The 72,089-nt window shown below is 38.4% G+C and overlaps 1 long non-coding RNA gene across 1 annotated transcript; it reads right to left on the bottom strand.

Moving 5' to 3' along the window:
• Positions 1-14,504: 14,504 nt before the first annotated feature.
• On the bottom strand, positions 14,505-49,394 carry LOC125934671 (uncharacterized). The gene is made up of 3 exons (XR_007461486.1): positions 49,117-49,394; positions 47,538-47,605; positions 14,505-14,603 (listed from the first exon to the last, which is right to left on the bottom strand). It is a non-coding gene; the product is annotated as an uncharacterized LOC125934671 (long non-coding RNA).
• Between the last annotated feature and the right edge of the window lie 22,695 nt (positions 49,395-72,089).

Below are 72,089 nucleotides of genomic sequence, written 5' to 3'. Positions count from 1 at the left end.
GTACTTTTGCTTTCACATATCTAATAGTCCCTCAAAATTCCCTCTTTTTAAAGCCAGCAACCATTAAGTTACTCTTAAACCCACACTAAGTACTATTTAATACAGGGGACAGAAAGCCAGATAGGTCTGGTTTTTGGTATCAGTAGTGTCTTTGTTGTGGAGAGATGTCAGTTTCCAAATTCTCACTACACTGTACAGACCTGTGTACCTCAGGCAACTTTATAGCTCAAACCCCACTCCCTGGGGACTTATAGCAACTTGTAAATCCATGAGGAATTTTTCAGCAAAGTTCTATTTCTTAGTTTATTCATGGATTAGACTTATAAGGGTAGATTCATTCTAAGGCTCTAATGAGCAGGGTTTTTTTCACACTGAAAAGAACACTTGCTTCTCTTTTTCCAACATTCAGCTTATGATGGTTTTAGAATTTATGTTCTCAGTTATATCCCCCATTGACTTTGAAATCTTAGAAAATACTCACCGTGGTTCTTCCCAGAATCCAGCACTATTCAAAGCCTTTCTTTATGTAGCATTAGAAAATGGAGACCTACAAAACTATTTCACATGAGTTTGTTGCTCTGGTTTACTTCTAAGAACATTGGCTGTGCTCTTCCGACTAACCAGAACTCATGACAGTGGTCTAATAACTGAGCGATGTCTGTTATTAGGGGTGGAGAACACGAAGCGGATTTCCATATTAAGTTTCTCAGAGTTGGGCTGAGGGTAAGTTCTTTTTTCTTCCACTTGAAAAGATTTGAGCTAGATTTTTTTTTAAACAAAGAGATGTCTCCAGAATGAAGTCCATAAAACCAATCTGAGAACTACTAATGGTCCCATTGCCCATTTGGTTATATGTGTGAGCACCACATCTGTGACTGGTCTGGATTGTCTCATTTCATTGACTTCTATGGGGCTAACAGTATATGGGCTTTTAAAAACAGAGCTGAATTTCTTTTATTCTTCAATACTTGCTCATTTCTGTTTTACTATTTCTAAACTTCATTCTTTTCTGTTTCACCTAACTCCAAACGCATTTCAAGGGTATCTTTCTCTTTTTTGGATGATAAGACATAACATTTTTGAGATGAAAGGTCCTTTAGAGTTCACCCACTATAATGTCCTTATTTTACAGATGAGAAAAATGAGTCACAGAGAAGGGAAGGAAATTGCTTGCCATAATTTAATGGGATTTGTCTTAGATCCTAGTTCTTCTGAGTACTGATTCAGGCAGCTGCCTAAAGAGGCAATATAATCTGAATCAGGGATCAGAACTAAGGCACATATCTGAACAGTTTGTTCCCTCACTATATGACTCTGTATTAGTTTTCTACCCTATGTAACAAATTGCCACAAACATAGTGTTTTAAAACAATATACATCTATCTCTTTATTATACCATACTATATGCCCTCAGCTCTCAGAGGCCACCCTCACTCTCTTGACATGTGGGCCTTCTAACATGCTCATTTACTTCTATAAAGCCAGCAAGTCTCTAACAAGATTGAGTCTTATACAACTTAACATAATCAAGGAGAGACATTGAATCACCATTGCCATATTCTATTGGTTAGAAGCAACTCACAAGTACTGCCCAGACTCAAGGGGATGATATTATAGAAAGGCATGACCACCAGAGGATGAGGATCTCTGGGGGTCACTTTAGGGTTTGCACACTACAGCCCCCCAAAATTATTGACTTGGGCTAACATCAGAATGAATTCCAGGCAAGCAATATTTTCACTGTGGATCACCGCAAATTTGCAAATATATTTCTAAAGGTATATCTCCAAGATCTATCCTCTACCTTATTCAATAATTTTATCCTTTTTACCAATGACTCCATGAAGATACAAAAGATGAGTTTTTCACATTTATAGGCGAATGAGATCAGGCTAACAAATAATCTGGATGACACAATTAGGTTCTATTTTTATTTCCATGCTAATGTTATGGGGATATTTTTTTTGACTTAAAGAAAATGATCTTCATATTTGAATTTCCTTGTATGTGACCTCCTATTCAGCCAGAGACACCCATTTGCTTTGTGGAATATTAGGACTTTTGCAGCAGAAATGCAAGGAAAAAGACAATGCTAAACTTTAAACTCCAAAATGGAAGTTTGGAGTTCACAGACTGACAATATTTTGAAAGACAGGCTTTGGTGGTGGAGAATAGATTTTCTAAACTTCTTTAGCTCTTAGTAACAGTTTTGATCATGGAGTTTTAATATAGGTAAAGGGCAGAGGGGACTTAGGTATGATGTCACAGAAGTCATTAAGGAAGGAAGGAAAACTCATCCCTTGCAATCTCAGAGGGCTGTGAGAAGGAGAAAGAAAGCAGAATAGGATATGGAGCTCTGATGTTAGGGCCCTTTGGGTCCTTATTCAAGACCTCCAAATTTAAAGGTGCAGAAGTATTCAGATATGTATATGGAAACCCAGTCATATTGAGATGATTGGTCAGTTTCCCTAGGCATAGCCTGTGGTAACCTGCAAACTTCTGGAATTAGTCTCACAATGGGATGGGCATCCATAGCTTCTAATATGGTGTATTACTGACAGAGAGCCAGCTTGATCAAAGGACTCAAGGCACCACTTCAGCTTCCTGTAATCCATCTGTGTCATTCTCAGAGCCCAGAAATTTTCACATGCCGCAGAGAGGGCACATGAGATGCCTAGAGGGCTTGGATTGGACTGAAAACCAAGGTTCACAGTGACAATGTAGGACCTTACCTGAGCTCTGTGATCCTGGAAGACAAAAGACAGGAAGAAATCCCCCATCTTTTTGTGTTCCAGGAAAGAGCTCATTGCAAAGAACCACCCACCCTCACCCATATGACCTAGATAAGATTCTCCCACACTGCCTGGTTTATCTACAACAAGGCCAGACACACACCTGCTAAATTACCATTTTGCCTCATAAATCATTAGGTGAACTGCTTTTGTCTATTGACCAATCTGAAAAAAAAAAACTTTTTAATTGAACTTTAGCTAGTTAGGATTCTCTCCTAACTTCAGGTCTCTGAACTTTGGCCTACCCTCAGCCTCAGCCAGCATACAACCCCTCCTAAGAATAGGCTGGCCTCAGAGTAAAATATTCTCTGGTAACTATTCCATCATACCACCCTTTCATCCCACCTCCCCACATCCAGTTATTTTTACTCTTGTTTACTCCTCTCTATAAAAGAACAATTCTTTTTGCTGAACTCTTGAGAAGCATGCAGACTTCATGCTCAAGACATTCTCCCTATAACAATAGTCCCTAATCCTACTGTTTTTCCCTCTTTTGCAACAATCCTTTTGAATAAAGTCTCCCCTTAGTAAGTCTGGATTTGTTTTTATTTGATAACAGCATACAGCAAGTTTGTAACCAGAGTCAAATGACCAGAGCCACTGATCCAGCTGTGAATGACCCAAGGCTCAGGTGAGGTCATGGACACCTCTGGGATGAGACCAGTTGAGTTATTCCACTGTACAGACCAGCAGGACTAGAGGAAGTCACTTGGATATGAGGTCCATTTGCATCATCATGAAATCTCATGATTCTTTCCTTCAAGTAGTCAACATCTTGGAGAAGAGAGGCTGGAGTGTTCCAAAGGACTAAAAATTTACTGAAAAGAATCAAGTCAGTTTCTTCTGGCCTAAAAGTCTTTTTCTGAGACACTGTTACTGGAAAATTTTTTTTTTCTTGCCACTCAGCAGGGTCTTATGAGGGTGACTAGTTCTGTTACCAAAAGTTTACAGAAGCCACTTTTTCTTAGCACAACTGACAGTAGTGAATACAAATTTGTGACCAGCTACACTAGAATTATGAATCAAATAAAACAAGATGATGTTCCACAGCAGTAAATGTAAGATCCTGCCTTTGAGTTCAAAAACATGTAAGTACAGGATGCGAATATTTGGTTTAGGAACAGCATGGCAACACTCAGGAAGAAAAAATTAGAGGTTGTATTAGTCAGGAATATTTTGGTTGCAACTTACAGAAACCCAACTGAAATTAGGCAAAAGGGCAAAAAGGGAATTTATTGGCTCTCAGAATCCAAGAACAACCAGACTGAGGGAAGGAATGGAGCTGTTGGGTTTCAGGGATAAATGGGGCAAGGGACACAAAAGCCCTGGGGGCTCTCTATTCTAGTCTTGGCTTCTCTTTGGGTGGCATTCTCTCCTTTGGGTTTTCTTCTCTCTCACTACTGATGATCTTTCCACACTAGGCAGTGTTATGCTCCTTAAATGCTTGTGAGTCTTAACCTCTTCTGACTTTTGCTACTGAACTTAAAAGAGGCTCAGAAAATTCTGTGGAAGAATTCTGATAGGGCACCTGGTAAAAAGGGCTTTCCTGTAGCCAGGGAAACACAATCATGCAAAAAAGGGCGGTTTTCAAAATAGCAATTCAAATGTGCTTATGGGGAGGGGGAAAGAAGAGGGCCATTCCAAAATTTCATGAAGTAAAGAGGGCTTCTGGATAAATAGCCCTAAAGAGTTCAAGTATAAGTGTGTGCCTACATTAATACTAAGTCAGTGAGAGAATGTGTTTCTCAAAGCTTTATGGTAGGAGGCTGCATCTGTAGATGTGAAGTTTAGGGTGCAGCAGTTAACACACCTGAGGCTGAGGTTTTATCATGGTGGTCCTGCTTATAGGAGATTACAGACCACATGGAAGGGACTTCTGGGGAAGCAAGTAGCCTGGTGAAGCAACTCAAACCATTCCATGTTATTGCTGATGCAGCTATCTCGAGGACCCCATGAAAGCACTGAGAATGTTTAGGTTGGAGGAAAAAGCCTAGGAACATGCAGTTGTTGTCAGCTGCTCTTATTCTTTATAAACTGATGCATAGAGACTTCGGGACAACAGACTGATTCAGTATAAGGACTTCCTCATAATGAAAGCTGTCCTGGGGTTGGATGGGTGTGTATGATGAAGTGGTGAGGTAACAATAAATGGCATTATAGGGTTCATTTATTCACTCTTCCATCTCTTCATTCATTCAGCAAGTATTTATTCAGTAACAAATAGACAACAGGGACAAATAGACAACACATTCAATAAGAGCAGCTCATCACTGCACTACATACACCTGGCCCAGTGTACTAGCACTATATTAGTATTTGTTAAATGAATGAAAGATATGAACGAGCGAGGGGGCATGGTCACTGTGCAGGGTACTAGAGATGACCATAGGTTCCTCAAGGAACTGACAATCCAACACTTGATTAACAGGGACGATGCTCTGCATGCATTGTTGCTCTGATGGATGATGTGCAGGTTGCTTTGAAAGGACAAAGGAGTGGTATTGAAAGTGCTCCTGGAGCTCAGAGCAGGGCTGGCAGAGTTGGAAACACTCCTATTGGAAAAGGTGACGAAGGTGGAGGGTAATGGGAAGGACATTCCCAGAGGAAGAAAGAGTGTAGAGAAGGGAAAGAGGTAGGGCCAGATGGTGCTTCTTGCTCCTGGGTTGTTCCCTGGACTGATGGAAGCCCTGCTGCAGGCCCTATGGTGCTGTGGTTCTGTTCCTTCCATTTCTGCGTTGCATTTCCTATTCCTGCCCCATTATATGTGCTGGACTGGAGGGGGACAGCCAGGGAACTCTAGGTGTGCTTAGGAGGTTTTGGGGTGGGGAGAAAGAAGGAATTGGCTATCTTAGAAAGTGGGTAAAAAGCAGTTTAGGGCATGTGTTCACCTTGGAAATGTTCTATTTAACAACTGGGTCATGCACATCTGGTGTAGAAACTTTTTTCTACCATAAGTGACACCAATAAATGTTTTAAAAAAATGTTAAAAATGTTATTAAAAAAAAGCACCTAGGTTCTCTCCACCTTCATAAGGGAAGAGGGCAAATGTCTAGGATGACCAAGGTACCCTAACCTCCTCAGAAGAAGCCCTTCACTCAGTCCTTCCTCAGAACATTCTCATTTTCACTGTCACCCCCCCCACTCCCTTAACCAAGCTGAACTCTTTTCTCCATTGTGATGTGATGTGATGTGATGTGATGTGATGTCATGTAATACTTTCAGTCTCATAAAGGTGTACATGATAGACCAAGTTTAATCTCTTTTACCCATTCATGGTTCATTTACATTTTAATACCAGAGAACATTTTTAGCCAAAGCAATGCCATCCTCAGTGAGAAATTTGAGCATCTTCAATAGAAGTGGGAGGATTTAGAGGAGTTATGACAAAATTAACTTCTTCCCCCACCAACCCCCAGGATTTTTTTTCACACTGGGGGTCATGCATGGGGAAACCAATTTTGTGAGTTGCAGCTAGTCTTTTAAAAAGAATGAAAGAGAATTGAATAGGATGAAATAGAAGAGATAAAAATATCAGAGTTCATAGCATGTAGTAAGAATAAGTGATGCTTCACAAAATGTATTTCAGGTAAATATAAATATGTGTGTATGTGTAAATAATGTAAATTGTATTTTTTGCTGTGGGTTGTAGTAAAGACAAATGTTTGAAAATGCTGCCTTAAACTTATTGTCTAGAAAAGTACAATTTGATATTGCCTAAATGATTTGGCTTTTTCTTAGATAGAAATAATCTTGGCTAGTCCATCTTGTTTGGTGGTGGATTCTAAGCAAAATATTTTAATTTACTTTTTTAAGTCTCATATCAGAGGAGTGGAAGTCTCTCAGTTTTTCCAAGTCCCCTCAAGAAAAGATACAAAGTGAAATACCTAACAATTGTTTCCTGCCTACTTAAGCAAATGATTCTTTGCCTGAGATTATAATGCTCCTGGGGGAGCGATGGGAGAGATGAAAACTTAGTGTTTCTAAGAGCCTTTGAGGATTTGAGTCATTGATAATGTGTATCTGCTCTCCATAAGAGTAAATGTGGATTTCCTATTGGACTTTTCTATTTGTTGAAGGCAGAAGAGCCAACGTGGCTTGTTTAAATTAAATAAGGTCACTGTTTGAATAACTAATCTTGAGGAAGAAAAACTAGATCTACTCCTGGTATTGAAATGTTCCTCTGTTCCCAAAGGCCAGCTGTATCCTTGAGTCTACAGCCCCAGGTGATGGGGCAGAAGAAGACACAGAAGTGTTTTTAAAGATGATTCCATTTTATGGTAACAGTATATGAAAATGATAGTCTATACAAACATTTTTTCCCCCAGAAAAGTCTCCTGAGCTCTGCAGAGATACATGGAGGGTTCCATTTTATCAAGTCAAAAGGATGACTGAAAGTGCCAAGTCTATTAAGGTGAAATAGATCCCACTGGAAATTCAGGACATGTGTGAGAGCTTCTGCTCCAGGGAAACCACCCAGAATTGTAACCTAGCTGTTTATGTGATAAAGTTTGCCTAGAGTCTGTGCCACCCAGATACATTAAAAAAAATGAAAAGAAAAATAAACCTACAATTCTTTGGCTAGATTGATAATGAGTAATGATTAACAAAATGTTCTTTTCCTTGGCCAGACTCCCAGGAGAGAGATTCTGCTTCTCCCAGGTGGTTTAGAGAGGAGTCTGCCTTTGTGTGTTCATCAAGTTACAGAAGGGGAGGCAGAGCTAATGCCTCTCCTACAGGTGAAGTTCCTTGCCTTAGGTGGTCTTTATGGGTCAGGCTGCCTTCTCATTATTACATCGTGATCATTTTACAAGTGAAACTCCAGGAAGCAATGGGCCAGTGAGCAATCCCTCTGACTTCTCAGAACTCTCAGACACACAGGAGTAAGTGGTTACCTTAATGCTATATGCTTCACAAGTTTCAGAACATAGCCTGGATGCTCCCTCCCTGAAACCCCATATGACACTATCCCTGAGGAAAATACAATGTGCTGAGAGAAGTCACCTCCAAGCCTCATATATTATCTAATTTTAGCATGAAAAATTTTTTACTTAAAAGGAATAATAGCTTGGGGAAGGCTGGGAATATCAAATGCTATTAGTATTTCTCTCACATTTGTCCCCAAGCAATTTGAACAGACTTGTTTGTAGTTTAATAAAAAATGTCTATAGGGGCGCCTGGGTGGCGCAGTCGGTTAAGCGTCCAACTTCAGCCAGGTCACGATCTCGCGGTCCGTGAGTTCGAGCCCCACGTCAGGCTCTGGGCTGATGGCTCGGAGCCTGGAGCCTGTTTCCGATTCTGTGTCTCCCTCTCTCTCTGCCCCTCCCCCATTCATGCTCTGTCTCTCTCTGTCCCAAAAATAAATTAAAAAATGTTGAAAAAAAAAATGTCTATAAAGAAGTGGTGAAATTAAAAGTGGCATGCTGGGTCCTGGTAAGCACAATTTTAGGGAGATATGGATCACCATGATTATCAGAATGAGGGAGGATGGTGCTATTGACAATGCTGCCTGAGAAATGGCAAACGTGTGATCTTTTAAATAGAGAGCTTTGCTTAGAAATGAATGGTCTGTCTCACGTTCTTGCAAAGTTACAGGAATTATGCCAAATATGATCCAAATTTCACTAGAAATGGCTTATGGACCAAAGAACTATGTTTGGAGAGACAGTTGAAGAAAATTCAGTAAAAGCCATGAAATGTAAATGAAATTTAAGAGGTGGGAGCCTTCTATGAATGCCTGTAAGGAGCCTTTCCCAAGAAGAGTTCTTTTGGGATGAACTTCTCAATTCCTGTTTTCATCACTTGCAGCCTAATATATGCACTTCTCCTCTGAGCGAGCTGGGCATGTGTATACTTGACATCTCCCCTAATCCTCCATATTACTTAGCAGAATGCAAGAGTTTCACAGATAAAGGTTGAAAGGAAGGATGAAAGAAAAGAAAACAGAAAGCTTATAATGAGGAAAATGGAATGAGGGAAAAGAAAGAAAGAAGGAAGAAGAAGCAAATCCTACTAGAGCCTAGAAAACAGAATGCAGACAGAAATAGAGGCAGGCTTCACTTATCCTGTTTCTTTTTGTTTTAATGCATTTTTTTAATTTTTGAGAGACAGAGAGAGACAGCGTGAGCAGGGGAGGGGCAGAGAGAGAGGGAGACACAGAATCAGAAGCAGGCTCCAGGCTCCAAGCTGTCAGCACAGAGCCCGATGTGGGGCTTGAACCCATGAACCGTGAGATCATGACCTGAGCTGAAGTTGGACGCCCAGCTGAGCCACTCAGGTGCCCCATCACCTATTTCATAGTCATGCAGTCTCGCTGCAGCCAGGACTGATGTCTGCTTCCTTATTCTGGGAGAAGGGGGGAGTCTTGTCCATTTGGGCTTGGGATATGACCAGGAGTGGGATTCTAGAATAAGCAGCACCCACAAGGCCTCCTAGGAAAGCCAGTCAGATTGAATTGACTTTAGACAAGAGAAAGAGCAAAAGAGAAGAGAAGGAGGGGGCCCAGACGCAGTATATGGGAAAGAACTGGGCAAGTGAGTTTATTTCTGATATACAGCAGAAGCTTTGTATGTTGTGCAAACTAACAGTAGATACATGAGGTTAGTCTTGGCATGGAGTAGGTTCTCAATAAATAGTCACGGGGTGAGGTCTGATAATGGAATCTGGGGGTGGGCAGAGAAGTAGGTGCTAAAAGACTGAAGGGAACAAATGATTTTCAAGCATATTGGAAAGATTTATGTCTCAAATTGATGTGCCAATTATACATCATTTTATTTATTTATTTTTTGGTGAAGCAATTGCCCTAAGGATATCGTTGGCAACATGTGTTGTGTTGTGTTGTGTTGTGTGTGTGTTTGTTCGTGGTCGTCAAATGGACCACTTCTTAATTCAAGACTCTGAACTATTTTGTTGTGAACTGGAGGCCAAGCCAGAAGCTTATCTCTCTGCAGGCATCACTGTTCCTGTGAGGGGCCACCTTTTCCTCCTCCTGTTTCCTTACTCCTCGTTTCCACCATCATTGCCACTTGGCAAGGACTGGGACCCCCATGTGAACTGTGCACACCTGCTGCTGCTTGCTGATGTTCACTGAAGGCTTAGATTCTGTTGCTGCCAGCACCTCATGTCCCCCACAGAACCCGCTCTCCTTTTTCTGGGATTCCCATATCACTGCTGGGGGTTCTGCAGAGTCCCACAGCTGGACCAGAAGGGAGTGAAGGAGAGTGCTGGCACAGCTTCTGCAGTCCTGAGCTGGAATTTGGGATGTTTTCATTTCAAAAGCAGCTAGCTGCAAGTGGTGATGAGATTTCAAGGCACTATATACATAGTACTGTACTTCGGGAGAAAAATGAGTTAAGGAAGCACCTGGGGGTTGGCTCAGAATCTAACCACAATGTTTCTACAGCAAATTGGCTACTAATTTGCCAATTATCAACTTAGAAATGGCTATTAGAATCAAGACATTCACTGAGAACTAATAGAACTAATATGGTCTAACTATTTTAGATTTAGTACAAAACTCAGATGGACTTAACTTGTTTGAACTAGGGCCTTCAAATAGAGTAGATTGAATACATCCTACTCCAGCAGGCTTGCCTTCATTACAGGCTGATTTTGCCCATAGAGGAAAGTGGCAATAAACTCTGATATTCTGGTGGTACTAACACCTTCTGGATGTTTGTAGAGGGAACAACCTTAGGCCAAGTTAACATGAAAAGAGGAAGTTCCTGAACCACTTGCAAAGGGTTGAGGCTGAAGAACAGATGTCTCTGGGCTGCCCAGACATCTACCACATGACCCAGCAGTGCTACCACTGCCGAAACCCCAAGTCTACAACTCAGGGTGGTCTGGAAGTGAAGGATTGTTTTCTTGAAAGTGGTTTCAAGAATGTAGCTCCTCACCTAATAAAAGGAATGTGCAATGATTAACTGAATCTAATATTAGCATCTGCAAAATAAAGAGCAATTGGGCATGCTATGAAAGAGAACAAACCTTGCACGCACCCACTGCCAGGTAAAATCTGTTCTTTTTCAGTCATAAATCTTTTTTGGATGCCAGAGAAGAATTTCACTTCCGTCAGAAATACTGGATGAACCAAAGAGAAAGAACATGCTGTTTTGGAGATGAAAGCATCTTGAGTTTAAAGCCCTTGGTGTCTTTTCTGTCTATTTTGCTGGCTTCTTTCTAATGGTGTCCTTGACTTGACCATGCTTTGCATTATTTTTCATAGGACGAGGCAGCAGTGGGGAAAGGTAAGGATGGGTCATTTGCTTCAGGCATTAGCTTCAGTCAGAGAACTAGCATCTGACATTGACTCTCATTATTCTCCAGAGTAGACCCTTGGTTAAACTTCTTTGAACACCAAACCTTGATAATTCTAAAGAATACATTGATTTTATAGTTTTCCTAAACTCAAGAACACCACTAATTGAGATGCAGAAGTTGAATTAACTCGTTCATCAAATAAGGTTACCACTCTTGCTGAACCAGAGATTCAAATTAGAAGTAGCCACTTTACTTACATGATCTACTTTGTCTTCATGAAATCCTTTGATGTGGGGCAGTGGTTTTCAAAGTATGATCTTCAAAACATCAGCATAACTTGGGAACTTCCTAAAAACATACACTCTTGGGTCCCACCCCAGATTTACTGGGCCAGTAATCCATGTTTTAGTTATGTTTCCCAAGTGTTCTTTTTTTATTTTTATTTTTATTTTAGAGAGAGTGTGAGCAGGGGAGAGGGGCAGAGGGAGAGAGAGAGAATCCTAAGCAGGTTCCAAGCTCAGAACAGAGCTGATGTGGGACTTGATCCTACGATCCTGGGATCATGATCTCAGGTGAAATCAAGAGTCAGACACTCAACCGATTGAGCCAACCAGGCACTCCTCAAGTGCTTCTAATGCACAATAAAGTTTGGGATCCACCGATGTAGGAAACATTATCACTATGGAATTTATTATATGCCATCTTATCTTGGATCTTTGAAGCCCCTTATAGCTAAAATTTTCAATGTTAAATCCTAGTTTTCTAAAGATCTTTGGTATCAACATTGCAGTTGGTAGTTAATAAATATTTCCTATAGATGGAGCATCTCTGAGGTAGTAAGTCATTTTTACTTTATTCCTTTCCTCCCTCCCTCCCTCTCTTCCTCTGTCCTTCCTTCCTTCCTGCTTTCTTTCCTTCTCCTTCTTTTGTTTTTTGTATGTATGTATGTATGTATGTATGTATGTATTTTTTGGACTGGCCCTATACCACTTTAGGAAACATCCTCTTCCCTTTTACATATATTTTAGATGGGGCTGACAATCAAGCAGATCTTATATCACCTGCCACTTGGTGAGCCACTAAGTGGCCAAGCCACTTAACCTAGGCTTACCAGTCATAGTGCTCCACCCTTTGGACACAGTGATTGGTCCAGAGATCCTAGCAGGGCCACTGAGAATCTTTGGAGAGGGAGAGATCACTGTAAACTCTATGAAGGAGAGACTCTCTTTATTTCTGATGTTGTGAGGACCAAGAAACCAGGTAAACTTAAAGCTTTTGGGAGGCATATTTGCTTCCACATGGAGATAGTCTGCCCAGGATTGAAGCCAACTCAGAGGAAGACAAAGCCAAGTTTTGGAGGGAGAGAGGGCAGGGAGCTGATGTCATCTTTTGAAACTTCATGTCTTGAAGCTGGAGTCTGTTTTCTTCCCAAGGAGAGATTCATAATCAACTCAACATTCTTTGTGAATACCTTAAGTTAGGATTTTGGGGACATTCATATTAGTGATTTTTTTCCTTATCACAAAAGTAAGAAATACATATACAAATTTGAATTTAGCAAAACTGTGTCATGTAGAAAGTTAAAGTCCCTTGTGATTACCTCCACTTCATGAAAATCACTGTATATAGTTTTGGGTACATTCCTTTAGATGTTTCTATCAACATACTAACAAAATGGGATGTTAATTTGAGAATTTTCTTAATGTCTATTTTGCTAGAGGCCCATAAAATCAAGAGTAAAAAAATAGGTGTCAACACCTACATTCTAGAGTGAGGTTATCAGACTGTTTATGTAGGATTTGCAAAGTGATTGATCCAGGTCTGCCATTATTAGCTCATATAAGAGGTTATATTTTTCAGAAGGCTATGATTTAATGAGATTGACAAGGCAGATAGGAGCACATTTCTGGAGAATAATTTTGGTGTGGTGGGGATAGCCCCCATCCTGAGGTGGAGTCAGAGACTGACTTCCTTTCACCCTAAGTCAAGTTAAGGAGAAGACTTCAATAAAATAATTCAGAAGACCTTTTATGCATCCCTGAAATTTGGGGGACACGGTATTTGGTGGCTCATTCATCCCTCATTCCTACCTGCAGGGCAGCAGAGGGAAGAGATGAGACTGAACTCATAATGTGATTTGATTTGATTGCTTGCCAACTGTTTCTAATTTGGAACCATTGCAAAACATGAAATCATCCAGGCAGAATGCAACTATTTGTTTTGGTTGACAGTTGAGAAACTTCCCTCCATTACAGCCAATCACAGATTTCTCTTCCAAAGCTATAACCCTTTTTTTTTTTTTAACGCTTTCCTGAGTCACTGCTTCTATCTTGGGTTGTCTCCATTCAGTAGACTCAGGCACAGCACAAATGAGGTTGTTCTTGTGTGAAGAGATTTTGTAGGGCCAGTTATATGTATAATGACTTTAGTTACGAAGGTACAGACAATAGAAGTCTTTACAATAATTTCCAGGTCTATGTCCAAATTAACATCAGAACTTTCTGGAACTATAATTCATTTTCTTGAGGCTGTATCTACCTTTCCAACCCCAGTTTCTTCCTCCTATACCCAAATGAACGCCACTGTATGAAGTTCTTGAATTCTGCCTATGATATCTCCCCTCATTGAATCCCCTCTTTCCTGAGCATCTAGCCTTTAGGTTCTACTGCTTATAAATACTGTAAGAATGTTGTTTATAACAACCACTTATTAACTTTAAATAAGCGTAATTTTTTTGCCACATTACCTCATTTTCACATTATAATATCCCTGTGACATATTATTGTCTTTGTTTTAAAAAGAAAACAGAGGCTCAGAGGGATTGAGTGATTTGCCCAATGTTATAGCAAGTTAGTAGTGGAAGGAGGACAGGAATTCATGTTTTCCTCTTGCAAGGTCTATATTCTTTTCCTTTCAACCCCATCTCCTCAGCTGCCTGCTGTCTGAAGCCACAAAGATTATGCTCAGTTTCACCAGCTTCAGCTTGCTTTCTCTGCTGTGTATCTCCATCATTTCTCTTCAAACTCCCTAAAGCTTCTTCAAACTATTTTACAAGTTTCTAGTAGTAGAGTTATAGTTCACATATTCTGACCCTGGTCAGATTGATGCTGCTAGTTTACAAAGGAATTTGGGGGAACAAACTGCTCCAGTTAATCAATCCAACGTGAATATTTGAGATTTCTATTCAATTAAGTTTTCTTCAGTGGTGTTTTCTTTCTTTCTTTCTTTCTTTCTTTCTTTCTTTCTTTCTTTCTTTCTTTTTATTTTTTTTTTAAGTAAAATGTTTCCCTCCGAACAGAAAAGAATGAAATCCTCATTTGGAAAGACTTCTGAAAAAAAAAAAAAAAAACCCAAGACTTTTCTAAAAAGACAAGGATTTGAGCAAATATCTGAAAAATGTTGGTAAGTTAAAAATTCACTAAAAAATCATTTGTTTCATTATTATCCTGTAGGTATATAACATTTATTTTTACTCTTCCCATATTACTCTTGGCTATCAGCAATTTTTATTAAATCTTTGTTCCGTGTAACAGTGTCTTGGTAACTTTTTGGCTAAAAAGAGAAAAAAGGATAATCTTTAATAATATAATTTGCTTTTGGTATCACATCATTTAAAAATAGTTGACACTGAATAATAATGGAAATAAAGAATTAAACAGATTATTTTTACTTGTATATGGCTGCTTGAACAGACACTAAGTGACTTTTATAACTGATTTCAAAATTTACATCTTCCTTTTTTTAAAAAAAATACTTTCAAGCGTGTTAGGTTTTATCTTAATCTGTTTAAATATTAGGCTTCCTGGTTTATATGTACACTGAAAGTGGCTTGGATTAACAGCATTTATTCTTGGTTCTTGGAAAAAAATGACATAACTTCTTAATTTTATATGTCCCCAAACACAAGTCCCCAAGCAGCATTTACAGTAAATGTTTACATACATAACCTCACTTGATCTTCAAAACAAGCCAGTGAAATGTTATCATTATTTACAAGGTGAGAAGTATAAAGGTCAGAGGCCCCTATTCTATAAATATTAAGGTTTACAGGGCCTATAGGAGGAGAGGTTCACTGGGGCTGTTTGGCCCAATCTGTGATCTTAAGAGGGATTTTTGTTTTGGCTGCTAAGAAGTAGAGATTTTATCTATGGAAACAGGGTTTGCCCTTGTCTCTGATGCCAACTTCAACCTAGATTTATTCTTCTTTTTCAAAAAGCCACATTGCTGTCATTTAAGAAACTGTGATGGTCACTTAGGGGTATTAGGAAATGGCAAGCCAGTAGGGTTGCAAGATAAAATACAGGACACTTAGTTAAATTTGAATTACGGGTAAATAATGAATCAATTATTTTTTTATTAAAAATTTTTAAATATTTATTAATTTTTGAGAGAGAGAGAGAGAGAGACAGAGCATGAGCGGGGGAGGGGCAGAGAGAGAGGGAGACACAGAGAGAGGGAGAGGGAGAGGGAAAAGGAGAGGGAGAGGCTCCTAAACAGGCTCCAGGCTCTGAGCTGTCAGCACAGAGCCTGATGTGGAGCTCAAACTCATGAGCCGTGAGGTCATGACCTGAGCCAAAGTCCGAAGCTTAACTGACTGAGCCACCCAGTTACCCTGATGAATCATATTTTAACATAAGTATGTCCCATGCAATATTGGGACATTGTTATACTAAAAAAAATGTATTATTTATCTGAAGTTCAATTTTTAAAAAATTTATTTATTATTTTGAAAGAGAGAGAGAGAGTGTGTGCATGTGTGAGTCAGGGAGGGGCAGAAAGAGAGGGAGGGAGAGAATCCCAAGCAGGCTCTGCATTGTCAGCACAGAGCCCAGTAAAGGGCTTGAATTCATGAACCATGAGACCATGACCCGAGCCAAAATCAAGAGTCAGCTGCTTAACCAACTGAGCCACCCAGGCACCCCCCGAAGTTCAATTTTAACTGGGCATCCTGTATTTTTAATTTGCTAAATCTGGCAATCCTACGAACTGGCTTCCTAGGCAAGGAGAAGTTGCTGGCCTGGTCCAGGCTTTAAAGAGAGTGAATCCACTAATAACACCATGAGAGGCAGACAAACAGAATTTAAAGCTGGATTGTTTGTTGCTTGGGTTCATATTCTGATTCCACTGTTTACTACCTTACTTCGTCTTCCTGAGTCTTGGTGCCCTCCTCGGCAAGACAGCAGGTAACAGTCTCTATCTCCTTAGGATTGTTGTGAGAATGAAATAAAATAACTCAGAATACTTTTCACATACGAAATGCTTTATAAACTTTGTTTTTATGTTAGTATTCTATATAGCATCTTCTCTTCTCCAAGAACACAGTGATGAAAATACTTTGAATTATCCAGTATATATATCTTTCTGTCTGTCTATGTCTATATCTACATCTATATCTATATGTAGAGTTTCTTACTGGCCAGAATGCTTATATTTAGTATCTGCACTGCCTGGTGAATCTCCTTTAAAAATATATTTTTTTCCCATTTGTAGTGTGTTTTGTGTTAAGTTGCCTATATTTATTATTATTGGTTTCAACTTTGGCTAAGAAAAAGATTAGTATTCAGTTTTAACACGTTTGAAGATATGTTTGACTTCATCTTTTTATTAGCTTCATTTTAATATTTGTAAACTTTTAATGTATAATGTATTGTAAACTCTCTTTCTCTCTATATACACAGTTTTATTGCAATTTAAAAACTATTTTTCCATTACATCCTAAATTTCCTGAATTCAGATATTAATTAGGGAACAATTTAGGGGAAAGTGCAACTACTGTATGCTCTGAATAGTGCAGGCATTGCAGTTTTACCAAACGTCATTTTCCTGTATGCATGTGTCTACATAAATATGCCTACACATGTATGCATGTATGTACATATGTAAATAAAACAAATGTTTTTGGATTTAATTAGTTATCTTTTAATTTATGGTTACCATATGATTCTCCCTAAAACTGATAAATCTAGTAATAGTTACACATGATGGATGAGGGACCTGAGCATGTATAAGTTGAATGAATTTTTCTGACGTTTTTAGAAAGTGTGATGACTATGTACCTATCATTGTGCTAGTAAGCATTGTGGGATTACACAAAGCTGCACCAAACCCTAGGGGCTTATGCTTGTTTGAGGATGGAAGAATGGGGAATAAAACACACGTAAAAGTAACCAAGTAAAAGCAGCAAGTGATGAAGGACTTATGATGAATGCTGATAATGCCATGGAACCAGATGTGTGTTTGTCCTATTGCAAGGACAGGTGATGGATCCATCTGGTGCATTTTACGACAATGACTTTAGGTAAGACACTTCCCCACTGAGGTTTAACTTTCCCTTTCCTTTTCTTTTTCTCTTCTTTTCTGCTAGATAGAAACTTGCCCATTAACATGAAAGGTGACATTTTATAATACTGTCTGTTGCATCACTAAATAGCATGCTTTAATTTTTAAAACTTTTGATGGTTTTCAAAGTTTCAAAATATTTCAGACATAAAGTACATAAAATAATATTTTAATGAAAATGAAAATAAAAGTAGGTTAACTTTTTTATATTAAATGAACAAAACTATTTACCAACATACTGTGCCCCCCAGTGCCTAAACGGAGGTAGTCAACTTGCTCTGCTAGGGTTTGTGGTGGCACTGGAAGTGACCACAGCCTTCAGCAAAGTAATCCATCAATGTGCATCAAGTGCCCCGACAATGTCTATACTTTCTATACTTTTGTCTCAGTAAATCTGTATCTGAGCAACTAACTTAAGAAATACAGGGAAGAGTCGGTTACACACATATAAATGCACGTGTGTATGTATTCTGTTTATCTAAATCTATATATTTGAGGAAACTCTCACAGTTTTGACCTTCATATCCATATCTCCTGTTTTAGAAGAAAACTGGGCTGGCTTCCTGAGTGGGCAATCGGCACAACTGCACAGGGTCTTATGCTCAGAAAGGGTTTCATACTTGGGGTTTAATGCTCTGTAGTTGTCATCCTGAAATTCTAGATAATTTTATCTTTGAATTTGTGTTTTGTAAGTGAAGTCTGAAGGTTCAATGAAGCTTGCACAGGGGTTTGGAGCCTTGATTTACCTGTGCTCTTATCCACCACCATCTCTTTTGGATGGGTTCTCTGTCTCCCATTCCCTGAGAGTGTTCAGTTATTGTTGCTCTCTTCTACCCCTGGTGGGGCATGGGCATGGATGGGAAGAGGATTGGGGTCAAGCATATGCACCCTACACTGTGGGGTGAGGCCCCAGACACCTGTGAATTCACCTGGAAGCTCCCTGTTGCACTCAAGGGAATGCAACAGTAAATAGCAAATAACTCCCCACCTCCACACCACATTTGACAGACTGAAAGACCACAAAAGAAAGGAAAAACTTTATTTCTTGCTTTTGTGGACCAGGATATCACATTTGCGTTTTTCATAGGGTCCCATAAGTTATATAGCTGGCTCTGGAAGAAAAATGCTTGGAAGAAATTCTCTGGAAGAAATTTAGAAGGCTTGGGATTCTAATGCAACTCTAGCAAGAAGTTATTCTAGATAAAATGGGACAAAGACAAACTCTTCCCTTTAGTTTCAGACCCAGGCTGCAGGAATTGAAGCCAGGAAGGGAGAGAATGCAAACAGAGCCCATGTCATTCCTGTGGGCAGAGCTTATGGCTTTTCCCACACTAGTAAGAAAGTGTCTTCAACTCTTGGCCCTGAGAATTATTGCCCTTCTGGGGTGTGTGTGTGTGTGTGTGTGTGTGTGTGTGTGTGTGTAGGAGGGAGGTGTGGAAGTCATTGCTTCCTGAGTTACTTTCTGCAATATTTTTTGTGACTTTCTTCTTTGTTTCCTTTTTCCCTCCATTTAAAGAAATCATCCCATTATTTGAGATGAAATTTGCCCCAGAGCTTTAATTCTTGTGTGTGAAGATTTGTTTTCAAAGTGAAAAAAAGGAACTAAGGTAGATTCAGCACTGCAGGCAGACTCATCAATCTTGTCTGTAATTGGGTCTGCCATTGGTGAGTAGCCACTTGAGAGGAAATTGCTCACCCATGTGGAGTGAATGAACTCTTTCAGGGCGCTGGGCCTCTACAGAGGGCCGCACCATGGCCTCCTGCCAGACAGTATCCTCGTGTTGCCTGGCTCCGCTGCAGACTCAGTTCAGACCGGGGAGCAGTTTGTTCCTCTGGTCCTGCAGATAAGCATCTGTTTGCTCTAGCTCTTCCTGGTTCAGCAGGGCCGAGGTCCCTTTAGAGAGGCATTGACATTTAAATGCATGAGGGCTTTTGGTGATAGGAATAGGGAAATGGACTCACCAAGATCTTTGAGTCCCTTTGTTTGAAAGAGGGAAGAGCAAGCAATAGTAGTTTCCTGACGTCAAGGTGAAAGCTGATGAGGTCATTTCTGCTTCCAGTCCATTAATCTCTGGCTCATTTGAAGCCAACTGTTTATAAAGAAATGCCAGCTTCATTGGCAGTTTCTCCATAATTGTTCTAAAGAACTGGCATTACTTTTTCTTTCCTCCAACATATTCCAAATAATGCCTTGTTGCAAGAACTCAAGTAAGATAGTTACCCATCCAAATTAACAATGTGAGATCACCTCTTTTAGCCATCAGAGGTATTGGAGATAAATAAATTAAGGCAGTGGAATTCCCGTGTTTATGCTTTCAGATGATTTTACTGAAAGAACATTTAGCTGCCACTCCTTCCTGTTTTGAAAGAACCCTCTGCTTGGGAGGTCAGTGACTGAATTCATATCTTTAATATTTTGCATAGAATCCTTCAAAAAGAAGACCTCTCTTCCTCTTGAATGAATTTCAGGGCACAAAAGCCCATGTGATTCTTAGCTATTATTTGGAATGGCATGGTACCTTAGAGGAGAGGGTAAAAAAAATCTCCCAATGACCTTTATGTTATAGGGACTATACGAGAGCTATAACAGAATAAAGAATTAATGGCTTTGTGTAAAACAGACCTTCTAGGCTCATCCATTAGAAAAAGTAAAGAATAATGTTCTTCTAGAAAGAACCAAACTAAATGAGAGATATTTATAGTTGGGGTATAGTAAGAGTCTAAGAAGATATAATCACTGAGATGAGCCCATAATTTAGTTGAGGACAAGATTGTTGAAAAATATTCCAAAAGCACTTCGTTCTAAATCTCTTAGCAATAATCACCTTGGATTATGGTTTTGTGTTGACTTGTTGATCTCTCCCACTTGCCTAAGTTCTCTAGCTTAGTGTCTGGAACAAATACAATCCTTAAAGGCTTAGTGAATGAAACAATGGATGAAAAGACTCATTTCTATATGTTATGAGGTATAGAATAAGGAGGAGCAGTCAGGGTGTGGTGATACCCAGAGAAAAATACTTGATGTGTTGTTAAAGCCTTTGCCTCAAACAAGCCAAAATGAAAACTTACAAGGGGAAAAATGTTCCCTGAAGGGAAGACTGTATTGGCAACACCCATAGTGTCTTAAGCAACATTAAACACTTACAGGTCTTGATAGATGAGCTAGGAATTTGGAGCATATATGCCCATGGGAAATCAGCCAAAAACACTGCATGGCTATATATTTTAAATCTATAGTAACAGCTCAGACAAATTGTTCTCAACTCAGGTTGTTCTCAACTCTGACCCTCACAGGGCTCCTTCCTGGACAAAGCTGCTTTCCTTTCCCCTTGCTGTTCTCATTTTGCTCCCTAGAAGAGAGCAAAATGTTCTTCATGGGATTTTATCTTTAAATTTCTGTGGCCAATGAGGAGAACCCAAGGGCATGTCTCGGGAAAATGGAAGGACCCAGGAGTGCAGCCTCATCTTTTTCACAGTGTGATAAATTTAACACTTTAATAGTCTAAATCAAACAAAGTAAACTTGGAGCCTTTATGTAACTTGGGGAAAAATCATGTTTTGACAAATTTCATACAGTTTAACTGAAATCAAGCCTGCTAACCAGAATCAAAGGCTACATGCAACTGTCCATAGTATTTCTAAACTGTTGTCTAAATAGACTCGTAAGAAGACAAGGTTATCCAGAGTAACGTTCTTCCACAGGCCAACCTGACATGACAGGAACGTTTATCAAGGAATGAAATTCATGTCAGGCATGAACATGTTCAGCTGTCTCCTTCATTGCTATGATTGAATTTGTCATAGCACAGGACTGTGCTTGCATACCTGGTTTACCCAGATATCTTTTTTGTGTTTGACAGTTACTACTGTGGGATCCTAACGTCCTGCTTCCTCAGAGAAAGGTTAATTGTCTTACGCCAGTTTTACAACATATAGAGTAGAGTATAACTTGTTGGGCTCGGGAAGTGTGGTGGAAGGGCAAAAGCATGAGAATCAGGAATCCTTTCCTCTGGGCATCTTTGATCAGTCTGATTTGCAACCATTACACTGAACAGAATGGAATGGTGGCTTCTTTAGTTCCTCTGAGCTTCCACTAGTCTATATTTGTGCCTCATTCTGAATCCACCCCATAGGGCTGAAACTAGATCTGCCTCTGAAGATAGGATATTTAGTGAACAGCCTTCTGTTGAGCAGACACCTTCTCAATGAGGACATCCTTCAAAGCAGAGAAGAAGGAGCTAAGCAGGGGGGAAGGGTTGTATGTGAGCATTGCATAAACAAGGACCAGGCTGAGGAGAACTTGAAACTCACCTTAACCAGGGCCTTCTCAGCCAGGAAAAACCTCAGAAGGAAGGAAATGTTCTGGGAAGTGTTTTATCTTCCTCTACAGTGACTCCCCTTAGCCTCTAGTCTAAAGCTCCAGTCCCTTGACACAGCCTTCCAAGCCTCCCTGATATGGTCTTGCTTACTTTTCCAGCTTAATTTCTTGCCTCTCCAGCCTCAAACTTTATGAACTGACAATCCTTTTTCTTCTTTATGTACCATGCCATACTCAGGCTCTGCCCTTGCATGCTGCATCTCCTCTGTTTGGCTAATTTCTTCTTTAGCCTTTATGGTTCAAGTTAAGCATCATCTTATTCAAAATATTTCTTCAAGACTCACAAGACTGGATTAAGGTCCTTTTTTGGGCATCCATAATATTCAGTGCATACCTTCATGGGTGACCTAATGGCATTGTTGTATAATTATTTGTCTCTTCTTTCCCTACCATGAGAGACACTGATCCCTCTTCAGGAATGAAGAACATATTCCCTCAGATGCTGAAAGTGCCACTGGAGACAGCCCTTTGATGTCAGCTCCCCATGGTGATTGCCTTTGTTGCAAAGAGCTGCCTAAGCCAAGTCAGGTCCCTTTTTCTGGGTGGTCAGCATCCAATGATTAACCAGCACAGAGGTTAAAGGCTCAGCCCTTACACCTAGGTGGGTTAAAGTCTGATGCTTACAAGAACTTCAGAACTCTCTGCAGGGTCAACTGCGGCCTCCATTGATACTACATCCTAGCTCAACTTCTCCCTGTGCCTAATCCTGCTTCCTTCCTGCCTTTCTATGGGTGTTGGTTCCAAGAACCCCCTAATTAATTCTCTGCATGTTGTTCTCCACCTCAGAATTGGCTTTTAGTGATCCCAAGGTATGACACCTACCTTCACTTGATCTGAGAAAGTTGAGGACAGAGACAGTGCCTTATTCATCTTTGTATTTCTAGCACTCAGCAAGGTGTCTGGCATAGAGCGTGCTTTCAACCAGTGCTGGTGGGTACGTCTAATAAATGAAATTCAAAGTAAGAGGGGCATTTGGTATAGTTCAAAAAATGAAGGGGACGTCAGGTTTCCTCTAGAAGGCATATAGCTTTATCATACTGATAGCTTTCACAATTAAATAGGGGAAGAGGCCTGCAGTTGGAGTTAACATATCTGGGTGCAAGTCTTGTTCTTCCCCTTACTTGTGAAGTGTGTGCGTTGCTGGGTTCCAGCACCAAACAGAGGGCACACTCAAATGAGATGATTTGGGAATTTAATAAATAAAAGGACTACTTACAATGTGAAGGCCAAGTTCAAGGAAACAAACAGTGCAGTATTTGGGGCTATGAACATGTTACCATCTCTAGGTTTAAAGGGGAATGGTGAAGAGGGCTGAGTCTAGAAGGGAACTGTGGTTTGCTAGGGGAATACAGCTTGTTCACTGAGACTTGGTAAGAAGAGAGTAGGGGAAATAAAGGCCCAGGGCTTATTCTCCACTGGCCTCCCCTCTCCTGCCAGTGTCTACCATTGGCCAAGCCCAGTGAGAAGCCAGAAGCCCAGGGGCTTCTTGCTGCAGGCCAGTGGCTTCACAGGAACAGAGGACAGAGAAGGGGGAGAGGGTGAAGGGAGGAGAATGGGTCTGGAGTGACAAACAGAAGATACCCAGCACAGGGACCACACAGGCTCAAGAGTTTAACTAATTTGCCTTTTAATTAGGGAAGGGAGCTCCAGCTAGACCACTGGATGTGTAAGATACATAAACATGTCTTGTTAACTGTAAACTGAAATACCTATATTACATATGGTTTAATTGAAAATATTCACTTAATGTTTCCAAGACTAGGTCTTCATACAATCCAAATCTAGGAAGAGTTGCATCACACAGTGCTACTGATTCAGTAGCAGGAAATCACTCCAATGCCTGCTGGCTATACTGCATTTTAATTCATGGGGACTGGGGTTTGGAAAGGCCAATTTTCTGAATCATGACCTTGTGCCCTGAAATTTTAGTTCTTCTTCGGTTCATACATAAGCATGTAGCACATTTTCTTCTGTGAGGGGCTTCAGAATTATGAGCCACTAAATGCTGCTGGTAGAGTTCAGCATTATTTGGGAGAATGGTGTCTTTGATTTATTTGCTCAATATTCATTAAAATAATCTATATCATAACTTCTCTAACTCCTGCCATAGCTTTCATCCCCATCCAGTGGAAAATGGCAGGATTTCAAATCTTCTGGAGTAAAGAAAATGTGTCCAGACTCAATATCATTTGTGGGAAATGAATTCATAACAGTTGAATTTCGTTTTTAAAAACTACAATTCTTTCATTAAAATTTTTTTTTATTATTTAAAAAATTTTATTGTATTATTTTGTTTGTGTATATATGTGTGTGTATGAAACTGGAGAGTTTGAATTTCCTGTGTCCAAAGCAAAGGGCATTATGGAATGTGTGCTCGTAAAGCAGCTTCAGCGTCACTGTTTAATTTCCTTCTCTCTGTCTCTCTCCCCTCTCTCCTTCTCTCCTTATTTCTTGCACACATTCATGCATGCAGTCACTTCATACATGTTTACTGAATACCTGCTGTGGACCAGTCACTCTTCTAGGCAGTACAGACACAGAAATGAACAAACTGTGAAAAACTGCTGCTTATATTCTAGTGGGGGACAGACAATAAACAAGATATGTAAGTAAAATATATAGTATTTTAGATATTGGCTTGGGAGATGTTGCTTGGGAGAAAAATCAATTAAGAAAGGAAATAGGGGGAGTTGAACTGCAATTTTCAAAGAGTGATCAACATAAAATGAAGTTATACTTTGTATCACAAGCAAACAATTTTGGCTCTAATCCTCTAACGTAAAGACTGGAAAATTCAGTGAGATTCTCTGTGTCCTATGTTTTTCACCTGTGAAGTAACGGAGATGGAATGGGGGCAGAGAACATAGAAATGTTCTAACTTTAGGGAAACTATTTGGTATAATGGCTCCCCTGCTACCACCTTGGTCTGAACCACCATCATGTCTTGTCTGGTTTATTGCAATAAACACCTCATGGCCTCCCAGCTCCTAACTCTACACACATTAGCTAGAGTGAGGTTTTAAAAAGTCAGATCTTGTCACTCTTTTGTTCAAACCCTGCATTGGCTCCCAATCCATACAGGTCCCAATCCATACAGAGAAACTGCTAAAGTCCTTACAGCGGCCTTCAAGGCCCACTTTGATCTTTCCTATAGTTTCTTCCCTCACTCACCCTCCTCTGGCCACAATGGCATCTTCATTCTTTCTTTAATATCAAGAATTTTCTGCCTTTTAGGTCTTTGCTTTATCTTCCTCTCTCTGGAATGCTTTCCCCAACTTATCCACTTTACCAACTCCCTCAAGTCTGCTCAGTTCTCTTCTCAGTGAGGCCTATGTCAACTCCCTAATGAAACTTCTCAACCTCTCTCCTTTACCATTGGCACCCCTGACCCCCATCTCTTGCCCTACTTTCTTATTTCCATGGTACTCATCACTTTTACACATTCGATAACATTTACTAAACAATTGACTTATTATATTTATGTGTGTCTCCAACTGCTAGAAATAACTCCATGAGGGCAGCCCATGTGCCAAGAACAATGCCTGGTCTAGAGCAGAAACTCAATAAGCATTTGTTTAGAAATAATAGCTTCTCATGTACATGTCTGTGCACATACATGTGCACCCCCCCCCCCCAATATATACTTTTCCTATATTCTCATTTTCTCTCACACTGTCCTTGGTCTAAAACACTTTCCCACACACTTTTTGGTCATATATCTTGCTGCTATGGGCTGAATGCTTGTGTCTCTCTGCCAGATTCATATGCTGAAGCCCTAACACCCAGGGTGGCTATATTTGGAGATGGGGCCTGGAAGGAAGTATTTAAGGTAATTATTAGTAATTACATACTTAAATGAGGTACTAAAGGTGGGACACTGATCCTATAGTATTAGTCCTTTTAAGAAGAGATGAGAGAGAACTTGCTCTCTTTCTCTATCCTTGCTCATGTACTGAGGAAAGTCCATGTGAGCACACACTGAGAAGGCAGTTATGTATAAGTCAGGAAGAGAGTTCTCACCAGGAACTAAGTCAGCCAGCACCTTGATCTTAGACTTCTAGCTTTCAGATCAGTGAGAAATAAATTCTTGTTATTTAAGCCTCCCAGTAGCTGGTGTTTTGTTATGGCAGTCCTAACAGAATAATACACCTACCCATGTGTTTAGACTCATCTTAAATCTCTCCTCCTCCATTAAGTCATTGCCAAACATATTAGTCCATAAGGACATCCATTTACTGACTTTTGATAGCATTTTTAGGTAAATGACAGTTTTTAGAGTTTGATTATAGTTTGCATTGACTTGTTCTTTGTTTTATGTAGGTGCTTCTGGTCTCCCACATCAAGTATAAGCTACTTTATGAGGGCAGAGGCTGAAGCAAATACAGGTCCCTGGTGCCAGGTTCCCTCTGAGGAAAGCAACTGCATCTTATTCACAGAGAGGATTATAGGATTATTTTATTGCCCAAGGTCACACAAATGGTTCTGAAACAGAACTGGATTCAGTTCTCATAAAACCCAGATCAGCATTCATTTTTGATAGGTGTTGAATTCATAGATAAATGAAGGCTTTATAAAATATGTTTATGACAAAATGTAGTTTCTAAGGACACCAAAGCATGTCTTCCTGACACCAAACTAAGTAATAAGAAGCAGAAATGAAATCTTGGATCTCATCTCAGCTCTCAATTATCTGTAACATTGTGTACCCTCACCTTCATGCTGTGTGGGCAAGCTAGTCAGTGACAGTGGGGCTGAAATAATGAGGAATAATAGGAAACTAAGGGAAGGGGCATGAACTATGTATTCAATGATCAAGCAGGCAGGCAACTGAAAGGGATAAGAGGATAAACACATTTAGATAATTATCCTTGTGGAAAAAAATAAGCAACAACTCTTTGGTGTATCAGATTATGGGAAAGGGGAGGCTGCTATACTGACTTAAATAGGAGCTTCCACAGACTTTGGAGACATTATACGTATACTTTCCCATGTTATACATTTCTACAAACTAACAAACTATTTCTAACTAAAAAGGGATTTCAAAAATTCCTTCTCCTAAGTTACCATAGCATGTTTGGTGGTTGGGTTCTCAGATCAGCCTGCAAAGGTCTTTTTGACATGAAATATTGCAACTTTTGTGTAAAAATGACAAATTGAAAATAACATAATTTACTGCTGATGGTTAAGTTAAAGATATTTAATTTGAGAAGGAGGAGAAAGTGGATACACATTCCTGTAGAATTCTGGAGGAATTTTGGGGGTCTTTCAATCTTTACACTTGATCTTAGCCAAAAGGCCGAGAAGCGATGGGGGTCTTTCAATCTTTGAATAGAGCTGTTTATTCTGTTTATTTTTACTTGTAAAGGCACAACTTTTGTTTTCTTTAATAGGCATCTGCTTAAGTACTACTTTTTTCACATTTAGAACAGGAAAAATAAGAACGAATAAAAAATAAGCCAGACATTTTTATCGGGAAAGCAAGAAGAAGCAAAGAAAAGGGGTTAGAAAAAGTGTGACAGAATGTTCAAAAGACAGCATGCTTGATGAGTGGGCTGGAGGCGTGTAAAAGAAAGGCAGGGGTTGGGTGTGTGGATAATCTAGTGCAAGTTGATGGAAAGAGTGAGGTTTTGGAGTACACCTTGATGTGGACTTGCATTCTGGACAAACTGAATTCTGGATAAATTTCTCCCTTAATTTCCTCATATGTAAAATGAGGAAAGTCTTTGCCTCCTAAAATCGGTGTGAGGATTAAATGAGAGAGTGTAGCTAAGACCAAGAGTAAAGGAATCCAAAAATAAGAGTCATCGGTAAGAGTGCTGCTGCAGCCCAGTGGGGTGGCAGTGTGCACATAGGCAATAGGGACAGAGCACTGGCTGTTATTGTCTGGAATGCACTAGAGCAGGAAGGTAAGATGGGAAAGGGCACGGTAGGAGCACTAAGGGAGGAGCAAAGCGTGTGCATGTTCAGCCTATTCTTCTATGCCCCCAGTGGAGGGAATAAATGCATAATGTAATGTATTATTATACTGTGCTCTGTTCTGCAGTGGAATTTTGTATAGCCTCAATTCTTTTTTTTTCATCGAGAAAGTAGCACAATATCTCTGGGGTCTTTATCTGTAAGCACTATTGGGTTGCTTGTGAATGTTAAAAAGAAATGAAGGTTATAGCCTCAGGGCACTATCTCTGAGTAGCCTTGTGCTGTAGAGGAACAATAGGAGCATTGCTCTGTAAAGCACTGTGTCTATTTATTATTTCCCTTGGAGACTGTTAGAAGGCAACCAAGTCACAGTAAGGTTGCAATAAACAGTAAGGACCTTTTCACATCTTTCTTAGGACTGACTTCCCTCTTTGCTTTGTGTCTAGCTTGGCCAATCCACAGCCTTGTTTTCCCAGGATGACTTTTTCATCTCTCTTTTCTTTTACCACAGGGATTCTCTGTTCGGCTTTAGTGGGCTTTTAGTCCGGGTGGGCTTCCATACCTGGTGCCCCCTTGAGTCCAATCTCTCATTTAGGTGGCTCTTTTCTTACACCTGTACCTGTGGAAACCTCTTTGTAGTCCTCTTCACCTCATACTGCCCAAATTCCCTAAATAATCTCAGGGAGCCAGTTGCATTCAAGGAAGGATGGGCTTATTGGTTAGCTACTTAGATTTTCAAGAAGTAATTGTAGGTAACTGTGCAATTGTTTTAAAACTTCATTAAAAAAAAACCCTGCAAATTAACTATACAAGTCAATCTTCCAATTTTCTGCAGAAGCCAAAATTTATGGGAAAGAATGGAGAATTGGTTTGAGATTTGGTGGTGTTACCAGCACTCTCTGTCCTGGGAAGGGAAAAACAAATCAAAGGATTAGGGACCTGAAGGGACTTTCCAGGCCCCAGGAAACTGCCTAGGGGCCTAGAGTCATGACAATCTTTCCACTCTTATGGATGCCCCACAGTCCAAGACATGACCTAGATATATTGTTTCCAGGCAAAGAAAACTCCACTGGGGTATTGAACAGAATATTCTAAGAATCTTTTAAATCAACAGCTCTGCTGCTTGACCATGAGGAATGTGCCCTCCCTGGGGATGCCTGGAGGAGACGGAATGTGCACCAACAGTGATGCCTTACCTCATCCTCCTCCAGTCTCTGTGGGCCCTTGTTCTGCAACATGATAGCTAGACCTCCCTGCCCTATGCATCTGCACTCTGGGCAAAACTGTGAAGTGGATTAGACTTGCCTTTCTGTTCATCCATTTCATCCTTATGACACTTTATACCCTCATGCTGCCCCCTGGCTGTTCAAAACTTATTTGGGGCGATGCAGTATGTATTGAGGTTTGCAAAAATAGATAGCCTATTTATAGATGTTTTATCTCAAGAGTTTTTTAAATTTTTATTTAGAACTAATTACCAACATTTGGAATTTGAAAAACAAAATCCCAGATTCTCAGCTTTTCATGAAATAATTCCAAATTTCTAGTCTCAACAGACCACATTTCCTCATGTCATAAAGGTATCCCCTTTAGATGGAGTTTGGGCTCTTAATTTTGCTACAGTCTTCACCTCTCCCTTTTAATTTAAATTGATTTGTTTCACTCAATTTAAAAAATGTATAGGCTCATAAATATTGTGGTTTGCTACTTTCCAGTGTAGGAATATGGGTAAGCAATACAGGCATTCATTAGATTTGAACCCCAGCCTGTGTGATGGAGGGCACATTACTTAACTCTAGACGTCTTTTTCTCATCTGTGAAATGGGGATAATAATGCTTCTTTCATAAGTTATCATGGGGAGTATATAAAATGATTTCTACTGTATGCCTACTACATGCCTACTCATAGAAAACTCCCAATTAAGGATGGCTATTTGGGGGAATTCCTCTCAAAAAGTATTTACTGTATTACACTTTCCCTAACCTTTTACCTCAATTCTCCTCTCTCTATGCTTGTTTCCAACTCTTACAAACAAACAAGGAAGCAAGCAAGCAAGCAAGCAAACAAACAAACATTTTTGCCACTCATTCATCAAATATGGATTTAAATATCAACTAAGTGCCAGCCAACATGTCAGGTACTGGAAAAAGCAGGGTGCAGGAAGATATATTTCCAAAATAAGACACAGTCCTATGTCCCAAGGAATTCATGGCCTATTATACAATAATGTCCCACTGTAATTAGTGCTACAATTGAGCTATACATTAGGCCATGATAACATCAAAGAAGGCACAGCAGTAAACACAATTGAAATAATCACTTCCATTTGCAGTCTTACAAATGGAAATGCTCATAACCAGGCTCTCCCAAAAACAGAGAAATAAAAGCCCCTTGTAGTATTTGCCAATTTCCATGGTGTAAATACTCCCACCATGGCTGATCTCAAGCTATCAATAACTAGCAACTAGCTCTTGTGAGCCAGTGGGAGTAGGTCCCAGGACTTGTTGTTTATACAGAACTTTCACCATACAAAGCCCCTTCTTGTGTATCCTCTAAGCAGGCACAGTTTGGATTATTACCCATTTCAGAAAGAGAAATGAGGCCCAGAGAGTCCTGTAATTTTCCCAAGATCATAGAGGTAGTAAATACAGTATCAGAGAAGAAGGTTTTTGACTCATGTCCAGAATTTTTGCTAACATAGTGTCTTGCACAGTATCCCTTCAACTTTTTCAGACATTCAAAGATTAAAAAAAATTTACTACTTATCCACCATGTCAGGAAGTTAAAACAGAATGTATTCCACTAAAATGTAGGAGTAACTAAGAGGAAGAACATTATTCAGGGAATAGGGATCCTACACAAGAAAGAGGTGAAGGTAATCCCAAGGATGGTGAAGGGAGTGATGTACCAAGAAGTCATCTTATAGGAATAGCCTTGTAGCAGGCCTAATGTTCAACAATCCAGATTAGAGCATGTCAGAGGCTTTGAGGGAGATTTTTTCTTTTTTTAATATGAAATTTATTATCAAATTGGTTTCCATACAACACCCAGTGCTCATTCCAGCAGGTGCCCTCCTCAATACCCATCATCCACCCTCCTCTCCTTCCCACCCCTCATCAACCCTGTTTGTTCTCAGTTTTTTTTTTTTAATTTTTTTTAACGTTTATTTATTTTTGAGACAGAGAGAGAGCATGAACGGGGGAGGGGCAGAGAGAGAGGGAGACACAGAATCGGAAGCAGGCTCCAGGCTCTGAGCCATCAGCCCAGAGCCCGACACGGGGCTCGAACCCACGGACCGCGAGATCGTGACCTGAGCTGAAGTCGGACGCTCAACCGACTGAGCCACCCAGGCGCCCCTGTTCTCAGTTTTTAAGAGTCTCTTATGGTTTGGCTCCCTCCCTCTCAAACTTTTTTTTCCCTTCCCCTCCCCCATGGTCTTCTGTTAAGTATCTCAGGATCCACATAAGAGTGACAACGTATGGTATCTGTCGTTCTCTGTCTGCCTGACTGATTTTACTTCACATAATACTCTCCAAGTTCCATCCACGTTGCTACAAATGGCCAGATTTCATTCTTTCTCATTGCCAAGTAGTATTCCATTGTATACTTCCAAGTAGTATTCCATTGTAGTATTCCATTGGCTGAGGTCAGAGAGGTTTTTTCCTGCTTTCTCCTCAAGGGTTTTGAAGGTTTCCTATCTCACATTCAGGTCCTTTATCCATTTTGAGTTTATTTTTGTGAATGGTGTGAGAAAGTGGTCTAGTTTCAATCTTCTGCATGTTGCTGTCCAGTTCTCCCAGCACCATTTGTTAAAGAGACTGTCTTTTTTCCATTGGATATTCTTTCCTGCTTTGTCAAAGATTAGTTGGCCATACTTTTGTGGGTCCTATATTCTATTCCATTGGTCTATGTGTCTGTTTTTGTGCCAGTACCATGCTGTCTTGATGATTACAGCTTTGTAGTAGAGGCTAAAGTCTGGGATTGTGATGCCTCCTACTTTGGTCTTCTTCTTCAATATTACTTTGGCTATTTGGTGTCTTTTGTGGTTCCATACACATTTTAGGATTGCTTGTTCTAGCTTCGAGAAGAATGCTGGTGCAATTTTGATTGGGATTGCATTGAATGTGTAGATAGCTTTGGGTAGTATTGACATTTTAACAATATTTGTTCTTCTAATCCATGAGCATGGAATGTTTTTCCATTTCTTTATATCTTCTCCAATTTCCTTCATAAGCTTTCTATAGTTTTTAGCATACAGATCTTTTACATCTTTGGTTAGGTTTATTCCTAGGTATTTTATGATTCTTGGTGCAATTGTAAATGGGATCAGTTTCTTTATTTGTCTTTCTGTTGCTTCATTATAAGTGTATAAAAATGCAACTGATTTCTGTACATTGATTTTGCATCCTGCGACTGTGCTAAATTCATGTATCAGTTCTAGGAGACTTTTGGTGGAGTCTATCGGGTTTTCCATGCATAATATCATGTCATCTGCAAAAAGTGAAAGCTTGACTTCATCTTTGCCAATTTTGATGCTTTTGATTTCCTTTTGTTGTCTGATTGCTGAACTTCCAACCCTATGTTAAACAACAGTGGTGAGAGTGGACATCCTTGTTGTGTCCCTGATCTCAGGGGAAAGCTCTCAATTTTTCCCCTTTGAGGATGATATTAGCTGTGGGCTTTTCATAAATGGCTTTTATGATGTTTAAGTATGTTCCTTCTATCCCGACTTTATTGAGGGTTTTTTTTTTTTTTCAAGAAAGGATGCTGAATTTTGTCAAATGCTTTTTCTGCATTGATTGACAGGATCATATGGTTCTTATCTTTTCTTTTATTAATGTGATGTATCAAGTTGATTGATTTGCAAATACTGGCAGTCCTGCAGCCCAGGAATGAATCCCACTTGGTCATGGTGAATAATTCTTTTTATATGCTGTTGAATTCAATTTGGTAGTATCTTGTTGAGAATTTTTGCATCCATATTCATCAGGGATATTGGCCTATAGTTCTCTTTTTTTTGCTGGGTCTCTGTCTGGTTTAGGAATCAAAGTAATGCTGGCTTCACAGAATGAGTCTGGAAGTTTTCCTTCCCTTTCTATTTTTTGGAACAGCTTGAGAAGAATAGGTATTATCTCTGCTTTAAATGTCTGGTAGAATTCCCCAGGGAAGCCATCAGGTCCTGGACTCTTATTTGTTGGGAGATTTTTGATAACTGATTCAATTTCTTTGCTGGTTATGGGTCTGTTCAAGTTTTCTATTTCTTCCTGTTTGAGTTTTGGAAGGTGTGTGGGTGCTTAGGCAGTTGTCCATTTCTTCCAGGTTGTCCAGTTTGTTGGCATATAATTTTTCATAGTATTCCCTGATAATTGCTTGTTTTTCTGAGGGATTGGTTGTAATAATTCCATTTTCATTCATGATTTTATCTGCTTGGGTCCTCTCTCTTTTCTTTTTGAGAAGCCTGGCTAGAGGTTTATCAATTTTGTTTATTTCTTCAAAAAACCAATTCTTGGTTTCACTGATCTGCTGTACAGTTTTTTTAGATTCTATATTTATTTCTGCTCTGATCTTTATTATTTCTCTTCTTCTGCCGGGTTTGGGGCGTCTTTGCTGTTCTGCTTCTATTTCCTTTAGGTGTGCTGTTAGATTTTGTATTTGGGATTTTTCTTTTTTCTTGAGATAGGCCTGGATTGCAATGTATTTTCCTCTCAGGACTGCTTTCGCTGCATCCCAAAGCGTTTGGATTGTTGTATTTTCATTTTCATTTGTTTCCATATATATTTTTAATATCTTCTCTAATTGCCTGGTTGACCCACTCATTCGTTAGTAGGGTGTTCTTTAACCTCCATGCTTTTGGAGGTTTTCCAGACTTTTTCCTGTGGTTGATTTCAAGCTTCATAGCATTGTGGTCTGAAAGTATGCATGGTATGATCTCAATTCTTGTATACTTATGAAGGGCTGTTTTGTGACCCAGTATGTGATCTATCTTGGAGAATGCTCCATTTGCACTCGAGAAGAAAGTATATTCTGTTGCTTTGGGATGCAGAGTTCTAAATATATCTGTCAAGTCCAACTGATCCAATGTATCATTCAGGGCCCTTGTTTCTTTATTGATCCTGTGTCTAGATGATCTATCCATTGTTGTAATTGGGGTATTAAAGTCCCCTGCAATTACCACATTCTTATCAATAAGGTTGCTTATGTTTGTAATTAATCCTTTTTTTATTTGGGGGCTTCCGTGTTCGGTGCATAGACATTTATAATTGTTAGCTCTTCCTGATGGATAGACCCTGTAATTATTATATAATGCCCTTCTTCATCTCTTGTTACAGCCTTTAATTTAAACTCTAGTTTGTCTGATATAAGTATGGCTACTCCAGCTTTCTTTTGACTTCCAGTAGCATGATAGATAGTTCTCCATCCCCTCACTTTCAGTCTGAAGGTGTCCTCAGGTCTAAAATGAGTCTCTTGTAGACAGCAAATAGATGGGTCTTGTTTTTTCATCCATTCTGATACCCTAAGTCTTTTGGCTGGAGCATTTAGTCCATTTACATTTAGTGTTATTATAGAAAGATATGGGTTTAGAGTCATTGTGATGTCTGTAGGTTTCATGCTTGTAGTGATGTCTCTGGTACTTTGTGGTCCTTGCAACATTTCACTCACAGAATCCCCTTTAGGATCTCTTGTAGGGCTGGTTTAGTGGCGGTGAATTCCTTCAGTTTTTGTTTTTTGGGAAGACCTTTATCTCTCCTTCTATTCTGAATGACAGACTTCGGGTAAAGGATTCTCGGCTGCATATTTTTCTGTTCATCACATTGAAGATTTCCTGCCATTCCTTTCTGGGCTGCCAAGTTTCAGTAGATAGGTGCTACTATCCTTATGTGTCTACCTTTGTATGTTAGGGCCTGTTTATCCCTAGTTGCTTTCAGAATTCTCTCTTTATCCTTGTATTTCGCCAGTTTCACTATGATATGTCATGCAGAAGATCAATTCAAGTTACGTCTGAAGGGAGTTCTCTGTGCCTCTTGGATTTCAATGCCTTTTTCCTTCCCCAGATCAGGGAAGTTCTCAGCTATGATTTGTTCAAGTACACCTTCAGCCCCTTTCTCTCGCTCTTCTTCCTCTGGAATTCCTATGATATGGATATTGTTCCATTTGATTTCATCACCTAGTTCTCTAATTCTCCCCTCATACTCTGGGATTTTTTTTAATCTCTCTTTTTCTCAGCTTCCTTTTTTTCCATAATTTTATCTTCTAATTCACCTATTCTCTCCTTTGCCTCTTCAATCTGTGCTATGGCCACCTCCATTTTATTTTGCACCTCATTTATAGCATTTTTTTTAGCTCCTCATGACTATTTCTTAGTCCCTTGATCACTGTAGCAATAGATTATTTGCTGTCCTGTATGCTTTTTTCAAGTCCAGCAATTAATTTTATGACTATTATTCTAAATTCTTGTTCTGTTATATTGCTTAAATCATTTTTGATCAATTTGTTAGCTGTCGCTACCTCCTGGAGTTTCTTTTGAGGAGAGTTCTTCTGTTTCGTCATTTTGGGTAGTCCTTGAGGTGGCTCCAAACTATAGGGCACTTCCCCTGTGCTGTCTGGAGTAACTTGTGTTGCAGGGTGGGGCCACAGTCAGACCCGATGTCTGCCCCCAGCCCACTGCTGGGACCACAATCAGACTGGTGTGTACCTTATCTTCCCCTGTTCCAGGGGCAGAACTCACTGTGGAGTTGTGTGGCTCCTGTCTGGGCTACTTGCACACTGCCAGGCTTGTGGTGCTTCCGCAGGGTGCAGGGGTGGTAGGGGCAGGCTTAGTTCACTTTGTGGTTGGTGGTCCCCTGTGGGAGGGGCCCTGCAGCACCGGGAGGGAGGTAGACCCATTGGAGGGATGGATCCACAGAAGCACAGTGTTGAGTGTTTGCACGGTGGAAGCAAATTCAGTGACAGGAACTGGTTCCCTTTGGGATTTTGGCTGGGGGATGGGAGAGGGATATAGTGCCTTGTCAGCACCTTTGTTCCCTGCTGAGCTGAACTCTGTCTTCCGGGGCTCAGCAACTCTCCTTCCTGGTGTCCTCTTGCCCTCCCCCACTCTCCGAGAACAGAGGTGTTGACTTTTAACATTCCAGATGTTAAGTCCCGCTGGCTGTGAGAACTCATGCAGTCTGGCCCCTCTGCTTTTGCAAGCCAGACTGGGGGGCTCTGCCTTGCTGGGTGGGTTTCCCCTCCACCTCTCAGCTCCCTTCCACCAGTCCCTGTAGCACACACTGCCTCTCTGCCCTTCCTACCCTCTTCCATGGGCCTCTTGTCTATGCTTGGCTATGGAGAGTCCATTCTGCTAGTCTTCTGGCAGTTTTCTGGGTTATTTAGGCAGATGTGGGTGGAATCTAAGCAATCAGCAGAGCGAGGTGAGCCCAGTGTCCTCCTATGCCACCATCTTCCCTCAGCATCTTATCAAACATTTAAAAAGAATTAATACCAACCCTTATCAAGATCTTCCAAAAAATCAAAAAGAAGGGAACATTCCCAAACTCATTTTATGAGTCAGCATTATTCTTATGCTAAAGCCAGAAAAGACAGTAGTAGAAAAGTCTATAAACTAATATCTTTGATGAATATAGATACAAAAATTCTCAATAAAATACTAGCAAACTGGATTTAGCAGCACATTAAAAGGATCATTCACCATGAGCCAGTGAGATTTATCTTGGGGATGTAGGGGATGGTTCAACATACTCAAATCAATCAATGTGGTATATCACATTAATAGAATGAAAGAAAAAAATCGTGTGATCATATCAAAAGATGAAGAAAAAACATTTGACAAAATTCAATAGCTATTCATGATAAAAACTCTTGGCAAATTATGTGTAGAAAGAACATATCTCAACAGAATAATGGCCATATATGACAAACACACAGCTGACATCACACTGAATGGTGAAAGGTTGAAAGTTTTTCCTCCCAAATCAGGAAGAAGATAAGAATGGCCACTCTCCCCACTCATATTCAAAATAGTACTGAAAGTCCTAGCTAGAGAAACCGGGCAAAAAAGAAAAATAAAAGGTATCAGAATTGGAAAGGAAGAAGTAATATTGTTAAAATGTCAATACTACCAAAAGCCATCTATAGATTCAATGTAATCTCTATCAAGATTCCAGTGGCATTTTTACAGAAGTAGAAAAAACACTCCTAAAATTTGTGTGGAACACAAAAGACCCTGAATAGACAAAGAAATCCTGAGAAAGAAGAACAAAGCAAGAGGCATCACACTTCCTGATTGCAAACTATATTAAAGCTATGGTCATGAAAACAGTATGGTAGTGGAATAAAAAACAGACATATAGACCAGTGGAACAGAACTGGGAGCCCAAAATAAACTCATGCATAGATGGTCAACTAATTATTTGAATACTCAATGGAGAAAAAACAATATATTCAATAAATGGTGTTGGGATAATCAGATATTTACTTGTAAAAGAATAAAACTGGATCATATCTCGTACCACTTACAAAAGTTAACTCAAAATGTATTGAGAACTTAACTGTAACACCTGAAATTATGAAACTCCTAGAAGAAAACATAAGAACAAAGCTCCTTGATGTGGGTCTCTTGGTAATAATTTTTTGAATATAATACCTCAAGCACAAGCAAAAAAATAAAAAATGAACAAGTGGGACTACATTGAACTAAAAAGCTTCTGCACAGCAAAAGAAACTATCAACAAAGTGAAGACAACTTGTTCAGTGGGAAAAAAATATCTGTAAACTATGTATCTTATAAGGGGTTAATATCCAAAATATAGAAGGAACTCATATAACTCAATAGCAACCCCCCCCCCAAATAACCCAGTTAAAAATGGGAAAAGAGGGGTGCCTGGGTGGTTCAGTCAGTTAAGTGTCTGACTCTTGATTTCAGTCCAGGTCATGAATTTATGGTTTGTGAGATTGAGCCCTGCATAGGGCTCTGTGCTGACAGCATGAAGCCTGAATGGGATTCTCTCTCTCTCTCTGCACCTCCTCCACTTGCTTGCATTCTCTCTCTCTTTCTCTCTCCCTCTCTCTCTCTCTCTCAAAATAAATAAATAAACATTAAAAAAAATGCAGTCAAAGGACCTGAATAGACATTTCTACAAAGAAGATATACAAAAGGTATATGAAGAGATGATCAACATCACTAATCATTAGAAAAATGCAAATTTAAACCACAATGAGATTACCTCACACCTGTTAGTCTGGCCATCGTCAAAAAGACAAAAGATAATAAATGTTGGTGTGGATATGGAGAAAAGGGAACAATTGTGCACTGTTGGTATAATTGGTAGAGCCACAATATAAAACAGTATAGAGGATCCTCAAAAAATTAAAAATAGAACTAACATATGATCCAGCAATTCCACTTCTGGGGATATATCCAAAAGTAACAAAACCACTAACTTGAAAAGATATCTGCACTTCCATGTTCATCACAGCATCCTTTACAATTGCCAAGATACAGAAACAAGTGTCCATCAATGGAGGAATGGATCAAGAAGTTGTGATATGTATATCACATATATATGATATATATAAAAAATGAGGAAATCCTACCATTTGCAACAACATGGACAGTCTTTGAAGGCATTATGCTAAATGAAAAAAGCCAGACAAAAACAAGTACTGTATTATCTCACTTATATGTGGAATCATAAAACAAAAACAAAAAAACAAAATTAGTAAAAGAGATCAGACTTGTGGTTATCAAAGGCAGAGGGTGGGTAAAGGGAGAATTGGAGGAAGGTGGTCATAAGGTACAAACTTCCAGTTATAAGATAAGTAAGTATGAGGGATGTAATGTACAACATGATAACTATAGCTAATACTGCTGTATTATATATGGGAATGTTATTAAGAGAGTTCTCATCACAAGAGGAAAAATTTTTACTTTTTTTCTCTTATTATTGTACTTATCTGAGAAGATAGATATTAGCTGAATCTATTGTGGTAATCATTTCACAGTATATGAAAATCAAACTATTATGTTGTATTCTGTAAAACTATACAGTGATATATGTTAATTATTTCTCAATAAAACTGGAAAAATTAAAAGGCCAAGAAAAAAAAAGAATAAGACATAGGAGAGTAAGATAGCAGTGGACTAGGAGAACTCTTAAAAACAGCTAGATAATCATCAAATCATTCTAAATACCCCAGAAATTGATATGAAGACTGACAGCACAAACTCCACAACTAAAGGGAGACAAGAGGCCACACCAAGAAGGTAGGAAGTGCAGAGATGTGGTTTAGGGAAAAAATGGATCATGGGTGCTGCAGAGGGGAGAGGGCTGTGGTCTTGGAGAAGGAAGTGAGAGAGAGGGAGAGAGGGAGATAGAGGGATAGAGGGAGAGAGAGAGACAAAGAGACAGAGAGAGACAGAGAGAAGCACATTGGGGGAATGCACAAGGAGAATGTTTCCCCAAAGCCATTGGTTTGGAAAATTACAGCGGATGAATTTTGTGAGTTCTTGCAATGAGTGGGGCTTTAAGCCTGGAGTTTTAAAGATCAGCAGGGGTGGCTGGGATAGAGCCTGGAGGGCACTGCACTGTGCCTGGAGAGAAGGCAGGCAAAAATCCTGGGAACAGACAGCATGGAAACAGTGATGTTTCCATGAGGCACACTATGGGGAGATTACAGCTCTTCTTAGAGTACATCTCTGAGAGGCAGTGTTCATGGAGAAGTTTCTCTGGGAACAAAGGCACTGGCCAGAGCCATTTCCCTCCTCCACCCCTCATTATAAATACATAGCCACTTGTGCAGATACTGACTGCCTAACTTGCTAAGTCTCATCTTTCTGTACTCTGGCAGGACTGTCCTTCTGAGTCAAGGGTACTTCAGTCTAAGTGCAGCAGTCTCCTCCCCCAGAAGACCAGCACAAAACCCTTTCCATACCACATCTCCCAAGTAAAGAATTCTACAGGGCCTCAGTTCTGGTGGAGTTGGTGTCAGGTCTCATTTCACAGACCAGAGAATACCTAGTTAAAAGTCACCACGTTCAGGCCAGGGACCAAACATTGCCCACAGCAGGCAAGGAGAACCTCTGCAGACAACTGGTCTGAAGGATGGAGCAGCCACAAGACAAAAGCATAGCACATGCAACACACACCAGAGACACTCCCTGAAGCTCCAGGCCCTGGGAACTACATGACTTCTTCTTCATAAGGACATTACTTTTAGGAGCAAGAGACATAACTGGCTTTTCTAACACGAAGAAGAAAGCAGAGACTTAGACAAAATTTCAAGATGGAGGAATTTATCCTAAATGAAAGAACAAGATAAGGCCATAGCCAGAGGTCTAAGTGAAACAGATATAAGTAACATTCCTGATGGAGAATTTAAAGCAACAATCATAAGAAAAGAAGACAACTGGATTTGAGAAACGAATAGAAGACATCAGAGAGACCCTTACCACAGAGTTAAAAGAGTTAAAAAAGAGTTAAAAGAATCAATGAGAAATGAAGAATGCAACAAATGAGATTGTAAACAGGCTTTATGCAACGGACAGAAGGCTGGAAGAAGGAGAGCAATGAATTAGTGATATGGAACACAAAATGAAGGAACATAATGAAGCTGAAAAAAGAGAGAAAGAAAAATTATGGAACATGAGAACAGACTTAGGGGACTCAGTGACTCCATCAAATGTAATAACATTAATATAGGAGTCCCAGAAGAAGGAGAAAAGGAAAAGGGGGCAGAAAATTTATTTCAAGGAATAATAGCAGAAAACTTCCCTAATCTGGGAAAGGAAACAGACATCCAGATCCAGGAGACACAGAGAAGTCCCATCAAAATCAATAAAAGCAGGCCAACACCAAGATATATTGCAATTAAATTTGCAAAAGATAGTGATAAACAATCTTAAAAGCAACAAGAAAAAAAGAAGTTATAAGGGAAAACCCATAAGTCTAGCTGCACTTTTCTCAACAGAAGTTTGTCAAGTCAGAGGGAGTGGCATCATGTATTCAAAGTGCTAAAGGGGAAAAATTTGCAACCAAGAATACTGTATTCAGCAAGGCTATTATTCAGAATAGAAAGAGAGAGAAAGAATTTCCCAGACAAACAAAAACTAAAAGAGTTTGTGATCACTAAAGCAGCCCTGCAAGAAGTATGAAAGGGACTCTTTAGATGCAAAGGAGAAACTAAAAGTGACAAAGATGAGAAAGGATCAGAGAGGATCTCCAGAAACAGTGACAAAGAAAGGAATAAAATGGCAATAAATACATAGCTATCAATAGTTACTTTGAATGTAAATGGACTAAATGCACCATCAAAAGACATAGGGTGTCAGAATGGATAAAAAACCAAGACCCATCTATATGCTGCCTACAAGAGACTTATTTTAGACCTAAAGACACCTGAAGATTGAAAGTGAGGGGGTGTAGAAACATGTCAAAAGGAAGCCAGAGTAGCAATAGTTATATTGGACAAACTAGACTCTAAAACAAAGACTGTGGGGTGCCTGAGTGGCTCAGCTGGTTAAGTGTCCAACTCTTGATTTCAGCTCAGGTCATGATCTCATGGTTTGTAAGACTGAGCCCCACATCAGGCTTTGTGCTGACAGGTTTTGTGCAGAGCCTGCTTGGTATTCTATCTCTCTCTCCTCCCACCTTTGCTCTCTCTTTCTCAAAAATAAATAAACATTAAAAAATATGTACCAGGCACATCTTAAACTGTTTAAAAATAAAACAAAGACTGTAAAAAGACAAAGGATGGCATTATATAATCATAAGGGGACAATGCAACAAGAATATATAACAGTTGTAAATATTTATGCACCCAACATGGAAGAACCCAAATATATAACACAATTAATAAGTAACATAAAAGAACTAATTGATAAAACAATAATAGTAGGGGGCCTTAACACCCCACTTATATCAATGGACAGATTGTCTAAACAAAAAATAAACAAGGAAACAATGGTTTTGAATGACACACTGGACCAGATAGACTTAACAGATATATTCAGAACATTCCATCCTAAAACAGCAGAATATACATTCTTTGCAAGTGCACATGGAATATTGTCCAGAAAAGATCACATAATTAGGTCACAAAGTAGTCATCCACAAATACAAAAGGACTGAAATCATACCATGCAACTTTTCTGACCACAATGCTATGAAACTAGAAGTCAACCACAATAAAAAAAAAAAAAATGGAAATCCTTCAAACACATAGAAGCTAAACAACATGCAACTAAACAATGAATACATAAAAGAAAGTGGTCCAGTTTTATTCTTCTGTATGTTGCTGTACAGTTTTCCCAACACCATTTGCTGAAGAGACTGTCTTTTTTTCATTAGATATTCTTTGCTGCTTTGTCCAAGATGAGTTGACTATATAGATGTGGGTCCAATTCTGGGTTTTCTATTCTGTTCCATTGATCTATGTGTCTGTTTTTGTGCCAATACTACACTGCCTTGATGACTACAGCTTTGTAATATAGCTTGAAATGTGGAATTGTGATGCCTCCAGAATTGCTTTGGCTATTTGGGATATTTTGTGGTTCCATACAACTTTTAGGATTATTCTACTTCCCTGAAAAATGCTGGTGTTATTTTGATAGAGATTGCATTGAATGTGTAGATTGCTTTGGACAGTATAGACATTTTGACAATACATGTTCTTCCAATCCATGAGTATAAATGCTTTTCCATCTCTTTGTGTCCTCTTCAATTTCTGTCGTGTTTTATCATTTTCAGAGTACAGATCTTTTACCTATTTGGTTGGACTTATTCCAGGGTATCTTATTGTTTCTGGTACAATTGCAAATGGGATCAATTCTTTGATTTTTTTCCTGCTGCTTCATTATTGGTATATAGGAATGCAACAGAATTATTTTATATACTGTGACTTTTCTGAATTCATGTATTATTTTTAGCAATTTTTTGGTGGAGTCTTTTGGGTTTTCTACATAGAGTAATCATGTCCACTGCAAATAGTGAAAGGTTGACTTCTTCCTTGCTAATTTGGATGCCTTTTATTTCTTTTTGTGGTCTTACTTCTGAGGCTAAGACTTTAGTACTATGTCAAATAGTAATGGTGAGAGTGGATATCCTCATCTTATTCCTGACCATAGGGGAAAGGCTCTCAGTTTTTCCCCATTGAGGATGATGTTAGCTGTGAGTCTTTTGTGGCCTTTATGATGCTGAGGTATGTTCCATCTATCCCTAGTTTTTTGAGGGTTTTTATCAAGAATGGATGTGGTATTTTGTTAAATGTTTTTTTTTTTCTGTGTCTATAGAGAGGGTCATATGTTTCTTATCCTTTCTTTTATTAATGTGGTGTATCACGTTGATTGACTTGTGAATATTGAACTATGCCTGCAGCCAAGGAATAAATTCAATTTGATTGTGGTGAATAATTCTTTTTCTAAAAATGTTTATGTATTTTTAAGAGAGAGAGACAGACAGAGCATGAGTGGGGGGAGGGCAGAGAGAGGGAGACATAATCTGAAGCAGGCCCTAGGCTCTGAGCTGTCAACATAGAGCCCAGCATGGGGCTCGAACTCCTGAACCGTGAGATCATGACCGAAGCCAAAGTCAGATGCTTAACCGACTGAGCTACCCAGGCACTCTGTGAATAATTCTTTTAATGTACTGTTGGATTTAATTTGCTAGTATCTTGAGATTTTTTGCATCCATGTTCATCAGAGATATTGGCCTGTAATTTTCCTTTTTAGTGGGGTCTTTGCTTGGTTTTGGAATCAAGATAATGCTGGCCTCATAAAAGAAGTTTGGAAGTTTTCCCTCCTTTTATATTTTTTGGAGCAGTTTGTGAAGAATAGGTATTAACTCTTCTTTAAATGTCTGGCAGAATTCCCCTGGGAATCCATGTGGCCCTGGACTTTGTTGTGATATTTTTGGTAACTGATTCAATTTCTTTGCTGGTTATGGGTCTGTTCAAATTTTTTTATTTCTTCATGTTTCAGTTTTGGTAGTTTCTATGTTTCTAGGAATTTATCCATTCCAGTTTGCCCAAATTGTTGGCATATAATTGCTCATAATATTCTCTTAAAATTGTTGGTATTTCTGAAGTTTTGGCTATATCTCTCCTATTTCAGTAATGAGTTTATTTATTTGAGTCCTTTCTCTTTTCTTTTTGATAAGTCTAGGGGTTTATCAATTTTATTAATTCTTTCAAAGAACCAGCTCTTAGTTTTGTTGCTCTGTTCTGGATTGTTGTTTCTTTATCACTTATTTCTGCTCTAATCATAATTATTTCTCTTCTTCTGCTGGCTTTAGGCTTTATTTTCTGTTCCTTTTCTAGCTTCTTTAGGTGCAAGGTGAGGTTGTATATTAGAGACTTTTATTGCTTCTTGAGGTAGGCCTATATTTCTTTCTTTCTTTTTTTAAAGCTTATTTATTTATTTTGGAGAGTGGAGAGAGAGAGAGAGAGAGAGAGAGACGAGAGGGAGAGGCGAGATGGGGGGGGGGAGAGAGAGAGAGAGAGAGAGAGAGAGAGAATCCCAAGCAGTCTCTGCCCTGTCAGCACATAGCCTGATGTGGGCCTCAAACTCACAAACTGTGAGATCATGACTTGAGCAAAATCAAGAGTCATATGCTTAGCCAACTGAGCTACCCAGGCACCCCAGGCCTGTATTTCTATGTACACCCCTCTTAAGACTGCGTTGTTTTCATTTTCATTTGCTTCCATGTATTTTTAAATTTCTTCTTTAATTTCAGAGCTTTCCAAATTTTTGTCATTGACTTCAAGTTTCATAGCGGTGTGGTCTGAAAATATCCATGGTATGATTTCAATCTTTTTGTACTTGTTGAGGTCAGATTTGTGACCCAGTATGTGATCTATTCTGGACAGTGTTTAATATGTACTCAAAAAGAATGTGTATTCTGATGCTTTAGGATAAAATGTTCTGAATATACCTATTAAGCCCATCTAGTCCAGTATGTCATTCAAAGCCATTGTTTCCTTATTGACTTTCTGCTTAGATGATCTGTCCATTGTTGTCAGTGGAGTGTTAAAGTCCCCTACTATTATCATATTATCAATGAATCTCTTTATGTTTGTTATTCATTGATTGATATATTTGGGTTTTCAAGTTGGGGGCATAAATATTTATAATTGTTTGATCTTGATGTATACCCCTTAATTATGATATAATGCCTTTCTTCATCTTTTGTTACAGACTTTGTTTTAAAATCTAGTTTGTCTGATATAAGTATGGTTGCTCCGGCTTTCTTTTGATTTCTGTTAGCATGATAGATGGTTCTCCATCCCCTCACTTTCAATAATCAGGTGTCCTTAGGTCTAAAATGAGTCTCTTTTAGGCGGCATATAGATGGATCTTGTTTTTTTTATCCATTCTGATACCTCTTTTGGATTTCTATACACAATGAAGCAGCAGAAAGAGAGATTAAGGTATGAATCATATTTGCAATTGCACCACAAATAAGATGTCTAGGAATAAACCTAACTAAAGAGTTGAAAGACATGTATTTTGAAAACTATGAAACACTGATGAAAGAAGTGAAGGGGATACAAAGAAATGGAGAAACATTTCATGCTCATGGATTGGAAGAACAAATATTGTTAAAATGTCTATACCAAAGAAATCTACACATTTAATGCAATCACTATCAAAATACCACCAGCATTTTTCACAGAGCTAGAACAAACAATCCTAAAATTTGTATGGGACCACAAAAGACACCGAATAGCCAAAGCAACCCTGAAGAAGAAAAGCAACGCTGGAGGAATCACAATTCCAGACTTCAAGTTATAGTACAAAGCTGTAGTGATCAAAACAGTATGGTATTAGCACAAAAATACAAATGTAGATTAATAGAACAAAATAGAGAGCCCAGAAATGAACCCACAACTATATGGTTAATTTGTTTTTGACAAAGCAGGAAAGCATATCTGACAGGAAATACAGTCTCTTCAACAAATGGTGCTGGGAAAACTGTACAGCTACACACACAAAAGACAGTGGATCACTTTCTTACACCATGCACAAAAATGAATTCAAATGGATTAAAGATTTAAGTGTGAGATTTGAAACCATAAAAATACTAGAAGAAAACAGGCAGCAACCTCTTTGACATCAGCCAGAGCAACTTCTTCTAGACATGCTCCAGAAGTTAGGGAAACAAAAGCAGAAATAAAGTATGGGGACAACATCAAAATAAAAAGCCTCTGCATAGCAGAGGAAACATTCTACAAAACTAAAAGGCAACCTATGGAATGGGAGAAGATATTTGCAAATGACATATCTGATAAAGGGTTATTTTCCAAAATATATAAAGGACTTGTAAAACTCAACAGCCAAAAAGCAAATAATCCAATTAAGAAATGGGCAGAAGGCATGAATAGACATTTCTCTAAAGAAAACATCTAGATGGTCAACAGACACATGAAAAGATGCTCAATATCAATTATCATCAGGGAAATACAAATCAAAACTACAATGAGATATCACCTCACACCTGTCAGATAGGCTAAAATCAACAACACAAGAAAGAACAGGTGCTAGCAAGGATGTGGAGAAAGGGGAACCCTCATACACTGTTGGCTGGAATGGACACTGGTGAAGCCACTTTGGAAAACAATATGGAGGTTCCTCAAAAAGTTATAAGAGAACTACCCTATGATCCAGAAATTGCACTACTCAGGATTTACCTCAAGAATACAAAAATACTAATTCAAAGGGATACATGTACCCTGATGTTTATAGCAGCATTATCTACAATAATCACACTATGGAAGCAGCCCAAATGTCCATCGACTGATGAATGGATAAAGAAGATGTAGTTTATATACACAATGGAATATTACTCAGCCATAAAAGAGAATGAAATCTTGCCATTTGCAATGACATGGATAGAGCCAGGGAGTACTATGCTAAGTGGAATAAGTCAGAGAAAGACTAACACCATATGATTTCACTCATATGTGCAATTTAAGATACAAAACAAACAAAGGGGAAAAAAAGAGAGAGGGAAACAAGGCAAGAAAAAGACTTTTAACTGTGGAGAAAAAATTAATGGTTACCAGAGGGGTTGGTGGGGGATGGATAAATTAGGTGATGGCGATAACAGAGTGCACTTGCTGTTATGAGCACTGGGTGTTTTATGGAGGTTTTGAATCACTATATTGTACATCTGAAACTAATGTTGCACTGTATATTAACTAACTGGAATTTAATTAAAAACTTAAAAAAACACACAATTAAAGAAAAAAATAAACACATAAATAAAAAATAAACATTTTGTTTACGTGCTAGAAAAGGACAGAATAAAGAACATAAAAAAAGAAATATTAAAAAAAAAAAAAAGAATGTAAGATACCAAGAAGGGTCAGTAAAAAAATAGTTGAGTCTGTGGGTAGGAATACAGGAAGCCATCATACTGTTTGAGAAGATATTGTAACAGATCTGTTCAGTGCTTTGTTAAAACTCTGATTCCTTCTAGGTTAAATAAAGATACTTGTGTATTGTGGGCTGACTAAACACTGCTTTTATATGGGCCATTGACATGTGAGATTGATAAAGATTAGGATTTTCCTGAAAGATATAGTAAATGTAGAAGACAGCAGAATTTACAAAAGCTAACATCTAGAATCTGAATCCTTCTCAAAGAAAGGCAATTCTATTTCTCATTGGGATTAAAATCACCCTGAAAGGTATGGTAAACATTGACAGAAGAAGCAGTTTTGAAAATATGTGAATTCACCAGAGATAAGAAATGCCTTGAATGCCAATTGCTGAAGATATAAGGAGATAGCAGCAGAAATATTTTATTCAAAGATTCAAGAGTTTAACTTATACTGCAGGGTAATTATTGATAGTACTTACAGAGGAGTCTATCACAAAGTCTGATCATTGATAGGAAGAATCTTTCTTTGGTCTTTTGCTTTTTAAACCTGGAAATTTGAATTATAAAAGCATGAACAGATGTAAAAAAGCAATTTCTTTTGTAATCTCTTTTAGTCATTAATTCAGACTTTTCTAAAAGGAACAAAAATATAACATGGTATTGAACACTTGTAAAGTTCTTATATCCCTTCTCTAATTTGCAGAACCCACCAGGAAGGAAAAATACAATTTCTACTTTTTCCATGAGAAAATATACTAAGAGATCAGCCGCAGGCAAAATATCATATAGGAATTCATAAACACTGAATGAAAAAAAGTCCCCTATCTATAGGAATCACTGCAATGATCATTAGACCATATAATTCAATTAATATATTCAATTAATATATCATTACTGAATGGTAATTTAGGGACAGTCCCTAGAAATAAGAAGTAAATTTAGATTTATTCATGTGATTTCCCTACTTTTCTCTTTCATATAAAAGCTGCATTTTGAATTTTAAGGATGAAATAGCATATGTTTGCAATGCATTCACTCATTCATTTAGTCACTCATTCAATTGATTACCCAAGAGATTAATCTGGTATCTATCATAGGCCAGACACTGTTCTAGAACAGTGTCTAGATTTAAAAAGAGATAGATAAGAACTTTACCTATTGTAGCTCAGAGCTGATGATATTAGACAATTAAATCAGAACAATAGGGTGGAGTAAAGGCTGTGGTAGGACAGATCTGTGAAACATATAAGCATGTTTCAGAGCTTTTTGGAAATAGTTGTGGAGAGGGCTAAACTTTCGAAATCACACAGGAACATGATTTAGACTTGGTTACTGGTCATTCATATGAGGGCTGTTTCTGAAGATAGAAATTGAAAATATCAATTACACTTATTTTAGAAGAAGTAAACATTTCTATCAATTCAGGTTAACCTCTGATTTAAAAGAAGAGAATTGAGATAGCTTCAAACTTGCACCATGCTGGTCCAAACCTATGACACTAACTCAACATCAAGGAATTTCACATGTTAGATTTAAAATATCCCTGTTCAATACATGAATGGTGGGGTGCCCAGGTGGATTAGTCCATTAAGTGTCTGACTCTTGGATCTTGGCTCAGGTCATGATCCCGTAGTTTGTGAGATGGAGCCCTGCATCAGGCTCTGCACTGACAGTGGGGAGCCTGCTTGGGATTCTCTTTCTCCCTCTCCCTCCCTCTCTCTCTCCTCCTCCCTGCCTTCTCTCAAAATAAATGAATAAACTTAAAATAAAAATACATGAATGGTTATGAGCATTTAATACCAATCAATGGGCATTTAAAAATATATTATAAAGAAGGCTGGAAAATCCTATTAAAATTTAACTATCAGTTACACACCTTTTAAAAATCTTGTGACTTTACAATTATATTTAACTTGGAACCAACAGACTCCTAACTCTTCTTAAAGATGAATGTCTTAACTCTGCTCTCTTATATTGGCCAAGCGCAGTGACAAAATAACATATAAAGAAACCACTGACTGTCAAAAAACTAAGGGACACTAATTGCAAAATACTTACAGATTGAGCAATGATGAAGAATTCTATTGACTTTATCTCCCCAGATTGCTTTTGTATAAAATCTAGAAATTCTTTAAATTCAAAACTGGAGAAGAAAAATGGAGACATGGAATACCATGTAAAAATAGAGACCATTACAAAATTCCCTTTAAACTTGGTCATCCTTTTCTTCAAATACACGTGTTGAAAACAAATCTGCATCATACCTAGGCAGGATAAAGCCAAATTTCAGGATTAGTGTCTTTAATGTTTTTAACCCCAACCCCCCAACAGCCATATTAATTTAAATCTCCAAGATGCCAATAGCTAGGTTTAAGAGACATCATCACACTGAAAAGGTGGACTCTGTTGTAACCGCTTATTAAAAACAAACCAAGCCAAACTTGTGGTTTAAAAATTGGGACCAGATGATGCTTAATAAGCATGAAATGCTTTCGGTGTTACAAACGAGAACCAGGTGTGGAGAAAAGCAGCTTGAAGCTGAGCATGGCTACCTATAAGCAGAGCTCATCTTCCTCTCAGAGGGTGACAGTCAGTAAACTACATAGCCTGGTTACCACCTTTTCTTTAGGTGAGCTGTCCAACTGCACAGAAAAAACTGGGCATTCAAAAGTGGAGAATATGAAGGCTGTTTCTTAAAAAAATGTGTGTGTTCTACCTAAAAGTACCTAAAAGTAGACAGGGAGGAAATGAATGCTCAACATCAAGGCAATTAATAGAGATTCTGGATAGGGTGGCTGCCTCTCTAAGTGCCCAGCCATGAGGGGCACCAAACAATCAGCAAGGTGATTCTGACTTTTAACTTAATAAACCTTTCTCTTTTAGTGAATGTCTGATAGCTGAGTGATCTCTGTAAAGTTATTTTACTCTCTGGGCCTTGATTTTCTCATTTGTAAAATGTGACAGTGGGGTCTTAAGATCTAGTATCAGTCTTCTGCAATAGCACTCTATGGTGTTGTCTCCAAAATGTGTCTGTTCAAGAGAGCAATTAAAAGAAGGCTTCTTTATTTCACTCGGACGTCAAGCTGTAGCCACCAAACCCTTCTATATTATTGGTTCTGACTTCAAAGGAGCAGGATAAACAAATTCTTTGCCAAGAGAAAAAAATCAGTTTTGCTGTTTTCCCCTCTATTCATACAAACTCATTAAATCAAAGTTTCTAAGCCCAAATATCTGCCAGTTGTCCTTCAGTGGGTCTATATTAAATAATCTCCACCTGGCTGAGACACAGTAGGAGACAGACTTGTGCTCTCAAGAGGATGACAATGCCATAACTCAGTGGTTGCCAAATTTCAGCATACACCAGAGTCATCTAAAGGGCCTAGTTACTTCATCCCAGTTACTTTGGGATGAAGTCCAAGCATTTGCACTTCTAAGAAGTTCCCAGGTGATGCTCATGCCCTTGGTGGGGTCTCACCTTTTAAGACCCATTGCCATACTGAACGTAAAGATGCGTAGTCTAGGTGAACAAACATGACATTATTATATTAGAGCCATTGTTATTTCTATTGGATCTTAAGACATAGCACTGTTAGGCACAACAGAATATAAATAACTTCAAATATAAAGATATCTTTCAAACTATGCCCCTATTTTTCTGCTATTTTTCTGCATTTGAGCAGGAGTAAAGGCATACTGAAGAGGAGTCTATTGGCAAACTGATGGTGTTGACATTAAAGCTATGTTGGCTACTATCCCCAACTAGGTTTTCAGGACAGATTACATAACTGGGGGGCTCCTTGTTAAAAAAATTATTAAGAATTTCAAGATGGTAACAGCAGAGCATTACACCAAGCACAGGGCCCTTCTAAGCACAGGTCCCTGTGTGACTGCATGTGTGACACCCATGAAGCTGGCCCTACCTATTCTTGTCCTGAGGATTAGGAACTCTGGTTCTATAAAAACAAGATGCTAGGAGTAAGAGAGAGGTTTTGAAGGGAAGTAGAGAAGGCAGGGACAACTACCACTTCCACCTGGGATAATTGGAGCATTTGTCACCAATAACAAAAATTAAGCACCTACTGAATAATAACATCCGTTGAATAATCATACTCAGCTCCTGCCCTATAGGGCTTTGTAATTTTATGAAATAACAATATACATTTAAGGACAAATATATTTTAAGCCCCATGAGGACAAGGAAATATTGGGTTTATTTACTACTGTATGCCAGGATCTAGCATGATGCTTAAAGTGGATGTTCGTTATGTATTAAGTGAAGGAGAGAATTTATCTACAGTGGATGTCCTCTGTCTATGGGCAGGGTATGCAATCAAAGAATGAGAATTCTCAATAATCAGAATGTTTATTACCAGGTTAGAAAGCAGTGGGTTCCTTTAACATATTTAGTATTACAATAAATATTTGCTGAATTAAGTTGGATTGAATTGTAGAATCCTTTACCAGCATAAGCTTGTAAAGAAAGAACTCATGAAAGAAAAAAACCAAAATCTATTATCATAAGACTTGGGTTTGAATACCAGTTCTGTCAATCACTATTTGTAAGAATTAATACCATTGGTCACTTTTTCTGGAAGCTTACTCTTAACCTTCCTTACGTGAAGAAATGAAGAATGAGAAAAGTGAGAGAGTACAATGTTGATATATTGTAATTTCTAGGCAGCTTATTTTAACAGAAATAGAGACATTTTTTTTGTGCTACAGAAAACAAGAAATGGAGGGATAAGGTATTTCTGGCTGTGGTAGTTGGTGAATTCTTCCTGGTATAAGCAGGGAAAAATTAAGAGATATAGAAAATAAATATTTTAGTTACAGAGCTGAGGGAGAGTAGGAAAATAAAGAGAACATAATTATCAAACTCAAATGGTTATATAACATCCAAGAAAGTAACATAAACTAGCTGTGGCTGTAACTGAAAGAGTACAAGCCCTATCTAGAAATGGCAGCCAATTGTCATTAAAGATTCACCATTGCCTCAAATCCATATTTTAATATTGAATCTCCCAATTTTTAAATACTGGAAACTAAGTCAAAATTTGAAAAACACTTTGATGTTGAAAAGAAAAAGTAATTGTGGGCAATATCTGGCCTCTGGGTTTTCAGTTTACCGTTTCTGGCTTAGAAGGAGAGTTGACTTGTACTGGTTGCACTGAGGTGAAGGTAGGGCAGGAGTGTGGCAGAAGCAGTGGAAAGCAGTCAAAATATAGAGAAGCTTAAGCAGCAGACCTGGCTGAATATCAGAGAGCTCACTAGCTTTATTTTTATCTATCTATCTATCTATCTATCATCTATCTATCTTTAATGTTTATTTATTTTGTGTGATAGAGATTGAGTGTGTAAGCAGGGGAGGGGCAGCAGAGAGAGGGAGAGAGGGACAATCCTAAGCAGGCTCTGTGCTAATGCAGAGTCAGACTCAGGGCTCAAACTCATGAACTGTGAGATTGTGACTTGATCTGAAATCAAGAGCTGGACACTTACCCAACTGAGCCACCCATGCACCTTATCACTAGCTTTATTTGATCAAAGATAATTTCAGAGACATATTCACTCATTTACTTGACAAATATTTAGGAGTTTCTCTGATGCTCCAGGCACTGTGCAAAGCAATAGGGATGCACATGAGTGTCTTAGGTTAGGCTTCCAAAACAAAATACATAGACTGGATGGGTCAAATAACACATTTATTTTCTCAACTGCTCTGGAGGCTGGAAGTCTGAGATCAGGATTACATGGATGGGTTTTGGTGAGGGCTCTTTTTCTGGCTTGCAGATGGCTGCCTTGTTGCTGTGTGCTCATACGATCTCTACTTGGTGCACATGCACAAGGCTGGGGAGGAAGAGAGAGAGAGAGAGAGAGGGAGAGAGAGACAGAGAGGGAGAGAGAGACAGAGAGATGATAGAGTGAGAAAGCTTTCTGGTATCTCTTCTTTAAAGGGTACTAATCCCTTTAAAAGGGCCCCACCCTCATGATCTCATCTAACCCTAATTATCTCCTAAAGGCCAAATACCATCACTTTGGGGGTTGGGGCTTTAACACTGAATTTGAGGAGGGGACACATTCAGTCTATAATGAATAAGTTGTGAACGCTACTCTGAAGGAATGTTTAGTCAAATAGGAAGACTAGATTATATTTGTGTGTGTATGTGTTTGAATCTTTAGTAGAACATCCATAGAAAGCTACCAATAAACATTAAGAATCTAGGTTAAGTAATCTCTGTGTTGTGCTGGGCTATGGGAAGTAGATATCTGAAGAATATTCAAGTAGAGTTGGTTTTTACACCAAATCTCAAAAAGTCTGTGAATTTGAACACAAAGGGATGGGTGAGGTATTGCAGACAGTTGGAACAACATGAACAAAGACATAAATGATAATAGAAAATATTTATAGGAAATATTGAAAATTCTATTTGGTTGAATACAGGATAGCCAGTGGTCAGGTCCTGGAGTGATCTTAATTTTGGGATAAGGAGTTTTGGACTTTATTGTATCAGCAGTGGGTGCATTGATTTTGGGGGTGAGGAGTAACATAATAAAAACTGTTGTGAAATAATAAATTTCAATGTAATGCATAGGATGAAATAGAAGATAGGGTGAAGGGGGCCATGAGATTCTTAGAGTCTAGTAATACTCTGGGTGAGAATAATAAAAGCTTGATCAGTGTAGTGGCAGAGGGAATGGAGAAGGAAAAATTACACAAGATATCTAGGGCACCAGATAGATTCATTAACTGTTCCTTATGAGGGACCAGTGGGAGAGAGAATCAAAAATGATTCTGGGGTTTTAAACTTGGCTGGTTACACGGATGCTGGTGATCCAAACCAAATAGGGAATGCAAGAGCAGAAGCAGGATGCCGGAATTAGGAGAGTTGGGTGGACATGTTAAATTCTATTGTGCAGCTGTTGACTTTGAGGTGCCAGTATGTTTCTAGATTGAGCTTAGAAAGAAATAAGATTTGAGAGTAGAGGAAGGGTCAGATATGTATACTTGGGAGTCATTCATATAGTGACAACATTTATAGTTTTGGAAGGGAATAGAGGTCCTCAAGAGAGACCAGAAAAAGAAAAGAAGATTGATGAAGACATGTCCATACTGAGTGGGGAATTCTGCTATTTTGCGATCAAAAGAGAATGAGGACCAGGGAAAGGAGTGGTCAGAGAGATCAGGAAGAATCATGATGGTGCAGTGTTTTATATGTCTTCACAAAAAAGAGTTTCAAGAAAGAGGGGCAGGTGATCAATGGTATCAAATTCTACCAGGACATCAAAAAGAATGATTGAGAAGTGGCCACTGGATTTGGCAATTAGGAGATTAGTGATTATCAGCAGAGACTGAATTGTAGTATTTTCCTTAAGTTACAAGAATATCCTGCTTTAACCACCTCCTACTTTCATGGGTATGGACATGTGCATTCACATAACAAAACCAATTCATACACATAACAAGTTCAATATTAATGCACAATGTAGAGAGACTTGCAAATGTTTTTTAATACAATTTTATTCTTATCATAGGCAAGAAGGACACACAGTGCTCTTGAATTGAGTCAAAAGGCTGAATTATGGCATTTAAAACTTTAATAAACAGTTAAAAATTCTTTCAGTTCCATTCCAATTGAAAAGGCCTATACATCTGAAAGAGGGATGCAAACTGCTAGGAAGAAGCTGCCTTAAATGTAGGACCCTCAGTTTGAACAGTCACTCAGTGAGCAGCCTCTTTTCTGTGAGCTGTCTGGCAGCCAAACATGCTTATGAGATTTTAAAAAAGGACTGTGAAGGCATAAAGGCTGAGGGCATACAGAGAGGATGTGTACTTGCTCTGTAATGCCATCATGGAGATCTCACTCATGTCCTAGGCTGCACTGCTATGGGATAGGAAAATCCTAACCAATGATAGTTGCAAACACAATTGCTGAGCTTTTCTGAACAAAGCTTTGTGTTCAGGCACCACTGAAAGTGTCCGCATAGTCAAAGGCTGCCAACTTCACCCTTCAACTGGGTGAAATCTGTGCCAGGAGAAAGGGGTTGGAGGGCCTTTTATTCACTTGGTAATTATACAGAAATGGGTATTTCATGCATTTTTAGAAATGGAGAGTGGGGTGAGGATAGAAAGGCAGGCACTTAGTGCAGTGACAGCTCTGGTCATGTGGCTTGGCCTCATAGGCACCACCGCAGTCTCTTTGGGGGCAGCCTGTCCAGCACTGGCCCGGGCTGGCACCAAGTATGAGAAGAAATGAGAGGGCAATCTGGCATTTTCTTATTTGTTTATTTTTACCTCTCAGGCCTGCTGAAAACAACTGGAATCTTCTGAGTTGCTGAAAGCACATAGGCTTCTTTGATGGAGCTCTTGGCCTCTGCCACTCTAAAGCCAAAGAGGCTCATTGATTAAGTTGTCGGGTGACCATGCCCTCTGTAAATTCAGGTCAGACCAGAGGCAATGGTTAATAGCTGGAAGATAACTGTCCCTAATACAATTTTGCTATAACCTTCAAAGCTTAACATAAAATAGTATTCCACTGAAATCCAAACTGAAAATTGGGAAATGTTTTGAGCCTGGGCATCTGCCTGTGTTATTTAGCAAAGGAAATTCTGGGAAAGCAAAGATAAAGAAGTAGAAAAGAATGATTGAACACAGCTGTAGAGAAGCCATGTAGATAGCCAAGGACAAGGGTCAAAGGTAAACTCAGACCCTTTTTTTCTTTCTTTTTTAAGGATTAGGGGTGAATCAGGTTAGGGGATGGTAGACTGTGAGGACCGGTTTACATCACACTCAGGCTACTGATTGTTACCCTTGGTTATGGTCCCATCAAATGAGCTCAGAGTCCAGTTAGCCTTTACTGGATTGCCTTTTATTTCAGGGGAAAGGGATCCTAGGGCAGACTGTTAACTTGTAGGCTCAATAGTTTGGTGTGGCTCTGACTGAGTCCAAGGACCAAGTGGAAGTTTATGAGCAGGTCTGCACCCTTTAGCTCCATAAGTTTTTTATGATTTTCATTGAAGAATTCCCATTGAAGAATTCCTCAGACTCTGATTTACTCTAAATCAAATCAAGTTTATCACTATTGGGAAAATTTACTGGGCTTGGATTTGGGGAAAATCTAAGAATTTTAGTACCCAAAGCCCTGGAAATCTGGGTTTATCAACAATTAGCAATGTGACCCACACCAGACCAAGGTACTTGGCTTTTCTCAGTGATAAGGAGCTATATTATACTGAGCACTTGCTACCTACTACGCATTGTGCTAAGTGCTCTACTGGCATTACCCAAGTTTTTCTTTACAATATCTCTGTGACAAAGGTATTGAGTTATCCTCCAGTTCTCTCTTTTACAGAAGTGGCTAATTGTGTGAACTTGAGACTCAATTTCCTGTCTGTAAAATAAGAGCTTAGACTAGAATGATTAAAAAATACCTTTCATTTCTGATATTTAATGGGTTTCAGGTTTTAGACGATTAGAAACAAATTACTTTCTGGAAGTTGGAAAGAATCAACCAGGAGGAAAAAAGAGTGTGATATCAATAACTTGAAACCATTTTCCAAATTAGATAAAATTTACCCTACCCTTAAAAGCAATTTCTTATACATCTAGTAACTAATAGTTTTAATAGTGGGCTTTGACACTGTATTGAGAAATTAATTTTCTCATAGCTCTGGAGGTGGGAGTCCAAGATCATTGGCAGGTTTGGTTTCTCCTGAGGTCTCTCTCCTTAACTTATACAGATGGCCACCTTCTCACTCTGTCTCCATATGGTTTTTCCTCTGTGTGTATTCCTAGTATCTCTCACATGTTCAAATTTCATCTTCTTAAGGACACCAGTCAGATAGGATCAGGGCTCACCCTAATGACCCCATTTTAACTTAATCATCCTTTTAAAGACTCTATCTCCAGAGACAGTCACATTTTGAAGTAGTAGTAATAATGTTTCAACATATGAATTTTGAGGGATACAATCCAAACTATAACAGACATTTTGATCATCAAAACAATACCATGTATTAGCAACCCAAAAAGTACTTTTGTGCTTTTTACAGTTGAGAAAATTGAAACTCAGAAATGTTAAGTAACATGTCTAAAGTTATATGGCTAGTAAGCGGCAGAGCTGAGATTGGACCAGGTTTTCAGACCCATTCCTAGTGGTCTTTGCATCACATTGCTTCTTGAATATTATTTAGGGGTCTCTCTTACTTAGTAAGATGGCTGAGAATTTCTCCTCCTGAGTATGAAGTGACAAACTTCTGGTTGTTTAGAGGTCACTTGTAGCTTGGACACTAATGAAGTTAAATAGAATCTGCTTCTCATAGATTGGACTCACTGTTAACCCAAAAGCCTTATAAAGTGAGATCAAGAGAGTAATATTTATCCCTATTTTCCCCTGGTATCAATGATACCCTTTGTTTTATATGAGTACAAAAATATTTTGCCCAAACCATTGAAAGTTGTCTCAATTCTGGCTGCTAAATGTGGCCAGATATATAGTCCAACTCACATCTTGGTTTTTGGACACTCCTGTGAAGGAAAGTAACTCAGGTAAAAATTTACACCTAAAGAAGTGGTAGGAGAAGAAAATAAAATGCTCATTTGGAGATACAAGATCATTTCCCCCTACAACATAAGTAGATTGCACTACGTTTTAACTTTTGGGGGATTATAGAATCCCTTTAAGAGTATTTTTTCAGAAAAATGCACATACACATTTTACTGATAATTTCTGGAAGTTCATGGACTTCTAAAGCTCATCAATGGATCTTGTATTTGAAATTTGGTGATTATTTTTCTCAGTTTAAAAATAACAAAAATTTGGAGTAAAAAAAAAAAAAACCTATAGTAGTAGAAAGGCAAGAAAACTAGGTTCCAGTTCAAGTTTTGCTAGAATGATTATATTGTATGATACTTAACATTTTGGTTTTCACTTTTTCATTAATAAAAGGAGAAAGAATGATTTCTAAAGTCATGACAATTAAAACTTGCATGAATCTAAGCTAAATATATTTCAAAGTTAAAAGCTTTGAATGCCAAGTGGTAATCCTATTCCAACCCCCACTTCTACCATATATCATTCCCTTAGAGAATGCTAGAGACTATTTCTTTCTTTTTCTCGATAAAAGAGAAAGAATCTTGCTAATTCCCATCTAAGGGAAGCTAGATCTAGGAAATTTCAATATTTTTGGCCAGGTTAAATCCTGAGAGGACTGTGGCCCCGGATGCAGATCTATGAAGTTGAAACTGGTGAGGCCCCTAATTAGTGAACATTTGAGATCTTTTTCTGAATCACACAAAATCCCTCTTCCCAAATAACCCAGAAAACAACCCCTGAAGTCTATTAAGCACCAAGTGTTCTCTACTGAGTCTGGGGTAAATTGACTCACCAAATTGATCCCTGCTGCTTCTCTCAAGCTATAAAATACGTCCGTCTATGTCTGAGCCATAGAACCTGCCTCCTACTTAAGTGAAATTTGTCTCTAAATCTCACAAACCTGATCCTATTAGCTCTTCCATAGAAAGTACCATAGACTAAGTGACTTCAGAAATTTCTGACAGTTCTAGAGGCTAGGAAGTCCAAGATCAAGGTGCTGCCATTATTCATTTCTGGTGAGAGTTTTTTACCTGACTTAAAGACAGTTGCATTCTCATTGTATCCTAAGCTTGACTGGTTCTCAAATGGCAAGACATTAAGACAGAGTGCTTGGGTATCTTTTCTTATAAGGGTACTAATGCCATCATGAAGGACTCACCCTTATGACCTCATCCAAACCTAATCAGCTTCCAAAGTCTCCATCACCAAATACATCTCATTGGGATTATGTCATCAACATATGGATTTTGTGGGGGATACAAACATTAAATCTTTATCAATGTTTGCACATGGTTTGAGTTATGGGTTCAACTTCATTCTTTTGGCATGCTGATATCCAGTTGCCATTTCAACCATTTGTTGAAGAGACTCTTCTTTCCCCCACTGAATGGCCTCAGCACTCTTACTATAGTTTGATTTTTTTTCCGTACTCAAATTCTATTCTATTGATTTATATGGCCAGTTAGTTGTATGCTAGTACCACACTGTTTATGGAGCTTTGTAGTTAGTTTTGCAATTGGGAAGTATGAGTCCTCTGACTTTGTTCATCTCTTTCAAGATTTTTTGGCTAGAGTTCCTGGCAATTCCATATGAATTTTAGGATCAGCTTTTCCATTTTGAGAATAAAAGCCATTGAGATTTTTACAGGGGTTGTGTTGAATCTGTAAATTGCTTTGGGGAGTATTGGCATCTTAACAATTTTAAGTCTTCCAATTCATGAACATGAAGTGTTTTTCTATTTATGTAAGTTTTAAATTTAAGTTTCAGCATTGTTTTGTAGTTTTTAGTATGCAAATCTTGCATCTCTCTAGTTAAATTTATTCCTAAATATTTTATTCTTTTTGATGCTATTGTACATGGATTTTTTTGTCTAAGTTTCCTTTTTGTTTTTGTTTTTCCAGCTTTACTGTTAATTTCCTTTTTGGGTTGTTCATTATTAGTGCATAGGAACTCCTTTAAAAAGGCTTTGGACATAGATGAAAAGATTTGTAAATGATTATTCATTATACATTAGTTAAAATAAATGTTTAAGGTAAGTAAATATAATGTTAAATGAGTATCTGTTCTAAATTGATTTTCAATTAACCAATCAACTACCCTAAATGATCACATTGGATAAGAGAATTCTAAGTTTTAAAAACTTACATTTTTATAATACATTTTTATATTCCAAAAGTATCACCAATACATTATTTGCAAATGTTATGTTTACTACTATTTCTATGAGTAGACAATGAATACTTAAATGGGCTAAGTAGCATTTACTCTGCTAAGAGCTCACAAGGTAAATGACTGGGGAAGCAGTTTTTACACTGCATTTGTTGCCTTTGATATTCAAAGAAGATACCTTTGGATATTAACTGTGTGTCCCTCCCTTCCAGGCTTTGAGAAGCAATAAATATAAAGGGAAGAAGCTCAGGATCTGGGTTCAGGTTCTAACTCTGAACTACCTCTCAGCTAAGTAGGTAATTTCATGATTCTGAATTTTAGTTTTTCTCATCTAGTAAACGGGAAAAACAAAAACTGCTTAATGTAGCTGTGAAAATTAAGTGTGGGCAATCTTTTATGAAATTGCCTGGTATATAGGATGCCCTCAATATTAAAGGAGAGATTTTGAAATATTTACTCAGTTATTATATATTATATTATATATTTATTTCACCTATTCATTCTGTCAGGTCCAACTTTGGGGCCAATAGCAACTGTGCAAAATGCCTATGCTATGCATTAAATACATGCTGAACAAATATTGTCTTTTATATGATTAATGAGGGGTCAGTGTTACTGTTTTTGGCCATGAAACCTAGCAAAGTTAATGCTCCAAAAGAGATTAGGGCTTCATTATTACTGCCCTCACAAACTAGAAGTTTGATGGTTTGTTCTTTTTTTTAAAGTTTATTTATTTATTTTGAGAGAGAGAGAGAGAGAGAGACAGACAGACAGACAGAGGCAGAGGAAGAGAGAGAATATCCCAAGCAGGCTCCACACTGTCAGCACAGAGCCTGATGTTGGGCTCAAACTCACGAACCATGAGGTCATGACCCAAGCCGAAATCGAGTCAGAAGCTCAACAGACTGAGCCACCCAGGTGCCCCTGATGGTTTGTTCTAATTATGAGGGAGCCCCTCTAGGGTTCTGAGAAATTTTCTTAAAAGCACATGGCTAATTTGGTACATCAAAAGCCTCTCATGCACTTCCCATTTGTGAGTGATTCTAAGTTGGCTTTACCTGAAACTTAATAACTGGTACCCTCTAGTTTATGAAACCCAAACTGGAAGAGGAAGAAAAGAAGGCATCCTTGCTTTATGTCCATGTCATGGATGTAGAACTTTTTGAACTGTTCTGCCAAAGTATGAGATTTTGAGTTTTTCAAATATGAAAATGTCGTTGAAGAGATCATGGATGATTGGGCAAATTCCTTCAATAAGATGGCTAGAACATGGTTCAGAGGGTGAATTACATACCATATGGCATGTGATCCTCATTAAATAGAAGAAATCCAGGAGCTTTAACAGATGTTTTGCTGAAGCAGATCTCTTGAATGGAGTCAAAATCCCAAGGTAATGTTAGTCCAGTTTGTTTGATCAGAGGAATTGGGAACTGCTTAAAGAATGCCATGCCTGGATGAAGTGGTGTGAGCCAAGGACATTTGAAAGAAATTAGGTCTTTCTAAGCTTCTTTGTGTTGCTTGGACATATTGAGGGTCCCATTTACAATATGCCTTGGCGGAAGCATCAAGCTGCCATGTAACATAGGTGGAGAAAATTTTCTTTTCTGACAGAGACTTTCTAAAGAAATGTAGTGAATGTAAGGAACTTGAGGGAGTTATCAAAAATTTAAGTGTTTCCTATAATGGATGGTTTTCAGAGTGAAAATATAAATAAATGGTAAGCAACTCTGTTTTCTGCTGTTCTGTCTTAAATATAAAAATGGAGTTGGCATCTCAATGCCTTTGTTTCCCTTCTGAAATTCTTCCCAACATCTGGAGGGCAGCAGCTTGTGAACAAGGTTCTCCTCACTAAACTTTAGTAATTAACTCCATTCCTTTCTCTAAACAAAAAAATATAGGCCTTATAAATGTTAATGTCATGATTTATTAACAAGTGGTGACAATACCTTGTGCCTCCTAATGAATAAAAGTAGGAGCAGAAATGGAGAATAAAGGGAACTGTTTGGAGAAGATGAGGATCAGAATCAGTGATGATTTAATTTATATTGAGTGAACTGTCAGCAGTGGCTACAAAAAAAATGATTTGGGCTGACTGGCAACAACCCAGTTTAGAACTTATTTTTTAATGAAGAACATTTTGGAGGCATATTAATCAGACAAATTTAGGCTATGTTCTGTTAATTAAGAACTTCCAAATGTCTGTGGTTTAAGATACAAAAATTTTGGTTTTTGTTCCCATTATATATCAGTGGGTCAGAGGGGGTTCTGCATTACATAATCGCTCAAGGCCCCAGTCTGATAGACACCCTACCACTTTACCTTCTGGTACAAGCTGTGGCACGTCACCTTCTAGGTTGTTACAACAGAAGAGAGAACTGTGGAACTTTTATTGACAAAGGCCTTAACTGAGAAGGGACATGTCATTTCTATTCACAATTCACTGGTCATTTCTAGTCATGTGGCCTCACCTACAAATGAGGGAGTAAAGAAATGTAATTCTGTGTTTCTAAAAGGAGAGGAGAAATTGATATAAAGAAACTCCACTGCAGGAAAGAAGGGAATAAGAACAAAAAGAAGGAAAGAAACAAGCATTTATTATAAAAGAATGGACCTTGGAAAGTAAATGTCAACAATCATTCTGGGGATAATATCCAAACCCCTTAACCTGATCTATAGGTCTGTATAAGATCTGGCCCTTGCCCACTTATATTACCTCCTGTCACACCTCTCTGCTCAGTGCTCCAGCCTTTAGATCTTCTTCTGTTCCTCCTATATGTCAACTTTTCCTTACCTCAGGGATCTTGCATCAACTGTTACTTCTGTCTGACACGCTCTTCCCTAAAATATTTACACCCTTGTCATCCAGAACTCTGCTAATATCTACTCAGAAAACTTTATTGATCTTGCAATCTAAATAAGCCACCCTTCCTAGTCATTCCATATCTATGCCTATATAAACAGATAAGCTATTTTATTTTTGCCCCAGCATTTTTCATTACCTGATATTTTCATATTTATTTCTTTTTTATTGTTTGTTCGCCTTGACTAGAATATATTCCAAGAGATTAGGGACCTTGCTTGTGTTGTGTTGTTCAACACTGTATCTCTTTTACACAGTAGGCATTTAACAAATGTTAAATGAATAAATTCAAAAGAAGCTGAACAGAATCCTTTGGAGGCTAAAGTCACCAATGGTGCTCAGTATTTGTAAAAATAGGCATTTTCAACATGAACCTAAGTCATACCTGGAAATGAGGAACAGAAGACATGGTATCCACAAGACCAAGGAGAAGAAAGAGCCACCCAGCTTCTTTGAATAAGAATGGGGGAGAAATACAGAGGTGAGGGATGGAAGTAATATGAGCTTAGCTAGTCAGATGAGCCAAATCAACTCTGTCCATTAATGGAATGAAACAGATTTCAGAAAGATATCATATACCCTAACATTTTGTGGCTCTAAAAAAAACCATAAAACTGTATTAAAAGTAATAAGTTGATTCAGTAAAATATATCAAATTGTTAGGAGCTCTGTCAATACAAGTGGCTAACAATGAAATTTTCATTTTAGAGCTGATTGGCCAATGTGAAGGAAGTTCTTGTGTTCAAATTTTAAAGCTCAAACATATAAGCTAGATTTTCTGGTGTGGGGTAGGGAGATCCCAGTTTCATATTTTATGGTTAGGTTTTTAGAAGTGCAGTTTGTAATGAGTTCTGTTGACTTGAATGAGACATATAAGATTATGGGATCTGGTAATAAACACAATGTATCACTTTTAGGAGGTAAATTTCAGATGTCTTTCTTGAAGATCTTCCTGTTACTGGAAAAGCTGACTATGTATGTATGTATAAAAATCCTGACTTTTGGCATTCCTATGAAGTGTTTATAAAATCTCATTCTTCTCCCAGATTTCAGGGAATTAAAAGTGTATGTGTTCATCTGTTTGAAAGTCTCTGAAGTTCTGAGCTTCATGCACACCTTTGACTTTTCCTTCTCTGACCTGACATGCTTATCTTCGCGGATTTCTGAAAGACTTTTTGGATGAGGGTATGAAGGAAGAGATTCTTCAGTCTCTATAGTTTTCATTAGTAGAGTGTCATTCTTCTTTATTGTGTTTCCCTATGGCCTTGCACATAGCTTGCTATTGAGTGGTCCAGCTCTAGGATCAGATGCCTCTGCTGGCATTTTTCAAGCCATTTCTTATATTCCAATAACATCTTAATAAAACCGTTATTTTTTGCATAGGAGCTCCTTTGACCTCTTTTGGGAATCTACTCTAATACTCTGTGGCTCTTGTTCATAAGAACATTCTTTTTCCGAATATCTAGTCTAAACTTTTCCTTCCTTAGCTGAAGGCCTGTCTCCCATTTTTTGAAATTACAAGTGATTCCCTTTCCTCACTGAAGACTAAACTTTATACCTAATGGCTAGAATGTCAAACAAACATTAATCTTGTCTCCTGCCTCTTTACAGATGGAGTAATGCCCAAAAGCAATTTAGCTTTAGACAGAAGTATTTGTGTAGTGTTCTTTAACCTCTGATTCATCTCAAATCATTTTGGATTAAGCTTTATTTCTCAAAGATGCCAACAACATAAGAATCTACCTTGAAACTTAATAATCACTCCATACTCCTACATTTCATTTTAAATTATGTCTCTCCCTTACATAAGGTACCTACTGTAAAAAGGATACTTATACATTTGCAAAGAACCATTTATATGCCTCAGCAATACATGTATCATTTGAAATTTTCTCTTCATAGATAGGGCCTACTCTAAGACCACTTAATATGCAAAAAATTCATACTTTCCAAAGGGCTATGTATGGGGCAATTGTTCACATCCAGGCAAACCTCCCCACTTCCCCCACCACTCTAAACACACATACACATGGGCCAGTCACACTGAAATTCCACCTTTGGGAATGTAGCCCTTAGGGATAACTAGTTTAGGATTTTCATGTTGATCCCCTACGAGGAGGAGGACACTGACATTTCTTGATATTCTCTTTATGCTTTTATTTCCAAACTAAAAGGGAAGGGATTTCAATATAAAGAGCTGAAAAGAGAAGAGCTAGTGCCCTGAGGCAGTAGTTACTTATTTCTTTTAGTGTGAACTAGTTTGATCTATTCTTCACTCTTAAGATATTTCATTTAGATCCTATTTTGAGCTAATGGAATTTTAATGGAGAGGGCATAATGGTGGAAGACATGGGCAAGGGGTAGTGATGATAACCAAAAGAAAATTTTCAAGTGAGTGGGAGGACAGACTAGTGAAAAATGTTTTAATAAGGAGTTGGGGATGTTTAGAAGAGCAGAAGAATTCCATGGAAGAGCATCTTCTCTCTATCCCAAGTTGAATTTTTCTTCTACTACATGCACTAGAAAAATTTGCAAATCTATGTTCAGGTTACTGGTTTGCTTGTCTGTCACCCTCATAGGACTCCTTGAGGACAGGAAACCAGAAGACATGGGAGGATGCAAGTGCTATGGGGAATACAATATGGAATGGGGTAACAGGAACATAGAGGCCTGGAGGAATAAAACTATAAATAATTTCATAATAACAGCTGCATAAACTAAAGCCAAATAAAATTTAAAATAAATAGTCCATTAGCTAAGAAGATTTCCAATGATTTATGGTAGGCTATCAGAATGTGGAGTGTATTGCATGCAGTTTTATACTTATAGAAGTGGAAATTAAAGGGGGTTGAGAAACATTGCATCAGATTTTGGGATGCAAACCTTATGGAAGAAAAAAAAAAGGAGTAAATGGTCCAGAAAAGACATTAAATTCAAATAGTCTGTTGAAATAAATGGTGATGATGGCAATGACAGAGGTGACAGTCAATATTTACTAATAAGCATTTGTTGTGTGCCAGGGACTGTGTTGAATCCTGTTCATGAATTTTTTTTTTAAATTTAGGTTTATTTATTTTAAAAGAGAGAGAGCAGAGAGAGAAGGAGAGAGAGAATCCCAAACAGCGTCCATGTGGTCAGCACAGAGCCTGATGTGGGGCTCAAACTGATGAACCATGAGATCATGACCTGAGCTGAAATCAAAAGTTGGACGCTAAACCAACTAAGCCACCCAGGTGTCCCCAAATCCTGTTCGTAAATTATTATTTAATCCTTACAACAGTCTTTGAGATAGGTACTATTATTATTCCCACTTTTCAGAAAACAAAAACAAACAAACAGACAAACAAAAAACCCAACAAAACCCTAAGGTTTAGAGAGGTGAAGTAAGCTAGGAAATAATGGAGGCAGAACCTGGCATCTTAACTTGAAGAAAGGACTCAATTCCCCATGTAGGTGAAAATGAACCCATGCAGGTTGGAAAATGCACCACCAGAAGAACTGGTTTTTTTGGCTGTTTTTCTAATTTTTTTTAATATTTATTTATTTTTGAGAGAGAGAGAGACAAAATGCAAGCAGGGGAGGGGCAGAGAGAGGGAGACACAGAATCCAAAGCAGGCTCCAGGCTCTGAGCTGTCAGGACAAAGCCCAATGTGGGGCTCAAACCCAGGAACCACAAGATCAAGACCCTAGCTGAAGTCAGACGCTTAACTGACTGTGTCAAACAGGTGCCCCATTTTGGCTGTTTTTCTAATAGTAATACCATCAATACTCCTCTGTGAAGTCTCTTGTGGACAACATCAAATATTGTGAAATGGCTGCCTATGGTTACAAATGTATAGATTACAAGTATTTTTTTTTAAGTTTTATTGATTTTGCAAGACACAGAGACAGTACAAGTGGGGGAGGGAAAGAAAGAGAGGGAGAAAGAAAATCCCAAGCAAGCTCCATGCTGTCAGCATTGAGCCTGATGTGGGGCTCAAAACCAGGAACCTGTGAGAACATGACCGGAGCTGAAACCAAGAGTCCCGCGCTCAACCGACGGAGCCACCCAGGTGCCCTGCAACAATTGATGGTTTTAATGTTTGCTTGCAACAGCAGGCTACCACACTGGGACTTCACCTCATGGTCTTCATTTTATTACAGTGATCTAAGTTAGTGAATTTCATATTCTCAGCTTTTTATATCTGACAGATATAGCCATGTTACCACTTGTCAAAGTCATGGCAGGTAAACACGGACAATTTTGAGGAAAAACTTTAAAATACTGGAGGTAGCAGTATTTTAGTAGTTGTATTTAAGAACTGATTCTCAAGCCGTTGTTGCCACACAAAAACATGGGGAAAAAACAGCACAACAGCAGGAATCCTAACATTCCTGGATCAAGTTTCAACTGCCATTAAAAATGGTTTGAAAAAAAAAATGGTTTGGTATTTCCTAATGAATATCTGTCAAAATGTCCTCACATTAGATAGTCTTCCAATATGTTGAATAAAGTTAATGGAGGAGTCACAAAAATAAGAATTTTGTAGTTTGATAAACGAAGTTGTTATATGAGATAATGTTTTATATTTTGTTTACTATTTTGGCCAGGGCTATAATGTTTGTTTAAAATACTTTCTGTGGAAGAAAAAAATGGTATCTGGTCCTTGAAACTAAAGGGCTAGTACTACATTGTTTCTTAGAAAAGTCAGGTTTGGTTCAAATAATTTTATCTTTGGTATATTTTTCTGCAAAATGGCCTATTGTGAGATTAAGGATGATTTGTACTTACTATCAGGAATCAAATAGTATTTGACCTACAGTAAGAATGCAATCATGCTTTCTAGAATCATGGCATAGCCTGGGTTCCTCTGAAAGCAGAGCCTGAGACTAAGGCTTGCATGCAGGTAGTTTATTTATTTATTTGGTTCTGAAGACAAACAGGGAATATGAAACAGGGGAGTAGGGAAAACCAATACAAGGATGCATTATTGATTTGAAAACCACTGTAGGAAAAGTAATGTAGGTGCTTCATCCAGCTGGGAACTTCTGATGAGCCTTTTGAAGTGTCTCTTGTACTGTTGCCTAGAGTAGGAGTTGGCTAATTATGACCTCTGGGGAAAATCTTCCCCAAATCAGCTATTTTTGTAAATAAAGTTTTATTGGAACACAGCTGCATCATTCATTTATATATTTTCTATGGTTGTATTCAGGTTATGGTGGCAAAGTCAAGTAGTTGTGAGACTGTATGGCTTGCAAAGCCTAAATTATTTTCTATCTAGCCATTTACAAAAAAAAAAAAGAGTTTGCCTACCTTTGCCTTAGAGGATGAAAAGAGGAAGCATTTATCCATTAGCTTTCCTCCCCAGTGGTCAAGGGTCTTTTCAATGGGGTTATTAATTCTCCAGCCTCTGGGTTGCCCTCATGTAGTAAGCAGATTCCCACACTTTGGCATTAAAGGAAGCCTCAGTGCAAGAAGTGAAAGATCCATTACATGGTCTAAGATAAGTCGCTATCATATTAAAGCCAGGACAATTTGGTCAAAGTCTGTATGGAATTGCTATAGGATTGGAGTAAGAAACTGGGTGAGAGAATATGAAGTGTGCACAAAAGGTGCCCAATATTTATTGAAAATGTCATGACATCTTACATTCATTCATTACAAAATATTTATTGAGCACCTATCTATCATATGTCAGACTCTTCTAGATGCTAGGGATATGATGAGGAACAAAATTGACACAAATGTCTGCTCTCATAAAGCTTACAATCAGGTGTAGGAGACTGATAATAAATAATCCATAAAATACATGGTGTGTTAAATAGCAATGAGTGTGCAAAGAGCTTCTGATGGAAGAGCAATGACCCTGAGACAGAAGAATGCCTGGTGTATTTCAGAAATAGAGAGGTGGAGCGTGATTGGAACTGGTGGGGAGGCAGATCACATAGGCCATGTTAAATAGAAAGAACTTGGACTTTTATGAAGAATGAGATGGGAAGCCAGCCATTGGAAGGTTTAAACAGAGATGGACTTTTTTTTTCCTTCTAAAGAATTTTAAAAAATTGATATGTAACTTAACTTACACATAGGTAAACTTAAACACAAGTGCACAAATATTAAGTGTGCAACTCAGTAAAATTTTACATATATATTCACCCATGTAACCAACATCTAGATTAAGGTATAGAATATTGCCATCAATTGAGAAGATTCCTTGCTCCTTTCAGTCCATATCCTATCTCCTCAATGAGGTAATCACTCTTCTGTCTTCTAATACCACAGATTAGTTTTTTTTGTCCTTGAATCACATTTACGGGGAATCATACAATATGTACTTTTTATCTGGCTTTTTGTGCTCCATTTTATATTTTGAGATTCATTCATGTTATTGCATGATCAGAAGTTCTCTCTCTTTCATTGTGGAGTAATGTTCCATTGTATGAATGAATATACTATTGTTTATCCATTCTCCTACTGATGGGCAAAAGCCCATTATGAATAAAGATGTTATGAACATTCTTGTTTATTTCTTTTGGTGGCTATATGCACTTGTTTATCTTAGGTATACCTAGGAGCAGAAATGCTGAGTCATTGGGTGGGCATTTGTTTAGCTTTAGTACAGGCAGCCAAAAAATTTTGCTAAGTGGTTCAACAAATTTACATTCCATTAGCAATATATGAGTGTTCCAGTTGCTAGACATCCTCTCCAACTCTTGATATTGTCAGTCTTTTACTTACTTACTTACTTACTTACTTAATTAATTAATTTTTAAAATATAATTTATTGTTGAGTTGGCTAACATACAGTGTATATAGTGTACTCTTGGTTTTGGGCATCTATTCCCGTGATTCATCACTTACATACAACACCCAGTGCTCATCCCAACAAGTACCCTCCTTAATGCCCATCACCCATTTTCCTCTCTCCCCCACCCCCCATCCATTCTCAGTTTGTTCTCTGTATTTAAGAGTCTCTTGTGGTTTGCCTCCCTCTCTCTCTGTTTGTAACTATTTTTTTTTCCTTCCCTTCCCCCATGGTCTTCTGCTAAGTTTCTCAAGTTCCACATATGAGTGAAAACATATGATATCTATCTTTCTCTGACTGACTTATTGCAGCAACATGGATGGAACTGGAGGGTATTAAGCTAAGTGAAATAAGTCTATCAGTCTTTTTAAAAGACACTCCAGCAGGTGTGTAATGGTACCACAAAGTGGTTTTAATTTTCATTTTCCTGATAGGTAATAATATTGAGCATTTTTATTTATTTATTTATTTATTTATTTATTTATTTATTTTTTAAGATTTTATTTTATTTTATTTATTTATTTTCCATACAACACCCAGTGCTCATCCCAAAAGGTGCCCTCCTCAATACCCATCACCCACCCTCCCCTCCCTCCCACCCCCCATCAACCCTCAGTTTGTTCTCAGTTTTTAACAGTCTCTTATGCTTTGGCTCTCTCCCACTCTAACCTCTTTTTTTTTTTTTTTTTTTTCCTTCCCCTCCCCCATGGGTTTCTGTTAAGTTTCTCAGGATCCACATAAGAGTGAAAACATATGGTATTTGTCTTTCTCTGTATGGCTTATTTCACTTAGCATAACACTCTCCAGTTCCATCCACGTTGCTACAAAAGGCCATATTTCATTCTTTCTCATTGCCACGTAGTATTACATTGTGTATATAAACCACAATTTCTTTATCCGTTCATCAGTTGATGGACATTTAGGCTCTTTCCATAATTTGGCTATTGTTGAGAGTGCTGCTATAAACATTGGGGTACAAGTGCCCCTATGCATCAGTACTCCTGTATCCCTTGGATAAATTCCTAGCAGTGCTATTGCTGGGTCATAGGGTAGGTCTATTTTTAATTTTCCGAGGAACCTCCACACTGCTTAATATTGAGCATTTTTAAATATGCTTTTTGAGGGATGCCTGGTGGCTCAGTCCATTAAGTGTCCAACTTTGGCTTAGGTCATGATTTCCCAGTTTGTGGGTTTGAGTCCCACGTCGGGCTCTGTGCTGACAGCTTGGAGGCTGAAGTCTTCTTTGGATTCTGTGTCTCCCTCTCTCTGTCCCTCTTGCACTCATGCTCTGTGTCTTACTCTCTCAAAAATAAATAAACATTAAAAAATTCTTAAAAAATATGATTTTTGGCCATCTGGAAATGAAGTAGCTGTTCAAGTTTTGTTCATTAAAATTTTTTTTTTTTTTTACTTACTGATTTGTAGTTCTTAATATATTCTACATCCAAGACATTTCTTAGCTACATGTATCCCAAGTGTAGTTTTATAGTTTGGAGCTTGCCAATTTACTTCCCTAATGATTCATTTCAATGAACAGAAGTTCTTTATTTAATGAAATCCAATTACTATTATTATTATTATTATTATTATTATTATTATTTGAGACAGTGTGCATGTGAGCAGGGGAGAGTGACAGAGGGACAGAATCTTTTTTTCTAAGCTTATTTTTTTTTTTATTTTGAGGGAGACAGAGTATGTGAGTGGGGGAGGGGCAGAGAAAGAATCCTAAGCAGGCTCTGTGCTGTCAGTGCAGAGCCCCAGGCAGGGCTTGATCCCACGACTCTGGAATCGTGACCTGAGCTGAAGTCCAGAGTCAGACACTCAACTGACTGAGCCACCCACGTACCTCAAATTTATCATTTTTAAAAATGGTTACTTCTTTTTGTGTCCTGATAAGGAAATCTTTTTCTAGCCCAGAAGCAAATGTCTGTTTTCTTCTAGAAACTTGACTGGTTTAGCTTTTATAGTTCAGTTTATGATCCATCTTGAATTAACTGGTTTGTGGTGGGGGATATACATATTTCCCCCCATTTTGCTATCTTATTGTTCTAACACTATTTATTAAACATATTATTCTTCCTTCATTGAATTGCAATGGTCCCTTTGCTATACATCAAGTGGTAATGTATATGAGTTAATTTCCAGACTCTATTCTGTTCCATTGTTCTGTTTATCTCATCTTTCTCTCATACCATATTCTTTTAATTTTGTAGAGTTAGAAGTAAACTTGAAATGTGATCATGTAAGTTCTTCAACTTCATTTTTTTTCAAAATTGTCTTATTCTTGGTTCTTTGCATGTCCTTAAAATTTTTAGAATCAAGTTGTCCATATTTTTCAATATTGTTCTTTTAGTGATTATTCTAGAAAATTTAAAATTTATCCCTTCTAGCTCATGATCTTTTTGTGATCTCAACATAGGGTATTCAGCAAAACCTCTCCTCTCTGGCTGAGCCAGGTATCTACCTTCTCCCAAGCACTGTGACTTTGGAAATCTTTTTTCAACTTTCAGCATCCTAGAAGCTGTTCTCTGATAGGCCTCCTGGATTCTCTCCTTGCACACATGTGCCTCAACACTCAGGTAAAGGTCCCACAGAGAATTTCCATGCAGCTGTTGGGGGTTCCTTTTC

The sequence above is a fragment of the Panthera uncia genome (genome assembly GCF_023721935.1).
Source record: "Panthera uncia isolate 11264 chromosome A1 unlocalized genomic scaffold, Puncia_PCG_1.0 HiC_scaffold_17, whole genome shotgun sequence".
In the NCBI taxonomy this organism is placed as follows: Eukaryota; Metazoa; Chordata; class Mammalia; order Carnivora; family Felidae; genus Panthera; species Panthera uncia.
Note: the sequence above shows the minus strand (reverse complement) of the source record. Positions and strands in the feature narration are given on the sequence as shown.